The sequence below is a fragment of the Cannabis sativa genome, chromosome 6 (genome assembly GCF_029168945.1).
Source record: "Cannabis sativa cultivar Pink pepper isolate KNU-18-1 chromosome 6, ASM2916894v1, whole genome shotgun sequence".
NCBI classification, from domain to species: Eukaryota; Viridiplantae; Streptophyta; class Magnoliopsida; order Rosales; family Cannabaceae; genus Cannabis; species Cannabis sativa.
This window is the reverse complement of record NC_083606.1, coordinates 3835575-3907663: the sequence shown is the minus strand read 5'-3', so window position 1 is coordinate 3907663 and position 72089 is coordinate 3835575. Positions and strand designations below refer to the sequence as shown.

The 72089-nt window shown below is 30.5% G+C and overlaps 3 protein-coding genes across 5 annotated transcripts; 1 reads left to right on the top strand and 2 right to left on the bottom strand.

Annotated features, from left to right (window-relative positions):
* The first annotated feature begins 1528 nt into the window (after window positions 1-1528).
* LOC115694839 ((DL)-glycerol-3-phosphatase 2) lies at window positions 1529-5680 on the top strand. Of its 2 annotated transcripts, none has more exons than XM_030621936.2 (7): window positions 1529-1677; window positions 1950-2142; window positions 2775-2999; window positions 3917-3977; window positions 4176-4323; window positions 4476-4555; window positions 5305-5680. In XM_030621936.2, the coding sequence occupies exons 1-7, from the start codon at window positions 1666-1668 to the stop codon at window positions 5435-5437; spliced, it is 852 nt and encodes a 283-aa protein (XP_030477796.2). In that variant the 5' UTR covers window positions 1529-1665; the 3' UTR covers window positions 5438-5680. The 2 variants fall into 2 exon arrangements, with proteins under 2 accessions (XP_030477796.2, XP_030477797.2); XM_030621937.2 differs by having other exon boundaries at window positions 1541-1677; window positions 1930-2142.
* Window positions 5681-16632: 10952 nt separating this feature from the next.
* On the bottom strand, window positions 16633-18930 carry LOC115724724 (auxin-responsive protein IAA33). Its single transcript, XM_030654060.2, has 2 exons — window positions 18223-18930; window positions 16633-16880 (listed from the first exon to the last, which is right to left on the bottom strand). Exons 1-2 carry the CDS (start codon window positions 18714-18716, stop codon window positions 16760-16762), a joined length of 615 nt encoding a protein of 204 aa, XP_030509920.2. The 5' UTR covers window positions 18717-18930; the 3' UTR covers window positions 16633-16759.
* A 41229-nt stretch (window positions 18931-60159) lies between these two features.
* Window positions 60160-65398, bottom strand: LOC115694814 (NADPH--cytochrome P450 reductase 2). Of its 2 annotated transcripts, XM_030621903.2 has the most exons (18): window positions 64758-65398; window positions 64576-64635; window positions 64376-64452; window positions 64208-64265; window positions 64001-64084; window positions 63868-63904; window positions 63401-63470; window positions 63113-63304; window positions 62923-63015; window positions 62603-62825; window positions 62432-62515; window positions 62183-62334; window positions 61783-61879; window positions 61450-61599; window positions 61280-61357; window positions 61064-61186; window positions 60847-60960; window positions 60160-60748 (listed from the first exon to the last, which is right to left on the bottom strand). In XM_030621903.2, the coding sequence occupies exons 1-18, from the start codon at window positions 65115-65117 to the stop codon at window positions 60668-60670; spliced, it is 2133 nt and encodes a 710-aa protein (XP_030477763.2). In that variant the 5' UTR covers window positions 65118-65398; the 3' UTR covers window positions 60160-60667. The 2 variants fall into 2 exon arrangements, with proteins under 2 accessions (XP_030477763.2, XP_060972870.1); XM_061116887.1 differs by having other exon boundaries at window positions 60160-60960; window positions 64758-65366.
* Between the last annotated feature and the right edge of the window lie 6691 nt (window positions 65399-72089).

The following is a 72089-nucleotide window of genomic DNA, read 5'->3' as shown; positions in this document are numbered from 1 at the left end:
TGAGCTCGTCAAATATATTTATAGGAGAACCAAAAGAAAAAAACCACAAAAATAGCCAAAGAAAACGAAGAAGAAATGTATTTATAGCCTCCATCTTCCACACTCACATACAGAACCATTACAACAACACGAGAACACCCAGAAAATACCTATTAATTCCAGCGAGATGGAGCAAGGGCAGTGAAATCGGCATCAAATAAATAAATCATGAAAAACAACAGTAAAACAATACTAAAACAATACTAAAACAAATAAAACAATAAAAGAAAAAAATGATCAAAAATTAACTATGCTGTGCACATCCTCAATACTAAATGCACTATATTTGCAAGAAAGTTCTAGAAAATTAGAACAAAAAAAAACCACACTAACTCTTATATTTTCAAAAAAAAAAAACATAACTAAGAACTTCAAAAAATTAAAAAAAAAAATAAAAAGAAAAGAAAAGAAGATGAAGAAGAAGAACTGAACAAATGAATGAAAGGAATGAGCTTTGTAAGTTTTTGAAATAGTGAAGAATGGAGAGAAGAGTTTTATGTAAAGTTCTTGGTTGATGGTCTTTATCTTGACACCAATCTCAAGAATTTTTCTATAAACATCAACCCACAAAAAGAGATAGAGAGAGAAACAAAATACATTTATAAACTTGGGAATGGGAATCACGTGGGTGATGGGTGAGTTGTCTTCAATTTCAAATTTAAGTAATAATAAAGTTGTCAAATCATCCCTTTTTAAAGCACTATTATTTTAAAAAACGAAGAGGTTAAACCTCATAAAGACACCTATAAGCCACATAATATATAAAACCCTATACTAATGTCCATATCTTTGAATCAAGGCAGTATACTGCCAAATTAAAAAAAAAAAAAACAGTAAAAATGTTATTTTGAGCGTGTCACAGTATAATTGTAAGATTATTGGAAAAGTTAGTAAATGATGTAAATTTCCCTAAATATATGAGCATTGTTTTTTGTTAGAATCAATGATGCGTTGGGTAATCGTTAAATTTATCCATTTTTAAAAATAACATAAAAGTTGCTGAGCTTGAAAATGATTGAAAAATTAAGGGTAAATACCATTTTGGATCCTGTGTTTTGTAAAAATTATTAATTGGACTTTATGTTTTGGTAAATAACAAAATGAATCCTATATTTTCTAAAATAGTAAAAATAGACTTTGAGCTCAATTTTAAAAAATTTTATTTTTTAATATAACTAACTTTCAGCTCACTTTTTTTTAGGGATATTTTTATTTTTACATTCTAAAATAGTTTTTTTTTTTTTTTTGTATTTTTACGAAATTCTACATAGAACTCCTATTGCAACTAGTGCTGCAACTTAAATTACAACAAAAAATCGTATAAAAACCTCTATTACAACTAACGCTACAAGTACAACCACTTTAGAAACACAATCTGTAAATTTGAAAAAAAGTTAAAAAAAAAATAGTATACGGATTAATTTCCCAAATTTTTATATATTTAATTTTTCTTTTATTATATATTTATTGTAAAATAATATTACATATTTATAGAATAAACTCTTATTCTCACCAAAAAAAAAAAAAAGAGAATAAACTCTTATTATTATTCTTCTTCTTCTTTCTCAGTCAATAAACACACTGTTTCAGCTCTGCTCTATCTTCAAACCTTTTCTTCTTTCGTCAATGGCTGTGACTGTGAGTTTCTTCTTATACCTTTACTCTTTCTTACACTAACATGTCTCTATTTTCTCTTAATATATCTCTTTAAATCTCACTTTATTCTTTTATTCTATTTTTCTAACTTTAGATCTGTCAGTCAACAGATTACAAAGATACCATTTTTATTGTTTTAAATATGTAATTTGATTCTTTCAGACCACATAAAGATAACCCATAATTTATTTTAACAATTTGCTTATCAGTTTTTAATTTTTTTTATTTTTCAAGGCTTGAATTTTCTGATTCAGAGGTTCTTCTGGCAACCCGTAGCTTTGGCATCACCGATTTCCAATCATTTAAAATCATTCTGTTTCTCTCTACCGAAAACCCTAGAAACTCCAAGAACTAAGATTCATTTCAAAATGGCGAATTCAGCTGGACCCGTTTCTGCTAGAGGACTCATCACTCATGTAATCTTTGATATGGATGGTCTTTTACTCGGTAATTTCATCGAACACCTTTTCTGTTTTTTTAGTTCTTTTCAAAATGTGATCTTGATAAATGGGGCTCTTCAGATTAAGATGAATGTGATATGGGATTCTAATTAGAAGAGAGCTTACTTGTCAGTTGTGTATGTTTGCTATATAGTTTGAAGCATATATTCTTAGTTTGGTATGCTGTATTAAGTGTATTATATTAAAGTGGATTGTATGTCATATTTTTGTATTGTGAAATTTTGATTTATATCAAAATATTATGCACATACAAGTCAACAAGCATAGTATTACATAAAAATATGAATAGGTCTATACAATATAATGTGATGTAATACGGTGTACCAAACAGACTCATATTGATAATGTACAATTGAACTTGGTGTTAGAAAAGAATGTGATCTACATTTTGATATAATATGATGGTTTTTGGGGGATAAGTAGACATTTTGATTAAAGTACATTCCATTTTCTTACTAAACAATGAATGTGCTTTTTGTTTGTTTTTAGAGAAGAATATTTTGGAGATAAATGACTTTTGTTAAATGTTTTCTCATTTCAATTTGAATATTTCTCTGCTGAAAATTTTGATGGGTGATAAAAAGTAAAGTATGATGGCTTTTTTTAACGGTGTTGCAGACACAGAGAAGTTCTATACTGAAGTCCAAGAAATTATACTGGCTAGATTTAATAAGACTTTTGATTGGTCTTTGAAGGCCAAAATGATGGGAAAGAAATCAACCGAATCGGCTAAGATCTTTGTTGAAGAGACGGGAATTAGCGATTCTCTTACACCCGAAGATTTTCTTATAGAAAGAGAGTCGATGTTGCAGAAAATGTTCCCAACAAGCGAGCTCATGCCAGGTTTCATTTACTTCATACACAATCTTGCAAATGCTTCAATATTCGGTCTTCTACTCTTATTTTTCTCATAGTGAACATAATTTTGTTGATCTTGATAATATTCTATTTCTACCTTATCGAATGTGGTAGGTTTTCTCTATAAATGTTAACTAGTCTTTACAAGTGTCTTGGTGTAATGTTTCTTACTCTTTGATAATACTCTTACACAAGTTAAATTTCTAGTGGGAAAAGAATTTGTTAAGCACAATTAAAGGTTTTTAGTTAAATATCAATATCCTTATTTGTTTCCCCTCCAAGTTCATTTTGTTATTTTTCTACTGTGTTTGTAACACTTGGGAATCAGGATAGAATTTAAAAAATTTGATGGATTAGTTGAGTGGTCACGAAAAAGGTGTTTCTTTGCTGTAATATGGTCTCCGATTTAACCCCTTATGGCCATCTTACTTGGTTAATAATGGTTTCAAACTTTCAAAAGATTCAATACATGGTAAAGATAGTTTGATGTTTGATGTATGTCTTTGTGTTCTTATGTCTAAAGTACGTTAATGACAAGTCCCCCACCTTTTCTCTTCCTTTCCCATTTCGTTTTTTATTCTTGTACATGTGTTTATTGTTCAGTCTTTCATGTTTGTTGCCCTTATATGCCTCTAGTGTTGCAGATTGAGGTATCTTTTATTTGAGCTAGATATTGTCACTATTAAGTAAGAAACTTGGTTTATACTTTTTTTTTTCAGTTTATCAAATTATGGCCTCTAACAGAACAAATAATTGCCATCAACACCTGAACACCTAAGGTGTTTTGAGTTGCTTATGAAGTTTACCATTTCTTGTAGTAAAATTGTGCCTAATGATTTTGCTATGTTCTTGTCTTAGATATGATAAATACATTGTTATTAATATTATGTTCTCAACCTAAGGGGCCAGCCGCTTGATCAGACATCTTCATGCAAAAGGAATACCGATTTGTGTGGCTACAGGGTATGTTTTCTCCTTCTCCCTTTCGTATAGATTACTTAGTAAAAACAGATTTACTTTGGTAGTTTCTCCGGTTACAAAACCTCTTTTTTGAGTTGGAAAAAGTAGATAAAGAAGAAAAGAAAAAAAAAAAAGATGATGTTTTGATGTTTTATGCGGAAAAAATTATAAAGGGCTCTCATATGAAGTTACATTTTGCAGTTCACACAAGCGGCATTTTGCACTGAAAACACAACAACATGGTGAACTTTTCTCGTTGATGCATCATGTTGTTCTTGGTGATGATCCAGAAGTCAAAAAAGGCAAACCGTCACCAGATGTATTTCTTGCTGCAGCTAATAGATTCGAGGTTGTAACTTAAGCAAGTTAGTTTATGTTGAATAATATATGCTTTAGTGTATTCTATATCTGGTTCTGCTATCCTCTTTTATTTCTTTGTAATACATTTTGTAAAATAAAAATTATGGTTGCAATTGTTAATCACAAGTTTTCTATCAACAGGGAGGCCCAATAAATCCAGATAAGATTATCGTGTTTGAAGATGCTCCAGCGGGAGTTCAAGGAGCAAAGAATGCTGGGATGTAAGTGCATAAGTTTGTTCATTTCTTTCCCAAGTAAATTATCTACTGTTTTACTTATATGAGGTTTAGATATACTTCAACTTTCCACCATATGTTATAGGTTTGTTTAAGGTGATGTTTTGTTGGAAATAACCGATAGCAATTTGATTGTTATATGTGAATCTTGTACTTTCAAATTGGCTGGAACATGTTTAAATTGGAAAAAGAAGATCATGTTTCAATCACATTTATATAACTGGAGAACTTAAAAGAGAAACTATGGAAATATTTGGTGTAAGTTTTAAAGGAATTTAGATGCTAGCTCAACATTCCTTAGAATATAGGATTCACTTGCCTATAATATTGCTCATGTTGTGATTGTTATCTATGACAAATGGCAGTTGTGATCAACAGACACTAATCTGTAATCTTTATGTTTAATCATTATTTGATGAGCCCCAAAAGAATAAGATACTTTACAAGACTTGGCCTGATGTGAACTAACAAAAAAAATTGAATAAATTAAAAATAAAAAGTTCTGTTTGTTGTGTTTTTTTTTCCTGGAATGCTATCACTCAATGAAAGTAAATTTGTCATAGCATATTGTGTTACAATCTTCAGTGTTCCATCTTTTCATGGTAGCTCTATAAGAGATCCTCTGCTGTTTGGTTTACTCTTATTTGCTCTACAAAAGAAACTATGAGAGCTTTATCTGTATTTTCTTAATCACCTTGGTTGCCTAATCTTGATTTTCTATTTCGGGGTAATAGGTTCGCGGTCATGGTTCCTGATGCAAGGCTTGATAGCTCACTCTATGGACCTGCAGATCAAATTCTAAACTCATTGCTGGATTTCAATCCAAGTGAGTGGGGTTTACCACCATTTGAAGATGAGGCAAGCTGAACTTTTTTTCATATCCATTTGAATTAAAATAATAATGAAGCTGTCTTGGCTTGAAAGAAACTGGTTTCAAACCAGACAGATACTCTTAATTCTTATATTAATTAACCATTTAAACAATAGTGGTATTTGATTAAGGTTTCCACCATTTGTGCTGTGAATCATGATCTGAATAGTGTAAGTTTTCATTAGAGACAATTGATTATGGGATCAGAAACATGAGAGTTAGAGACCCTTTTTAGCTCTTGATTTATTGCACATGAATAATTAATCTTATTTAGATAATTTTGGCCACAGATTTGTGGTAAATTGCTTTACATGATAATTATAATCCAGACTATTAATCAATCGATTTAATTCAATTTAATTAGAAAAAATAATATATTTGATTGAATTGGAGTCAAGAATCTTATTAGAGCATATCTAATTCAATTTATAGAGTATGTAATTTAATAAAAATATACAAAAATTTAAAGAAAATATAATTTTTGTTTGTTGAAGTTCAATTTCACAATAGTAATCTCTGGCAATGCACTTCTTTGCTAACTCCGTCTGCGTGTTAATCGCCTTGAACACTTAAAAGAATCATTTTCAAAATAAATTATGATCTATGTAGTACAGTAGTATTGTGCTTTTTGAATTTGTCACATATGGCAAACAGAATAATGACATGGTTGCTTAGTCAGTTGTCATGTTAGTGTCGGGGTTGGGGTTCGGTCTGGACTTCAGGACTGGTTCGAGGTTCGGGTGTTGTTCGGGGTGTAGGTCTGATGCCAGGTCTGGGTAGGAGTCAGGGTTCAGGTTTGGGAATTGGGTCTGGGTTTGGTTCTAGGTTCGAGTTAGGGTTTGGGGTTCGTGTCCAAGTTTGGGTCTAGGTCGGGGTCAGGGTCTGGGTTTCAATGTTGGGGTCGAAGTCCAAAATATGGAGTAAGAAAAAAAAATTGTGAAAAAAATTTTGAAAGTGATTTTTTTTTCAAAATTTTTGAAATTTCAATTAAAAAGTTAAAACAGTTTTATAGAATAAGATTTTGAAAAAATATTTTTATTTTTTCAATTTAAAAAAAATAAAAAGTTAATAAAAAAGTGTTACTAAACACACCTTACGTTTAAAAAAATTTTAAATTATTTTTTCAAATAAATTATAAATGTGTCAATTGTCTAAACAGACATGTTATTATTTGTTTGGCACATGTGACAAAATTTGACATGATTAATTTACAATATTGTGAATAGTTTTAGGATCATTTTTAACGGTTTGAAAAATTTAGAGAGAACAATTATATATAAGTCATGGTTCAGGGACAAAAATACTAACCTCCAAATAAACTGTAGAATAAGAATTATATATTACCATGCTAGTAAAAATGCCATAAGATAATAAAATAGTAATAGTATAATCTCATAATAATTTAGGATCTGCATTAGCCATTAAAATGATGAAAATAAATAGTTCAAAAATAGGCCCTTTTGAATGAGAAATTTATGACTAGGGATTGGTCAAGCAAACACTGATAATTTGATATAAAACATTAACTATATTGGAAGTTTTGAAAGTTTATAATTATTATTAGGGTATGTACTTATTTGGTATGTCTTATTATTTTTTTTTTCTTCAAAATATAAAGTTTTGTTTGTATTTTCAATTATATACTTATTTAAATCTTTATGTTTGATGTCAGTAACCTATATTCAAATTTAATTAATAAAACTTTTTTAATATCATCAAAATGTTTTGAATTGATGAGTTATAAATTCAAATTTAATTATTTAATTACTGAAAAAAAAAATCAAATAAATAAATATTTTATTGATTAAATTTGAGTGTAAAATACCAGATCTATATTTTCAAATTAGAAGGTACCATATTATATAATATTGAAAATGTACATAGAGTTGGGTATGCATAAACAGATCTAATCCAATAATAATTGATCGATCACTAAATATTGAATATCCAATTGTGATCAGATCAGATTGAATGTTATTTTTTAATATCCAATTGAATCAAATAGAATGTTAGATAAGATGTCCAAAAATTCAATACATCCAACTTCCAATCGAATTATATAAAAATCCAATAAATAAAATATTTTGATCAAATTTGAGTTTAAAATACCAAATTTATATTTTTAAATTAGAAGGTACCATATTATATATACTATTGAGAATGTACATAGAGTATAGGGTTATGCATAAATAGATCTAATCCAATGATAATTGATCAATTTGATTACAATCGATTACTAAATATTGAATATCCAATTGTGATCAGATTGGATATTATTTTTTACTATCCAATTGGATCAGATAAGATGTTGGATAAGATGTCCAAAAATTCAAGTACATCTAATTTCCAATCGAATTATATAGTATTTTCATTTAATTTAAATGAGTAATTAAATTTTATGTTCTTATACGTAAAATATATATGTAAGTTAAAAATTGACATATAAATTTTACTTTTTTTTTTTTTCATATTGGATAGATCTATCCAATCCAATAAATATTGAATCTAAGATATTAAATAAATCGATACGATCTAAAAAATACTAAATCTAAAAATATTAGATAAATCAAAATTAAACTAATAAATTGACATGAAATACATCTAATTGCTAGAATCGATCCAATACAATATCTAGTAGATGTTGGATCTATTAGATGGCATAAATTAATTAGATCAGATTGGATGGTAAAATTTAACATTCAATATATAATTGGATTGAATTTATATAAGTCTAATAATATTAGATGTGGTTTAATAAATACCCTTAATATAAAATACCAAATAAGCATTTATATTGTGATCAAATTGCTTCTCCTCTCCTCTCCAACCACCAAAGCTCACTTTATCACTATTTATTATTGGACAACACTATTTATTATTAGACAACAAAGACAATGACTTCTCTTTCAACAAAAATTGGTTGTCACATTGTTTTTCTACTTCTTCTTTATTATTTTTTAGTTGAATTTATGTATTAACTTTAATTAATACTTAAATATTATTAGATAGATGGTATCTCATTAAATATCATTTATACTAACTTTTTGAATATGAAGTGACAAAAACTTGCCAAAGTTTTAAATACTTAAAATTGGCAGGTATGATCATATTATAATTAAATGTATTTATATGTATAAATGTTTGGTTGAGTCACATATAGGAAAAATATTATATGGTTTGGTTACTAAAACCATTAATAATTATTCAACTTGTGAAATTTTACTAAGTGCAATACAACAATATAAATTAATTTGTGAATGTGATTGGTTGAAAGTGATAGTCATAACAATTTAAGGTTGATACATATTATGTTTTTTCATAAAGTAGAGGATTAATACATTTATTATATTTTATTTTTAATTTTTAAAGCCTATAGAATATATAATTGATATGTTAATTATTAGATTTTGCCAAAATGGTCTGAAATTTATTATCTTAAAACAATGACAAAGATAAAAGATCTAACACTCAATTTAATTTTTGTTAAATATTTTTCAAATAACAAGATCAAATCACCTTTAATTTTTTTTTCCTGAATATTTGCATTTTAGTTTATTAAGATATGTGTTAATTATTCTACATTATATATTTTAGGAGTATAATTTGATAGTTTCATAAATTCAGGAGGAATAGAATAATTATTCTACTTTGTTAAAAATTTAAAGAAGAAGAACAAATCATGTTATTATTTGAATTTGAATAAATCATCACCTCCATTATATATATGTTAATTAATTAAGATCTATTATTCAAATTTCAATCACATGTTAATGTTTCATTTTAAATAATTAGCAGCCAAAGAAGGAAGTGGAACACAAATACATTAATAGTTGTTAAATGAACATTTATTAATTGATATTGATAATATAAATATATATATATATATATATATATATATTTTTTTCTTCTTTCTTGTTTATTAAGTTAGGCAGACCTATATATAAATAAATTAATGTTTATTAGTGCCAGAGCTTTTGGGATTAGATTTATTTAATGACAATTAATGCTTAATTGGACCTATATTGTATAAAATAAATAAATTTATCAGTAAAATTATTATTTGAAAGAAGAGACAAATATTGTGATTTGTGAATAGTCATCATATGTTTATATATTTACACATAAATATTTCAGTAAAAAAATATAATTAGTATAGATAATAACTATTAGAGTAGATTAATTCAGACATGCATGCAGAATGGAAAAGATTAAGTTTCCTAATAAATTTGTTATAATTCAAATTTGAAGAGAATTAAATATTAGAAGTGATTGCTGATAATTGTCATTAATTTGTGACATGTTTCAAAAATCAATTTATATAAAATATATAACTATAATAATAAGAAAAAGCCTGTCCAACAAATTTCAATATTTATAGCTAGGCATAAATAGTTATAATTATATATAAATATATAAATATATTGAGATGCTGAAATAGGAAGTGAGGTTCCAAATTTGAATATTCCCTTCTTATATAAAATAATTAAAAAATAATTTTGTTTAATGAAAGGAACACACTTTTTTTTATTGGTTTGCAAATGCATGCAAGTATGATCAGAAATTGTATTTAACATGTTATAAATTAAAAAAAAAAAAAAAAAAAAACCATTATATATACAAGATTAAAGTTAACAATCTCAATAGTTCGGGGGAAATTTTTAACGGCCAAAAAAGTTCAGGAAGCAAATTTAGTACATGTTAAAGTTCGGGGAGAAAAATTACTAATTAGCAAAAAAAAAAAAATAGATCATAATCTATTCATCACGTGCAAGTTTGATAATATAGATGAGTTAGATTTGTATGTCTAGGGCCCACCTAGTTTAAGGTCCCGAAAAAATTATTCTATTTTAAAAATGTACATATTTTTACTAATTTTAAAAAATACTAAATTTCTTTCTAAATAAGAGTCTAAAAATATTTTTTTGTTTACTATATAATTCACTAAATTTTAAGACCGACTCTGATGATCATGTGCTAAAAATATATGAAAGCAAGTTGTTTTATACGCACTTAAACTGATTATTTTGAACTATTTTTAGGTATTATAAATTATTTAAAAATTTAAAAAAATTTGTGGAATGACCAAAATAATTACAATATATACATGCACTTATATCATATAAACAAATTCGGAGAATATATAAATTTTCCTTTAACCCTAAAAACATGCCCTTACATTTAAAAAGAAAAAAAAAATATGCCTATAGGAATTATTTCATAAATATACAAAAATAATAAAAATACAGTTTCACAGAATTTTAAACATTTTTACGATATTTTTAATTTTATTTACATAAAATATGGTCTTTTTATAGTATACTATTGTTGATTTTTTGTTATCTGTATGATATTTTTTGTTATTATTTTGATGTTATTTAAATGTTATTTTCATGTTACTTTTATGTAGTTTTTTTTGTTGTTTTCGTATTATTTCTATGGAAAACCGTAAAAATACAAAAAAAAAAAAATTATATAAACGTAAAAATGTAATTTTTTTACAAAAAAAAAATAGTACCTTATATAATTATCACATAATTTTTGTAGAATAATTAAGGACACCAATAATAACAACAAAGAAATGGGTTTTAATTAATGATTTCTTATCAAACTTAAAATAAAAATTTTAAAATATATATATATATATACTTTATAATGTAAGGAGTGTTGGTTAGATTGTCATTAATTCTTAGACTATTTAAGGATACTTTTTTGTCAAACTTGTGGGGTGCAAAATTAAATCCATTATTGCATGACTTTTTGGCCACAATATAAACAACTTTGAAAATTCTTTAATAAATATATTGATTTGATGCCGTCAATTTGTTATTTTCACCAAATTTATACCCAATCATAATTATCTAAAGTGAGATTCACAATGCCATATCAAAATTTGTTGGATTTTCTTTTTCTTTTATTATTTGTTATCTTACTATTTTTTTTTTTTTGAAGGTAGATGAATTTTTTTTATTAATATGTAAATTGAACATAATTTATTACATGCATATATTGTTTATCGAGTAAAATTAACAATAATAAATTAACTAAGTTATTTACAAATAAATCGGAAGAAAAATAACCGAATAATATTTTTAATTCAACTAAAATACTCATAAGTTGCCAGTTGTGAAGCGTCAAAAGAATGTGAATAATGTATACTAAATTTTCATCCTGAATAAACATATAACAGATCACACCTATCAATGACAATCAACTAAAGATCTTCTAATAAAAATTAGACAAAGACATCCCAATTAGCCATAAAATTCTCTTATATTTTAATTTTTATCCACTTAACTTTTATATTTTTTTGGTGGCAAAACTTTCTTAAATTTATTTTTTTTACAAATTTAAAGCATCAGTTAAATATCATTGTATATATGTGAAAGTAATAAAACTTTAAAACTAATACAATAATAATTTATTAGTTAGTATTTAACGGTGATATCCAACTAGCATCTTAAATTTACAAAAAAAAACATAATAAAATTTTACCACAAAATAATAAAAAAAATAAAGAAATTAAATATCCAAGTTTTAAATTTAATTGCTAATTATATTATAATTTGAGTTTTACTTTTCAAAAATTAAAATATATTATTTCTTTTAATATATTAATTAATGTAATAAATCAGCTATATTACGAGGGGTATAGCTAGGCTAGCTATTAGCCGACCAACAATATTGCATTTATAATTATTTTTTTGTAGCACATTTTATATACCAATTAACTATTTGAGAAATCTAGAGGAGCCTTCTTAATGATTAGAATTTAAAGCAATTTAAGAATTGCTATATTATATAATAAAGCCAGCTATATATGTATCATAAATTGGTTAGTCGTAATTTATTAAATTGTTACATAGAAAATATAATTATTATATTTGATATATTATAAATGTTACTACAATATATATTTTTTTTAAAAAAAATTGAATTAATTATAATTAGTTAAATACTTAAATAAATTAAATTTTTTAATTATAATATTTAATAAAACTTTATTAAAATTTAATATTTTTATTTTTTATCTATAAAGAAATAAGATAAAAACAAGTTAGTATCAAATAATTTATTATTTATTTTTAAATTAATTATAAATATTTAATAATGATATAACCATTAAAAGTAAATGTAACCTGGTTACATATTTAATGTAATAATTAATTTTTTTTTATATATATATATAAATTTACAAAGAGAAGATTATATATAATTATTGATGGTATTTATTTTATTTTTTCGATAAAAAGGGTAGTTAATTTAATTAATTAATATTCTGATATAATGAGCACTAAGAAGGGTTTGCATCTGTACTATTAAGTATATAAAGTTGTCTCATTTGTAATTATAATTGTTGGAAAATTTTGTTTAATTATAGATAGTTGATTGTGTGATATAAATCTTGTTGTATGATAGCTTTGATTAATATAAAATTTAATGTTCGGTTAATAATGAAAAAGATATATATATATATATAAACATATATATGTCTTAATGTTTAATACTATATGAGTCCATCTTTGAACTAAAGTAGTATATTTTTTTACAAAATAAATAAATAAATTAGATTTGTTTTTCTACAAAAAAACACACACATAACTTTATATATATTATTATCATATAATATACAATATTAGTTAAAAAAAAATATGGTAATTAATAATTTTTATTTTTATACAATAACAATACAAAAAAAAAAAAAGATTTTTATTTTTATTTTTACACTTTAAAATAATTTTTTATTTTGCATTTTCACATAATTCACATAGCAACAAATGAAACAATTTAAATCGCAATCAAAATCTAAATAACAACATGTATAGATATTACCATAACAATTCAAACCCTTAAATTAAAAAAATAAAAATAATATATGAAGTAATTTTCTAAAAAAATTTGCTAATCTCTATTTTACCTTAAACTTTTACATTACATTGTACATCTTCTTTAAAATACATCTCCAAAATCACTTTTTTTTTTTTCAAATTTTATTCATTTCAAACATATAATATTACTATTTATACATATCCTCGTATAAAAAAATAAAAAAAAATGTAAAATCTCAAACAATTAATAAAATAAGTTTAGAACAATAAATAATATTCTTAAAACAATATAAAACATGAAGAAACATTAAAATAGAGAATGAATTCATAATATTTGTAGCGTGTTTTTAATTTATTTATTTTTTAAAAAAAATATTTTAAAGAATTTATATTTTAAAACATATCTTATGTAAGTGCTCTAATATTAGAATTTTTTTTTCTAGTTTAAAAGGAAGCTTAATATATATAATTATCATTTTAATAATTAATTAATAAGTAATATTTTTTGTTTTCCACCATAAACAGTAACTCAAAGGAGTGTTGATTGATCAAACTTTTCCAAATTTAATATATAAGTGAGTGAGTGGTATGAATATATATATATATATATATATATATATTTATATATATATATATATATATATAATTATAGATCGTTTTAGTGCTTATAGTCTATAATTGTATTTAGGACCATATATAATAGACATATAAATATGGCAGAAATAGTAAGTACAACATACATAGTAGTAATATATATATTAATTGTTTTAATCACTACGTATAGGTATTTTTAACATATTTCGATTAATAGTTATTTACAATTTTTTTTATATGTATATATATTACGATATATAATATAATTTAACAGGATTTTAATTTTAATTTTTTTTTAGAAAAATATAGAATAATTTAGAAAGCTAAAATTATGATTTAATACACTCACAAAAATATCAAAACAAGCTTGCATAAATCTCTCACTAGATTTCCAAAAATATTTAGAAAAAAATAGTGAGAGATTTCCTGTAATTAAATTGTACACTGTCAAAATAAAAAATAGATATAATTTATTTATGTACCAAAATACTACCCATAATTCTAATTATATATATGTAATATTCATAAATAATCGCTATCCGCCAATTTTATACATATATATTATATATTTATAATAACTACACATACCCTAGCTACCCAATAAATAAATATTCTAATATGAAAATATAAATGGGCATGCAACTAAAATTAAATATATAAATTGGTCCATATTATATTGGTCCTCCCTAAGAACTAGCTTAACCACTTTTTATTTTTCTCTCTATTGCTTTCTCCTTGCAATTAGGGTTTTTCCAACCTAGTGCACCTTTATGTCTAAGTCCTCTTTATTGAACCACTTGAGGCTAACTCAAGTAGTTATAAGAAAGCATGGGCCAGAAGAATGTGTGTGTGGGTCTGAGTTCAGCTTCTAAATTATGCAATATTTGTATATATAAATAAAATGCTTTAATGAAATAAAACTCTTTATTGGGGCCGAGTTGGTCTGACCTTAGACTTTGTACTGTAAAAAAAATTACTTTTAGTAATAATTTTTTAGTCACAATATAAATTTCTTTTGACTAAATATAACATTCAATCACAACGAAAAGTTATTAGTGACTAAACATAGTATTTTGATATAAGTTGCTACTAATTTAGTTTTTAGTCACAATAAGTACTTATTGTTACTAAAAATACATTTAGTCACAATAAATTATGATTTTTGTATCTAATACCTTTAGACACGAATATTTTTAGTCACTGAATAAGAATAATAATTTATAATTAATCACGAGTTTTGCTGTTACTAAAAGTAAAAATATTGTAGTGTTGGCAAGAGTCATTTGGCTAGCATTTACCCTCTGTGACTTTTATTGTAATTGAGATAATGAATTTAAATATAGTTCGCAGTAAAATAAAGTTTGAAAATACTTAGATTAATTACTGTTGATTTAATACTGTTTACTAGTATTATAATCAATTCATGTAACCTAAATCTGAAATTTAAATTAGTTTGAATTATATATTAGTTTCTTAAATATTTTACAGGATAATTAAAATAATGAGAATTCAATTTTTTTTTTTTTTTTGTAAATTATCATATTAAGTTTGAATAGATTAAGATTTAACTATTATAATTTATGCAATTAATCTTCATAAATAAATATTGGTGTAACCATGACTTTACACACAAAATAAAATTCAAACAACAAATCTTCAAAAGATTTCCTAATAATTTACATATAGGTAGATAGATAGAAGAGATAGTCATTTAATTAATAATATATTACCATGAAAACGTTTCTAATTTATTAGACATAAAATATTCAATAATATTATCAATCAAGCAAGAAACTATCATATCATGAATTAATACAAAGAAAATTATAAATACGAAAAATATTGACCATTTATAAATGTAGTGCTGTAAAAATACGTGCAGGTTAGCCCGACATATATTTGTTCGTGCTTTTTAAAATATGAATCATGCTATAAAAAAAATATAGATCGTATCGTTCATATGCGTGCCAATTATTTTTAGAGAAGACTTAGCTTGGCACAACCCTTTAGTTTGGTATTTTCGTATCATGCTCAGATTTGTGTTGTGCTTTACTCGAGCAGCTCATTATTTTCTTATATGAGCTCGAATTTGTGCTCTTCTTTTCCATATATATTCGATTTAATTAACTAGAGAATTAGGAAACTATATATATATATATTTTATATTGCTTCAATTTTTTTATATAATTTGTTAATAATATTTTATAGACTATCATATAAAAAAAATAATTAAATTTTGAAGATTTATTAATAAATACTCAAATTATTATTATTAAATTATAAGGATTTAAACTTTCATGTTGGACTATTTATGCCTACATATTATGCTTTTTGGACTTTTCATATTGTATATTTTTTTCGTGTCGTGTAATGCATAAATTCATATTTTTTTCGTGTTAAAAACACACATATTTACATCACTATTAGGAAGTACAAATTATTGCAAAATTATCACTATTAATTATTAATTAGAACAAGGCCAGCTCTAAGATTGGGTAAGCCTTAAGAAAATAAAAATTATTAGACTATATTTATTTAAAATAAATATAGTATTTTTAAAAATTATTAAAATATAATTTTTTAGACCTTCGACTGGATGGGCCTTAAAACGATCTTAGTTCAACTTTCCAACTCTTATTAAAGTTATATTAAAATTAATTAAAGTAAATTAGGATGATCTTCTTTATAGAAATCTATCTAGCTAGCTAGGTAGTTTGAGTACAAATATTCTAATACTGAAATAAATATGGGAGCTTCCAAATTTCCAATAACAATAATAATAATAATAATTAAGCAGAGTCAAATTAAGTACTATAGTTTTTATTATTTGTTGTTTACAATTACGTTTGTAATAGCTAGGTATGTAGTTAATAATTAATTAATTAATTAATTAATTAATTAAGTGGTAGTAGTAGTAGTAGCTGTTGTTACTAAGACCTCTTCTCTTGAAGGCTTCCTTGAATTTGAATTTGACTTTGCTGGCACTATCCTGATTCTCCTTGCTACGCGTACAAAATCCCTGTCATATAATATTATATTATATTATATAGAGAAAGAGATACATATATTTTCATACAAATGTTAAAAGTTTGACTAGTATTATTTTTGGTGTCATACTGGTCAAAAAATAATATTTAGAAAATATTATTAATTAATCATAAGACACACTTATAGAAAGTGCTATGTACTATTTGTATTCAATAACAATGTTTATTTTTTATATATAGAGAAATGTTAAAAGATATTAATTGTGTTTACATAGCATCTTCTTACGTATCGAGTTTCATATAATTTAATGTGATAATTTTTAAAATGTATCGCTAACTAATTATAAAATGACGCATCTAAAAAGTAAGGTGCCCAATATTTATATAAGCATTATATAGAAAGGTCAAACAATTACTAAAAGACCTCTAATATCTCTTTGTTACAAGAAATATATATCTTTGGAAAATGATGAAGACACATCTAAATATTACACATTATTTTTATGTATAATGATGTGTAATTAATTGTAACTATATAATTTTAAGTAATATGATTTAACTTAAAAATATAAATAATTATTTTTAATACGCCTAGTATATATAATTTAACTGTATATCTAGTATTACTTGTATAAATTGTATATAATTTTTTCAAATAATAATAAGTATGTAATTTTAAGTGGGGTCACGTCATTTTTAATCATAATATTTTTACGAGGAAGAGTTAGATTAACCATAGGAAAAATTAAGAAGATAAAAAATAATAAAATTATATATTTCTAATTAATTATAATATAGTAATTACTAATTAGGCCGTACGTTTGTTTAATTATATGGGAAAAGGTCATATCTATAATTATGCTAATTAAGATTAATATAATTGCTTAGCTTTTTCTATATCATACCGTTGAATAAGAATCTTAATAATAATTTTAATAATTACACAATAATAATCATTGTTTTTTACATTTTTTTTTTTATTTTTCCGAAAGTTAACATAAAACTCATACAACAATCAACAGAATAATTAACTTAAATCACAATTAAAATTTACATAGTAACACACAAAAAAAACTACCGAAATAATATCCAAACTGTAAATTTAAAAAAAAAAAAAATTAAAAATAATATATAAAATAATTTCACTAATTATAATAATAAAATATCATTTTAAAATAATTAATGGAGAAATTACTTTAAAAAATGGAGAAATGATAAAAAATAAATATATTTTTTTTTATGTATAAAACATGTAGTATAATTTAATATAATAAATTTGATAGAATATCACTAACCAATCAAAATCAAAATTAACTAATAACAAATATATATACAAAAAGATATTATATACAATATATAAATTCTTATACTTACTTCCAATTAAGATCACCAGCAAGAAGAAGATCATTCTCCATATCTTCATAAGCAATGAGATGACCAGGAACAGCATTAGACAGATCCAGATCTTTATCATCAACATCATGATCGCCGCCCTCCCCGAACATTCGTCGGAGGGCTTTAGCAAAGCTTTGATAACTCCCATGTTTATGGAGGCTAATACGGTGACAGATGGAACGCCCTTCAAGCACCACTGTCACCGCCGGCACCACCGCAGCTGCCACCAAATCCTCGTGGCGGTGATCCAGCATCTGCGGTGGTGCCGTGGCTTGGAGATAAGTATTGATATTAATATTATTATTAGTAGTTAATCCCATGAAGGAGAGTCCACCGTTAGAAGGTGGAGTCGCAGTAGTATTAAGCCTTAAGTGTTGTTGTTGTTGTTGTCTCTTAATCTCTTGCCATCTTCTTTTTAATGAGTATTGTTCTTGTCTCATCATCTGTGAATGATCATAGCTACCACCATTCATCTTTTTTTCTTCTATATATATAAATATATATATATATATATATATATATGAGAAGTTGATTGATGAAAAGGAAATGAATAAAAGAGGTCTTTCTCTCTTTCTCCCTTTTTTTCTATAGAGACTTTGATGTTTTGGTTGGGAGATATAGAGAGAGAGAGTGTAAGTGTTTGAGATATGGATGTGTGAGTATATATATATATATATAAAGTGTTTTTGTGTATCTATATATGTATATATGATTATTTTTAAGTAAAATAATGGGGGAGAGAGAGAGCACAAATGTCGGGATGGGTGAGGTAGGTGAGAGAGAGAGTGTGAGTTTGTATGTTTATAAAAGTGTTGAAGAAACAAAGGCTACAAATGTATATTTAATTATAGCAAATATTAAATTGGATTATTATGTAACTAGTCATAATTAATAATTACACTAATAATATTAAGTTAGTGTTGTTAATTACTTTTACCATTTTTTTATTGAGAAATGGTAAAAGATACTAGTAGTGCCTAGCACGTCCCTATCGTTATTAGTCTAACTAAGTATCGGGTCTCATATATAATTTAATATAATAGCTTTTAGAGAGTATCGGTAGCAGATAGCAACGCGACATGTCTAGAAAGTGCTAGGCACTACAGATATCTAATAGCAATGCTCTTTTTTATTAAGTATTGCTATAAAAGCACCTTATGGTGCCCAACACTTAGAGTCGTCTTTTTAGGGTGTGGGATAGCTAAGACCGTTGCCCAATTTTGAAAATAGTTACCGCATACTACTCTCCATCTCTCTTTCTCTTTCTTTCGAACCAACAAACCCAGCAAGGAAGGTGGTGTTTCTTTGTTGAAATTTCTGGATGCTAGTAGGTTTAAGGTACTTTAAATCAAGGTATACCTTCTAAGCAATTCTATTCAAATTTTATTTAAGTTTTGGGTTGTGTTATGTGTGATTCAGGTTTAAATTAGGGGTTGTGTGTGTGTTCAGTTTGGGTTCATTTTCTGGAGTTAAGTAATGATTATCTTTATTGTTTTGAGCTTAATTAGAGGATGGTTGTGCTATTTGAGTCAATTGAAACTTAAGAGCTTAAGATGGAGCTCTAATGGTGATTTCTTAGTTTAAGTTGTTTGTTATATTTTGATGCTTGAAATGAGTTTGTTGGGACTTGAATAGGTATCGTGGAAAGTTTTGAAAAGTTTGGGATTGAATTGAGGTGTGGGGGTCGGTTTTTGGGTTCCCAGCACAGAACCGGTCGACCAGTTCTGGGGGACCCATAGAACCGGTCGACCGGTTTGTGCCCAGGAACTGGGCTTCCGGTTGGAAACCGGTCTGCCGGTTGGGACTTTTTCCCGAACACTAGTTTTTCCCGTTTTTGTGTAATTTAGGGTGTTTGCATCCTATTTATCGATAGGGTTATCCTTAGTTTCAATTTTAAATCCCTGTTAAGCATTTTAGCGCGTCTCTCATTGCGTTTTGAACGTTATGGTTTAGGGCCCTGTAAAACGTCGAGCTGTACCTCCACTCAGGCTGAACGACACACCTGAGCACGGAACAAGGTAAGATAGCATAATAATGTATATATGAATGTATGCTTGTTTTAACTATTTATACTACTAACACTAATTGTTTATGTGATTTTAAGGGTGTTAGTATAGTGTAGGATATCAGTGTGATTACGGTGTTACCAACACGATTACCAGGGGGGTACGTCGTGCATGTGGTACAACACTTGGTGATTTTGGGGGGTACAATAATGGCTCTACCAACACGAGTACAAAGTCGGTACTCTAGTACATTTGGTACAGTGGTCGTACTTCCCTTAAGAACATTCTTAACCATTTGGCGAGCCCGTTGTTGAGCTCAGGGCGGCTTAATTATAAAGTCGGTCTAGCATTGCTTTTATATATGTTATGCATATATCTTACTAAGTTTGTTGACTCATCAGTTTGCTACCTTGTGTAGGTAAAGGAAAGGCTAAGCTGGAGGAACAGTGAGATGGAGCTCGGCAGTGATTATACATATCGCGGCAGTGCAACCTGGAGGGTTTTGGTCTTTCAATATTTTGAGTTGTATTTTGTGTTGCCTGTACTTGTTTATAAAAGAAAAAAAATCTCAAGGAGTTTTGTAATAACAAATATAGTTTTAAACTATGTTTTATAACTCGGGATCCCGATCTTTATAATTAAGTAATTATAATATATTAAAGTTAATTTGTAAATTTAGTATTTCAAATACGGGCGTTACAATTAGCATCAACCCAATACAGGGCCGACTTCGAGTAATAATGGATATAAAAAAAAAAATTAAATGTGTATTTTATCTAAAGTAAAATATAAGTATTATTGAGCCTCTTTTAATTTTTACAAATTTTTTCAAAAATATTATTGTTTTCAATGCAAAAAAGTATAGTAATATACTATATAAAAATTTTGAGTCTTGAATTTAAGTAGGTCTTAGGCACGAGTCTAACCCGCCTTAGCCCTGTGGTAAATCTGTTCCAATGTGGCGTGTTATAAATTGTTAGTAGTGATTTCTCTTTCTGTAACGCCCGTATTTTATAATAATAAATCCGAAATCTAATTTTCATAATTAATATATTAATAATTATATGGATCGGGATCCCGAGTATCAAAATACTAGTTAAAAGTATTTTACTAATATGTACATATATATATATTTTTTTTTAATTTAGCGGACAAGCATCCCCAAAATACAGACTCCAAAATACTAATAAACCGAAAACCCTCCAGGTTGCACAGCCGCGATATGTACAATCATGCCGAGTTCCACCTCACTGTTCCTCCAGCTTTGCTTTTCCTTTACCTACACAAGGTAGCAAACTGATGAGTCAACAGACTCAGTAAGATATGCAAGAAATAAACAAAAGTAACATACTGCCAGCTTTATGATTAAGCTGCCCTGAGCTTAACAACGAAGCTCACCAAATGATTAAGAACGTTCTTAAGGGTAGTACGACTACTATACCAATTGCACTAAAGTACCAACTTGTACTTGTGATGGTAGAGCCCTATTTGTACTCCCGGGAATTACTAAGTGTTGTACCACGAACACGACGTACCCTGGGTACTCGTGTTGGTAACACCGTAATTATATTAACATGCAATACTATGCTAACACTCTAATAATCATTTTATATTAGTGCTAGTAGTATAACATTCAGAACAGACAAATACATTCATATATATACTCTTACGCTATCTTACCTCGTTCCTTGCTCAAGTGTGCCGATCAGCCTGAGTGGAAGTGCAGCTCGACGTTTTACAGGGCCCTAAACCATTAAGTTCAAAAACCAATGAGAGACTCACTAAAACACTTATCGGGGATTTAAAATACAAACTAAGCTTAACCCTATCGATAAAAAGGATGCCAACACCCTAATTTACTTAAAAACGGGAAAAACTAGGGCTCGGGAAAAAGCCCCAACCGGCAGGCCGGTTCCCAACCGGAACCCCAGTTCCTGGGTACCAACCGGTCGACCGGTTGCTAGAGGCTTCCCAGAACCGGTCGACCGGTTCATAGCTGGGAACCTCAAAAACCGATCCCCTCACCACAAATCAATCCCAAACTTTGCAAAAACCTCTAGAACACCTGTATACACTATAATTAAGCATACCCAAGCAGCAGAACACAATAAACTCCACAAAATTTCAAATTACCATTAGAGGTCAAGGTTTGAGTTCATAAACTCAAACCTTGCTACAACCTTTCAACCTCAATAAAAACAATCCAAATCCATCTAAAAACCCTCAAGCAATCTCCAGAATTCAAATTAAAACAACAACTATATTCACAGCTCCATAAATCTTATAACCTTACTTCAAAACCTAACCTAGGCTTAAGAATTACTAAAGAAAAGAAAGGTTAGATCATAATACCTCAAATACAAGCTTCAACTCCCTTGTTAGCTTCTGAATTCAGTTATGAAAATCTGGATTTGGGTGAGAAAGAGTGAGGTTCGAAGGAGAGAGGGAAAGAAAGATGAAGAGCTAAGGTATTTTCTAGGTTTTTTCCTCTTTTTTTCCTTTTTTAATTAATTTCCCCTTAAATTAAAAACAAGTCAACCAAATATAGTCAGCCCCCCCCTCACTCACAACAAGACAAACAAATCCTAGAGAAAAGACCTTTTTACCCTTAAGACAAATTAAAAAGAATAAAAACCTCCAAGGGCAAATTGGTCAAAACTAAACCTGAAAGTTCAATACTTAACATAATACCCCGAACAAATAACATACAATATATGACTCTCTAAAGGCCCCAACGCCGCGTTCCACAGCTTCCGAACACCACAAAGAAATTAGGTAATTAAATGTAAAATAGCATAAAAACATATATGATATATAAAATATATTTCTAAAATATGCATTCCATAACTATTAATACATAAACTTTAAATAATTAATAATACAAAGTACTATTCATAGGCGGTCTTTACAATTATCCCCCCGTTAAAAAGGATTTCGTCCCTGAAATCTACCTGAACAATTCAGGATGTTGAGTCCGCATATCAGATTCTAATTCCCAAGTGGCTTCTTCCACTTTACTATTCTTCCAGAGTACCTTGACCAATGATATGGTTTTGGTTCGGAGAACCTTTTCCTTTTTATCCAGAATTTGCACCGGTTGTTCGTCATATGATAAATCAGGTTGCAATTCCAATGCTTCATAACTCAGAACATGCATTGGATCAGACACGTACTTCCTCAGCATGGAAACATGAAACACGTTATGCACTGCTGATAAGGAAGGAGGTAGGGCTAACCGATAAGCAACTTGCCCAACCTTCTCCAGAATTTCAAAAGGTCCAATAAACCTAGGGCTCAATTTACCTTTCTTTCCAAAGCGTCTGATTCCCTTCATCGGGGATACTCGTAGAAAGACATGATCACCAGGTTGGAATGTAACATCCCGTCGCTTGGGATCTGCATAACTTTTCTGCCTGCTTTGAGAAGCAAGCATTCGAGCTTTGATCTTGTCTATTGCTTCATTTGTCTTCTGGACTAATTCAGGGCCCAAGTATTTCCGTTCTCCTGTTTCGTCCCAATGAATTGGGGAACGACATTTTCTTCCATAGAGCAGCTCATAGGGAGCCATTCCTATGGTACTTTGATAGCTATTATTATAGGAGAATTCAACCAGAGGCAAATACTTACTCCATGACCCTCCAAAATCCATGACACAAGCTCGTAACAAGTCTTCAAGTATCTGGATGGTTCGTTCAGATTGCCCATCTGTTTGAGGATGAAAGGCTGTGCTGAACTTCAAATTAGTTCCCATAGCCTTTTGCAAACTCACCCAAAACTTTGAGGTAAATTTAGGGTCCCTATCTGAAACGATTGACTTCGGTACTCCATGAAGACGGACAATTTCTTTCACATACAAATCAGCATATTGATCCACTGAATAGGTTACCTTAACAGGTAAGAAATGTGCTGACTTTGTAAAACGATCCACCACAACCCAAACTGAATCGTACATTCCTGTGGTTCTAGGCAAGCCAACCACAAAGTCCATTGCAATGTCTTCCCACTTCCATTCTGGAAGTGTTAATGGCTGAAGTAACCCCGCCGGTCGTTGATGCTCAGCTTTGATTTGCTGACAGGTTAAACATTTAGTGACATAGTCCACTACATCCCTCTTCATCCCATACCACCAGAAATAGGGCTTTAAATCTTGATACATTTTGGTGGTTCCTGGATGTAATGAGTAAGGGGTAGTATGAGCTTCTTCTAAAATTTCCTTTTTAAGTTCACTGAAATCAGGGACACACACCCGTGCTTTAAACAACAGCATCCCATTGTCAGAAATGGAGAAGTCCTTAGCTTTGCCTGCTAAGACATCTTCTCGAATTTTAACCAATTCAGGATCTTCTAGCTGAACCATTCTGATTCTTTCCAACAAATCTGACTGAAGTGTCAAATTAAATAATCTCTCAGTCACCAACTCAATATTTGCCCTAGTCATTTCCGAGGCTAGCTGAGAGGAAATCATAACCATGTTGGATATCTGATCAGGTCCTTTCCTGCTTAAGGCATCAGCCACAACATTTGCCTTTCCAGGATGATACAGGATTTCACAGTCATAGTCTTTTACCAATTCTAACCACCTTCTCTGTCTCATATTCAAATCTTTCTGAGTAAAGAAATACTTGAGACTCTTGTGGTCAGTATAGATCTCACACCTTTCACCATACAAGTAATGTCGCCAAATTTTCAAGGCGAACACCACTGCTGCAAGTTCTAGGTCGTGAGTTGGGTAACGCTGCTCATAATCTTTCAATTGCCGAGAAGCATAAGCTATGACTTTATCTGCTTGCATTAACACACAGCCTAAACCCTGCCTAGAAGCGTCACAATATACTACAAACTTTTCTTGATCAGATGGCAAGGCTAGAACAGGAGCTGTAATCAATCGTTGCTTCAGCTCTTGAAAACTCTTTTCACACTTATCTGACCATATAAATCGCTGATTTTTCCTAGTTAGCTCGGATAACGACATCGCAATTTTGGAAAATCCTTCCACAAAACGCCGATAATAACCCGCTAAACCGAGAAAACTTCGAATTTCAGTGACTGTTTTAGGTCTAGGCCAATTCTTCACCGCTTCAATCTTCCCTGGATCAACCATAATTCCGTCTTTTCCAACAATATGCCCCAGAAAAGACACTTGTGACAGCCAGAATTCACACTTTTTGAACTTTGCATAAAGTTTATGATCCCTAAGTCGCTGCAGAACCATTCGAAGATGTTGCTCATGTTCTGCTTCTGACCGAGAATACACAAGAATGTCATCGATAAATACAATTACAAAATTATCGAGGAAATCCTTGAATACCCTATTCATGAGATCCATAAAGGCTGTCGGTGCATTTGTTAACCCAAAAGACATAACCAGGAATTCATAGTGACCATACCTGGTTCGGAAAGCTGTCTTCGGGATATCCTCTTCTCGAATTCTCAATTGATGATACCCAGACCTCAAGTCAATCTTAGAGATTACAGTCTTACCCTGAAGTTGATCAAACAAATCGTCAATTCTGGGCAGAGGATATTTATTCTTAATAGTTAACTTATTCAGCTCCCGATAATCGATACACATCCGAAGAGTTCCATCTTTCTTTTTTACAAATAGTACAGGGGCTCCCCAAGGTGACACACTAGGCCGAGTGAACCCTAGATCCAACATCCCTTGGAGTTGTATCTTCAGTTCTTTTAATTCAGCAGGTGCCATTCGATAGGGTGCCTTTGAAACAGGTTCTGCTCCAGGAATTAAATCAATGATGAAATCTATCTCCCGCTGAGGTGGTAATCCTGGCAATTCCTCTGGAAACACATCCAGGAACTCCTTAACCACTTTAACTTCTTCTGGTCCAAGCAACACAGGTTTACTGGAATCCACTACCACTGCCAAAAATCCAACACATCCATCTCGTAATAAATCCCTAGCTTTCAACGCTGAAATTCTTGGGACACGAGAGCCTTGGACCGAACCAACAAAAACAAAAGGTTCCTCATTTTCTGGTTCAAAAGTCACCATTTTCCGTTTACAATCAATACTAGCGGAGTATTTGGACAAAAAGTCCATACCAAGTATAATATCGAATTCGGCCAATGGTAACTCCACGAGATCAACACTCAATTCTCCATCTTCAATTCTAATTATTACTGACCTAATCCACTTTCTTGAAATAATTAATTCTCCATTAGGCAACAGGGTTCCAAACCCCGTCTCGAGAATATCACTAGGTCTATCAAACTGATCAAGTAGTCTTGATGACACATAAGACCGAGTAGCACCCGAATCAAATAAAACAGTATAAGCAAAACCATTGATTAGAAGCTGACCTGCAACTACTGAAGGACCGCGGCAAGCAAAGATTCGCCCGAGTTATAGCAAAAACACGAGCAGGAGCAGATACAGGTTTGACCTCAGGCTTCGGTTCCTCTTTCTTCAACTGAGGACAATCTTTCCTGAGATGTCCCACCGAGCCACACTGAAAACAGGCTCTCCGGTTACAAACCCCGGGATGATGCTTCTTGCAACGCGGGCACTCAGGATAAGAATAGGTCTGACGTCCTCCTCTATTCTGGTTTCCTCGAAACCTTTTTCCTTGCCCTGAACTTCCCGAAGATGGAAAAGTTCTTTTCTTCTGCTCGAAGGTAGAACCTCCACTCTCTTTCTCAGGACCCGACATAGGGAGAGTAGTAACCCCACCAACACCAGAAGACTCTCGGGTTTCTTGTAAAAATTTCACTGCTCCTTCTGCTCGAAGAGCCTTATCGACCATTTCCGCATAAGTCGTTGTATCACTCGTTGTAATAACCAGATCATGTCTGATTTTGGCATTCAGTCCAGCCAAATACTTTTCTTTCTTACTAAAGTCTGTTGGAACAATTCCGGAGGCTAGCTTAGCCAAGCGATCAAACTTGGTGGTATACTCGGTCACTGACATACTCTCACCTTGTACCAACTCAATAAATTCCTTCCGCTTTGCACTGCGGACCGCTTCGTTGTAATACTTGGCATTGAACAATTCCCGGAACTCTTCCCAGGTCATTCTGGTCACATCCCTAGTGAGGGATACCATTTCCCACCAAATCAGGGCATCCTCCTGAAATTGGAACGTGGCACATGCCACCCTATCATTTCCAGCTACTCCCATAAAATTCAGTATTTTCTCAATAACGGTCAACCACTGCTCAGCCTTTAAAACATCAGGGCCTCCCAGAAAAACTGGAGGCGCTTGCTTTCTGAACCTCTCATATAAAGGCTCCATGCGGTTACCAGCAATATTTTGCTCAGCTGGCACCGCAGGGGCTGCAGGAACTGCAGGAGCCGCAACAGGCGGTTGCGGGGGAGGCTCAACAGGAGCATCCCGTTGCCTGAGTCGTCGGATCTCTTCTTCTTGTTGCTCAATTCTAGTTTGCATCTCGGCAAACCTTTGTTCCCAATCAACAGGGGCCTGAGGTGGATTCTCCTGTCCACCTCTCGGGACTCGACCGCGGCCTCTACCGCGCCCACGGGGGTTTTGGGGATTTCTACCACCCCGACCACCTCCGGTCTCAACCAATTCACCCTGCCTTCTAACGTTTCGCTGGTCGTCCATTATTTAGGACTTAGCCTGCGAACCCACAAGGCACGTAGGTCAGACAGTGGTCTAAATACTTTCAAGACCGCAATTAAAATTTAAAACATCTTATTTAATCATGTATACAACACTACATATCTTAAAATAGTTTGCAAAAGAAATAAAGCTTACGGAACCGTGAGTTGAACTCGACACTGGCCTTGATTGTACATATCTTGACGGTCTTCAGTGGACAACCCAGTGGCTCTGATACCAAACTGTAACGCCCGTATTTTATAATAATAAATCCGAAATCTAATTTTCATAATTAATATATTAATAATTATATGGATCGGGATCCCGAGTATCAAAATACTAGTTAAAAGTATTTTACTAATATGTACATATATATATTTTTTTTTTAATTTAGCGGACAAGCATCCCCAAAATACAGACTCCAAAATACTAATAAACCGAAAACCCTCCAGGTTGCACTGCCGCGATATGTACAATCATGCCGAGTTCCACCTCACTGTTCCTCCAACTTTGCTTTTCCTTTACCTACACAAGGTAGCAAACTGATGAGTCAACAGACTCAGTAAGATATGCAAGAAATAAACAAAAGTAACATACTGCCAGCTTTATGATTAAGCTGCCCTGAGCTTAACAACGAAGCTCACCAAATGATTAAGAACGTTCTTAAGGGTAGTACGACTACTATACCAATTGCACTAAAGTACCAACTTGTACTTGTGATGGTAGAGCCCTATTTGTACTCCCGGAAATTACTAAGTGTTGTACCACGAACACGACGTACCCTGGGTACTCGTGTTGGTAACACCGTAATTATATTAACATGCAATACTATGCTAACACTCTAATAATCATTTTATATTAGTGCTAGTAGTATAACATTCAGAACAGACAAATACATTCATATATATACTCTTACGCTATCTTACCTCGTTCCTTGCTCAAGTGTGTCGATCAGCCTGAGTGGAAGTGCAGCTCGACGTTTTACAGGGCCCTAAACCATTAAGTTCAAAAACCGATGAGAGACTCACTAAAACACTTATCGGGGATTTAAAATACAAACTAAGCTTAACCCTATCGATAAAAAGGATGCCAACACCCTAATTTACTTAAAAACGGGAAAAACTAGGGCTCGGGAAAAAGCCCCAACCGGCAGGCCGGTTCCCAACCGGAACCCCAGTTCCTGGGTACCAACCGGTCGACCGGTTGCTAGAGGCTTCCCAGAACCGGTCGACCGGTTCATAGCTGGGAACCTCAAAAACCGATCCCCTCACCACAAATCAATCCCAAACTTTGCAAAAACCTCTAGAACACCTGTATACACTATAATTAAGCATACCCAAGCAGCAGAACACAATAAACTCCACAAAATTTCAAATTACCATTAGAGGTCAAGGTTTGAGTTCATAAACTCAAACCTTGCTACAACCTTTCAACCTCAATAAAAACAATCCAAATCCATCTAAATAACCTCAAGCAATCTCCAGAATTCAAATTAAAACAACAATTATATCCACAACTCCATAAATCCTATAACCTTTACTTCAAAACCTAACCTAGGCTTAAGAATTACTAAAAAAGAGAAAGACTAGATCATAATACCTCAAATACAAGCTTCAACTCCCTTGATTGCTTCTGAATTCAGCTATGAAAATCTGAATTTGGGTTAGAATGAGTGAGGTTCGAAGGAGAGAGAGAGAGAAAGATGAAGAGCTAAGGTATTTTCTAGGTTTTTCCTCCTTTTTTCCCTTTTTTCCTTTAATTAATTTACTCTTAAATTAAATACAACTTAACCAAGTATAGTCAGCCCCCTCACTCACTGCAAGACAAATAATCCCTAGGGAAAAGACCTTTTTACCCTTAAGATAAATTAAAAAGAATAAAAACCCCCAAGGGCAAATTGGTCAATACTAAACCCGAAAATTCAATACTTAACAAAATACCCCGAACAAATAACATACAATATATGACTCTCTAAAGGCCCCAACGCCGCGTTCCACAGCTTCCGAACACCACAAAGAAATTAGGTAATTAAATGTAAAATAGCATAAAAACATATATGATATATAAAATATATTTCTAAAATATGCATTCCATAACTATTAATACATAAACTTTAAATAATTAATAATACAAAGTACTATTCATAGGCGGTCTTTACACTTTCTCATTAAATAACCTTTTCCCTACGTACTTTAGCTACCCCACTTTATTTAAATACAATACTATGCATCTCTCTATACTAGCTATAAATATACAAAGCAACCACAAAAAAAAAAAAAAAAAAAAAAGGCCATACACACAGCACAATCATTAATTAATTTCACATATATAGCAATTGTGTATTTTTATATTATATTTTTTTAAACTTTGTATTTTTTAGTATGATATATATTTTTTTATGAGAAAAAAAAATATAAGGTATTTTTACAATACATTTTTATAAAAAAAGTGTACTTATATATTATTATTTATTTATTCGGGAGAATTTTCTACTCTAATTTTTTTTATAATTGTGTATATTATAATTATTAAGACATCTTATAAAATTTTAAGATACTCAGAATAATTGACAATATATAAAACAATGTTCATATATTCAATCTCATACGATTATAAAATAAAAGAATTACGCGTACAATAAATTATTTGAACCTTGTTTATAACGTATTAATCTTTTTTTAAATTTCTCAAAATTTTACTAAATATCTTAAATAATTATGACATATACGATCATAAAAATAAAAACAGACTAAAAAATTATCCTAAATACCAAAACAAATAAGTGTGCATCTAGGTAAAAATTGAAAAAAATTTCAAATATATATACATATCTTTTTGCTCTATTAATTTTTAGTAAAATTAAAAGTCTACGTTTTAATTATAAAAACTTATTATAAGTCCATTATTTATTTATTTATATATATTTTTGTATATTATATTAATTATATAGTAGTTTCTATTTTCTAAGTAACATCGGTCTATCTTTTTGAAGGTTTTAAATAGCTTCATCAATATCTTCAATTAATCCCTTCTAACTACCACACATATGTCATGTTAGCAAAGTTAATTCTTGTTTCTATCAAAATAAATAAATAAATAACTATTTGAGATAATTGAACTATTCACAATATTGTAAATTGAGTCTTTTATCAAGTTTTATCATATGTGGAAAGTCAATTGTCAACACGTGATAATTTAAAATTAAAAGAATAATAATAAATATGTATTTTTAATATATATTAATAAATTAAAAATCAATTAATAATTAATATTATTACGTAAAATTAAATTAAAAAAAATAAATTATTTTTTTCAAAGTAATTACATACGTGATACTATCAATTACTTAAACAACTGTTATTACAGTAGAATCTCTATCCAAGAATACACTTGGGACCAAGAAAATAATATTTTAATTGAGAGGTTATAACTAAATAGAGTTACACTTGAAAAAAAAAATCAAAATATCAAAAAATATTAATGTAACAAAATTACCAATAAACAATTCTTAATACTATATTATATTAGAATTATTTTCGAGTACATATAATATTTATACATGTACTATAATTTAAAATAAAATTATTAATTTTGCATAAATAAATTTATAAAATATATGTATATATTTTTTTAAGATGTAATTATTTTTATATAGAGGTATATTTTATTAATACGGGACTTAAAAAATGTATAACTATTATAATATAGAGGTTATTCTTATTTATAACGGGCCTAAATTAGGACTTCATTTTTTTATAACAAATTAGAAGTTATTCTTGAATAAAGTATTTTTAAATAGAGATTCTACTATATTTTGTTTGTCATGTATTGAAAAAATTTAACAGAATAACTAATTTACAATATCATAAATATAGTTTGAGAACTATTTTGAACGGAATGAAAAATTTATAGGGCAGAAGATGAGATGACAAAAATTTTAAATAGAAAGATAAAAATGTCATTACACATACAACATGTCAATTATAATAAAAAGAAAAATACATCACACTAACTATATAGGTACAAAAACCATAAAAGAGGAGGAACTAGGGTAGGACATACAAGTGGGGTTTTATATATATATATATATATATATATATATATATTATATAGATATAGATATAGATATAAATATAAATATAGATTGATAGCTATATATATAGAGAGAGTGGGGTATGTTTGCTTGTGATTGCAAAAGACGATAGTTAGGGAGCTTAACCATTTAATGTGTACGTCTAATTTAATAATATTATATATTATATATGTTATATGTTATATGTTATATGTTATAAAGTGTTGGCCTCTTTTTTCTCACCTTAAATATTTAAATAATTTATTTACCTTATTATATTACAATAATATATTTTGGGTAGTGCATGTGTGCATATTGCGTAAGGTAGGTATTGTCATGGCAAAAATTATTTATTTATAATTAAATTAAATGTGACATTACGGGGATGATGATCATATATAAATATAGATATAAAACTTATACACACTTTGTGTTTTTAGTTTTAATTTTAGGAAATTTTATACTAACTTTGTTATTTTCTTACAAAAATACTGTCAAACAGTATTTTTGATTTTTTTACTGTGTTTTTTTTTTTATAAGTTTCATACTGCAGTATATTGTGTCAAATTTTCACTGGTGTTCTACCAATGTTTTTTAGTTATTCTACTGGTGTTTTGAGTTGTTCTGTTTTGTGTTCTACTGGTGTTTTATAAAAATACTGTATTTTTGTAAACTTTTCCGTGTGACAGTATTTTTGTAAAAGTTACCTCAAATTCCAGTATTTTTGTAAGTTTCCCTTAATTTTTATATCATGATGTATAGTTATTTAAGAGATATTTTGTAAATTTTAAGAAATTTTAAAAAATTTAAATAAAGTTTAAATAATTTTTGTTACAGAGGTATTTATACGTATATAAAATAAATTGTTTGAATCATATTTTTTATATTGTAAATTATTCTTAATTTTTTAAAATTTTACATACATGACATGTCTTAAATAACACTATAATATACACCATCATATAAAAAGTTGAGATTACAACACTATTCATCAACTATCAAAACTACGAAGGGGCCACTGTGCATCACCCATTTTAGAGGGTTCATCGCAGGGGTCGGTCTTGAGTTGAAATAGACTATAGACAAAAAAAAAAAAATTGGGCTCTTACTATAAAGATAAAGGTATTTTTAAAAATTATTAACAAAATATGTTTATTTTTTAAAAGGTATTTTTTTTATTTAGGCTCCTAAAATGAGTGAGTTCTAAGCACGGGCCTAGCTCACCTATGCCTAAGGCCGACCCTGGTTCATCAGAGCAGCATGCAACCTTATATATACATATATGTATACTCTAAAAAGAGGTCCATGTGTATTCTTATTTGTTTTGGTATGAGAATTTTTTTTTTAATTATATTATTTTTCATGGTCATGTACATTGTAGTTATTTAAGACATTCTACAAAATTTCGAGAAACTTACAAAAATTTAACACTAAAAATAAGATTCCAAATAGTCTATATCACTCGTGACTCTTTTATATATGCGTGTGAAATAGACTGATTGAATACTCCTTTCTATATTGTAAATTATTTCGAATTTCTCAAAATTTTACAGAATATCTTAAATAACTACAACTTATACCTTTCAAAAAAAAAAAAAAAACTACAACTTATAAAAAAAAAATTAAAATTAAATAATATCAAAACAAATAAGAATATATTGGTGCATTTCTTTTAAAGAGTACGTGCATTATATATAGAAATACTTTATATATATATAAATATTTAGAGAATTGCTTTAAAATATTATTAGTGTCTAACATCTTTTTCTGTGTCATACTGCTATTGATATAATTAAATATCGAGTCTCATATAATTTAAGAAAATAAATTTAAAGGAATTTCATTAATCAATCGTAAGGCACCACATATAAAAGGTATTAGACACTACAGATACTCAATAACAATTTTCAAATATTTAATGCTTGAAGAAAAAGCAAAATATATATATAGATATAAGGTGTGAATATTAAGTAATAATAATAAATATAGATGTGAATAATTAAAGAAGAGTGTGTGGCCTTGTAAATTGGAGTGGTGCATGGGGCTGTGGTGACGACCGCGCTGCGGTCGCCGAACGGCATGGTAGTTTGACTGTGAGATGGTCGGAAAGGAAATACCACTTCATCATTTTCTCCATTTAATTAAATAAATTATACAACTACATTAATAATTACTATACTCCATCTTTCACATGCAATATATATATATATAATTAATTTGATAAGGACAATTTTGTCCCTACCATATAATGACTTATGATAGGGGATGAACACGTACTACTTCATTGGATCATATAAATATATATATATATATATATATATATATACTACTTTAAATTTGATCATGTATTATAAAGATCATGATCAATACTTAATGTTAGTTCACATAATAATTAAAAAAAAAAAATTACCATACTTTAACACGAAAAAAAAATTATTTTTTTCCTTTTAATTTTTTTATTTACAAAAATGTTTCTGTAGTAAAAATAATAAATTATTTTTTTAATTCTATAGTTTATTTATAGTTGTCTTAATGTTGTTTTTTTTTTTTTTTTTTTTTTTTTTTGCATGTTTTTAGTTATTTTATAGTTTATTTATAGTTTTCGTAATGTCGATTTTTCGTTATTTTTTAATTGTTTTTTTAACTTTTTGTTGAAAAAAGTGTATTTCTTGTAATTTTAAAATTATAAAAGAAGATTTTTATTAAAAAAAACTTTAAGTTGTAAAATTATAAATAAAATATAAAAAATGGTATTTTTAAAACTTTCCTAATAAATAATGATTGTTTTGTTTTGTTTTTCTTTATGTTTGAATTTTATCTAGATGTATAAAAAAGAAAAAATAACTATTTTATGTTTGGTATGATAAACTGAGTTATAATAATGTGTGAATTATATAAATATATTTATTGGGGTTGTGTTAGAAAATCAAATGTGGAAAACATTGCTATTGGACACCAGTGGTGTTTAGCACCCTTAAGAAGTGTCGCCTTGCGATTGGCTAGCGATACTTCTTAAAAGTTATTATATAAAATTATATGAGACTCAATACTAAATCGATATTGACACGTAAGAAGGTGCTTGGCACCACTGATGCTTTTTAGCATTTCTCAATTATAATGCAAGAATAATGAATGCAAAAGAGGCATTGTAAAGTCTTTCACAATGTATATTGGGGCTTTTTCTCCTTATTATTAATGTCTTGTTGATTTAAGATGTCTTGTTCATTGGAAAACATAATGTGTTGACTAAAATTTTTGATAACCAATAAATAAGAAAAAAAAAAAAAAAAGTTAGAGTGTTTAAAGAAGTTTGAGACTATAATTTTTATAGTGTAGATAAGTTGAGGAATATTTGTTTTTGTATCTATTAATTAAAAATATTTTTATATTATATTTTATTAAAATATATTTATTTTTTTGAGTGAATTGCCTAGGCCTGCACATGGGTTGGGTTGGGCGGTTTATGGGCGGTTTGGCGGTTTTTTTATTTGGCGGTTTTTTTAAAATCACAACCCATACCTGCCCAATAAAAGTTTGGGTTGGGCGGTTTTTTAGAGGGCGGTTTTATGCGGTTTTTTTGGGCGGTTTGGGTTGCTTAAAAATGAAAACTTCCAAAGTATATTGCCACAAGTATAGACTCCACTTTTTGCCTAAACAACATATGTAAATTTTACTCAGCAAAAAAATATCTCCCTCCCTTTCCCCATATCAATACAACCTGTGGTATACTATATTATCACCAAAATTGAAGCTTTGGTTTGGTTTACAGTCACAAGTTAAAGCCACCATCTAAATAACTATAAGGCAGTTATTTATTTTCACACAGTGAGACAATTAGTTTTAGGTTTTTTTTTTTTTTTTTTTTGTTTGTTTTAGGCAGCCTTAGGAATGAATTTTTTTAAAACATATATATATAATAATAAATAACGGGTACGGGTTGGACCCGCTCCTTTTAGGCTAACCCGTACCCGCCCGCCAATTAACGGGTTAAATCTCAACCCAACCCAATTTTTGCGGTTTTTTAATGGGCGGTTTCCATGCGGGCGGATTCTAATGGGTTAGGCGGTTCCCACAGTTTAGCGGTTTTTATGTTCCGGCCTAGAATTGCCTAATATAACCTTACTCTCCACTTAAGTTTACCATATATTTTACATTAACTTAAGAGTTATAATAGGAACATCATTTATAAAAGTGGGTATATCTTAAAGAATATGAAAATAGAGGTAAAAATTAAAATAAATTATAAAGTAAAATATGTATACAATGTAATTTCCTCTTTTACGTGATTGGTAGGGCCGGTTTTGAAATTTAGTGAGTCATAAAAAATAAACTATTTAAAGGTCTTTATTTAAAAACTAATATGGTATTTTTCAAAATTAATAAAAAAATATGTATTTTTAAAAGAGAAAAAAATTTGAACCCCTAAAATGTGGTACTTCTTTATAAACAATATCATTCCCTTCTTTCCTTTGCCCTAAAAATGTTATCGGGAGGAAGGGAGCTAGAGAGTCCCCTTCTTTATATACGATGCACCTAGTACTTTAGATGCACTAGGTGCATCGTATGGCCATTTGAGAGAACTTGGTGTCTACATCTTTTTGGTGACTCTTCAATATCTTGAACAAAAATCTATGAACATTTAAATCAATTTTTTTGAGGGATAGCAAATAATAAAATTGAGATAAGAAAAATTCATGGACTAAAATGTTGGGATTTCTCTTTTTTTCTGTACAAAAATTGGCTACATCTTTGTTTTCTCTTAGAAATTTACCATTATGAGAACTTAAGAAGTAGCCCAATAGGCATTTAAATTTTTTTAATACTATATAATTATAAAAATTAATATTGATATATTGATGTACTAAATTCTTTCACCCTCTGATGAACAAAAAAATTAGGCACTTAGCCTCCTAATATTAATGTCTAGTTCTGTTATATCGGATATAGACACAATTTGATAGTGTAAAATATATTTTAAGAAGTAAAAATACTAATTATTTAATAATTAAGTACTTATATTCCAAATGTTAATCAAATTATATAATTAGTTAACTAAGTGCTGTTTGGTAACACTTTTGTTTTTTAATTTTTTTAATCACAAAATGAAAGTAAAATTTTTGTTTTTAAAAAATTTATTTTTGAAAAACAAAAATGTGTTCTGTAACCACTTTTTTTTTCAATTTTAAAAACAGAAAACAAAAATGTGTTCTGTAAAGTTTATTTTTATTTTTATTTTTTGATTTTATTTAAGTCGGGTTTAGGTCCGGGGTCGGATTTGGGTTTAAGTCAAAAGTCGGGTTTAGTGCTAGGGCCGTAGGGAGGGGATTTGGGTTCGGGTCTAGTCGTAATCCAAAAGATTGATTAAGAAAAAAACACTGTTTAAAAAAATATTAAAAGTGATTCTTTTTGTTTTTAAAATTTTGATTTCTAATTATAAAATTAAAAAGTAAAAACAGTTTTATAGAACATGTTTTTAAAAAATATTTTCACTTTTCTACTTTTAAAAACAAAAAACTAATTAAAAAAGTGTTACCAAACGCTACCTAAATTATACATTAGTGTAAAAAAGGTAAATAAATTTCATTTAATAAAAAATTGACAAATACAAAACAACCAAACCAAAAAAATTAAGAAATCGAAAGGTAACAACTTTCAATGCGTTGCATTAATTAATATATGTGACATTTTTTTCAGGCATGAGAGAATACTTTTGGTTGCTTAAGATACAAGTAAAGTGGTAGAATTTGATAACAACACAATTTTATGATGTTTTGGGACACTAGAATTTAATTTTGGGTTATAGAAACTATACTATTGTTAAAAAAATACTAATAAATTATAATATATATCTGTAATTTGTTTTTTTAAATCATTATTAATGAGGTGACACACTTACATTCATGTCGGATCTCATTATTATTATTATTATTATTATTATTATTATTATTATTATTATTATTATTATTATTATTATTATTATTATTATTATTATTATTAATGCCTTCAAAATAAATATAAATTAGCCCAATTTCATCAATACATACCATACAATGGTCCTTAGATATATATACATCATTATATATATATAAATAATTAATACTTTTGAAAAATTGCTTTTAAAAAAATTACATTTGAAAAATTATTTTTATATTTTTTGAACAAATATTTATATGCATCTTGTTTAATCAAATTTCGAAGATCGTACTCATTGAATTATATATGAATGTACTCATGAATCTATATATTTTACTAATATAAATATAATTATTATGCTAATTTTTTTCAATAAAGTTGTTCATTGGAATAGTAATTAAAAAAAAATTATTATTCATCTTCGGAATTAATGAAATTGCTCATCTGCTTAAGTTATCAAAACATTTAAATTTAATTTAAAATAATATTTAAAATTTAACTAATTATTAATATCAAAAATTTAAAAATAATTTTTAATAAAAAATAAACAATATGAACAAATTTATTATTAATTACAACACTTTAGGTGGATTAATTATATTTAAGTTTAACTAACTACAGACCTTTACGTGACAACATCTAATAATTTGTTATTTTTTATTTTAAAAAAAAATCACCCAATAATTTTTCATAAACCAAGAATTGTATTATATAGACACATTTTATATAGAATAGATATATTATCTATTTGGGTAATACATAATAAAAATTTAAGTTTTTATGCTCATTTTTTCTATTTAATTAAAAAAAATATATCATTTTTACATTGAAGTTGTTCCATCGGCTAAAAAAATTAAAAAAAAAAAATTTGTGGTAAAAATAAAATTGAATTTGATTTAAGTATTTTATATATGAATATATTTTTGATATAGTATAAAAAGTGATATTTTTCAATATTTTGTTAATTAATAGTTAAATTAAGCATAAAAATTTAAAATTTTCTTTTATTATTCGTTATTGAATTAAAATTTAATAGTTTAATATTTTTTATATCGAAAAAAATATTCCATATATTAAGGTCGGCCCTAGGTATAGGTGGGCTAAGCCCGTGCTTAGGGCCCACTAATTTTAAAGGCCTAAATAAAAAATATTTTTTAAAAAATATACATATTTTTTTTAATAATTTTTAAAAATACTATTTATTCTTATAGTAAGGGTTCAAAAAATTTTTTTTACTTATAACCTATTTCAACTCAAGGCCGGCCTATATATATATATAAAAATGAAAAATCATGACTTCAAATTTATATTAATACAAACCTTTGGATGATCGATGTTGCATTGGAAACTAAATGCTGATGACTTTTATTTTGTCCTAGTTAATATTATTCACACACACAAAAATAGATTAAAATAAAAATTTGTTCATATTATTATTATAAAGTTTGCTCATGATGTCTCAGTCAAAAATCTCAGCGCCCCATTAGGATGACTTAGATATATATAATACATTGGATTGTGGATGAGATTTTATTTCATTAAAAAAAAGTAATAACATAATTTTTTTATATAATTTTAGACAGATATATGTATGAGTATCACTTTTATTATCTTCTTTTAAAATTATGAGCTCATTTTTAGGTTATTTATATTATATTTTCTTTTTGTCTAAAATCTATTTTAAAAAGTTATGAATTACAACAAAGAGAAATTATCACATACTTTATCAGAAAAAAAATTAGACATCTTAATTGTCATTTAATTATTTTTTAAGTTATATATTATGATATCTTATTATTATTTAAGATACATTTTAGCAACCTTTTAAATTTATTTCAAAAACTAATTATAATTAACAAGTTACCATATTTGTTAAATGCTTCTATTTAGTATACTAGATAATTATAGTTTTAAAAAAAATATATAATACATATGTTTTAGTTAGCCTATTTTTTAGGAAAACTTATAAAAATACTAGAATTTTAGTTAATTTTTACAAAAATATTATCACATAGAAATCTTTTCAAAAATATTATATTTTTATAAAATATCAGTGGAACGCAAAATAGAACAAATAAAAACAACAGTAAAACAACTAAAAAACAACCATAAAACAACAGTAAAAACTTAACACAATACACAATATAAAACTTACACAATATTTTTAAAGAAAAACACAGTATTTTTGAGAAAAATTCCGTTCCATAGTATAAAAATAAAAAAATTGAAAATTTCAGTAATATGGTATAATTATCCCTATTTTTTACACATAAATGAGATTAACACATTTTAAACTCTTTGATTTAAATCTTACTTAAATTAGTGCTAAGATATTTTTCATAGGTAATTAATTAGTTTACTTAAATAAAAAAATGTTGTAATAAAGTAAATTAATTAGTATATAATTGTTACAACGAAAAACAAAGAAAACAAAACAAAACATATGAAAGAATCCGTTGTTGTTAAAGGTATTTATGTAATTAATTGGGTGAAACTATTTTTATAGTTGGGTTATTTGCGGCAAAACCTCCTAAAGTAGATAGGTTTTTGCAACTAACCCCTAATTTAAAATTTTGGTGGTAAAACTACCTAAACCATTAGTCCGTTAGCAGTTAGCCCTTTCCATCCATTTTTGGCTGTTAAGTGCCAGGTTGGAATGTCCACGTGTACACAGTGTACACGTGGCACAATTTTATTAGTCCACGTAAATAAATATTTAAAAAAATAAAAAAAATTAATTATTTTAAAAATAAAAAATAAAAAAAATTATTTTTCTTTAAAAATTAAAAAAAAAAACAATTTTAATTTTACATTTTTCTTTAAAATTAAAAAAACCCTAACTCATAATTTTACATTTTAATTTATTTTCAATTTGAAGCTCATAATCTCTCTGTCAATCAGGGGGGATTTCATAAGAAACGATGGCGGAAAAAGGAAAACCAGATGAGCAATTTTTTCAGCTTCTCTCTGGTCTACTCCATCAGGTACCATAATCGCTCTTATTTGTATGTATAAAGGATTTTCAGGATTATGGCTGCATAAATATGAGCTTTTTGTTGTTGGTGATATGCTGGTTCATTCAAGACTTTTGACATTGATGTGAGAATTGCAAATTCATGTACCTACGTAAAATCATAAGAGTGAATATTTTTTTTTTCCAAAAAAAACCCTAACTCTTTTTCTTTTTCTTTTCTTTTCTTTCTTCTTCTTCTATCCTACGCACTCCTTCTCCTCCTCCTCCTCCTCCTTCTTCTTCTTCTTCTTTTAGGGTTAGGACGAACTGGGGAAACTCCTGGCCTGGGGCAGGCACGTCCTCATCGGGACCCTGGGCGATGGACGATGATTCGGAGGAATATTTAGGAGATTTGGAGGCGACCCTGGGCGAAGCCGAGCTTGTTGAGCAAGTTCATGGTGATGGAGGAACTGGGGAGAGAAAAGGGTCGGTGAGTTTGGGGGAAGGATGACATAGGTTTGGGGCGGAAGTTAGAGAGAGAAGGAATGAAGGGTTTGGGCTTTTTGTATGTAATTTGTTTTTGGGATTAAAGTTTTGATCTTTTTTTATTCATATTGTTAGAGTTGTACTGATTTGTGATGGGATTTTGTGTTTGGTTGCTGGGAAATGAGAAGAAAATGATATGGTATTTGGGTTTTTGCTGTTGTGTATTAATAAATAGTGGGAATGTGAGCTATGGTGAGTAAATTGGGTATTGGAAATTTGAGGCTCAATGCTTAAACACTTAAGCTAATTTGGGAATGTGAACCAAGGTGAAACTAAGTTTTGATTTTTTTTCTATATTGTTGGAGATGTACTGGGTAGAGATGAAATTTATGGTGGAATTGTTAAGTTGGTTTTTTTGTGTTTGGTTGTTGGGAAATGAGAAGAAATGAACTGGTATTTGGGTTATTGTGTTAGAGAATATTCATTGATAACTAAAAAGGTTAAGGTTTTTTTTAGCAGAGAAGAAGAAGAAGAAGAAGAAGAAGGTTTTTTTTTAATTTTTATTTTTTTAAAATTGTTTTTTTAATTTTTAAAGAAAAATAATTTTTTTTTTTTTAATTTTAAAATAATTAATTTTTTATTTTTTTAAATATTTATTTACGTGGACTAATAAAATTGTGCCACGTGTACACTGTGTACACGTGGACATTCCAACCTGGCACTTAACAGCCAAAAATGGATGGAAAGGGCTAACTGCTAACGGACTAGTGATTTAGGTAGTTTTACCACCAAAATTTTAGATTAGGGGGTTAATTGCAAAAACCTGTCCACTTTAAGAGGTTTTGCCGCAAATTTCCCTTTATAGTTAAGTTGTAAAAACGTTTGTGTTAGTTACCTTGTTGCTAAAAATGGTCCAACACATACACCCTACAATTGGGCCTCAATTTAAATAGCAGAAAATGGGCTCTTACTTAGGGCCAGCCCAAATTATATCTGCCATGGCAATGGCCGTTGAGAGAAAAGAAAGGCCATTGGGCCATTGGTCCTCAAAGTAAAATACAAAAATTGAAATACATTAAAATATTTAAAACTTAATAATATGCTAATCAAATGGAACTAGTAAAAAAAAAAATTGTTGTTTTCAAGCATAAAGATGTTTATTAGTGAGATTGAATATGATTTAGTGGTCATAAAATGATTAGGACTCAAAATTCATTGCTTCCTAGACTTGTGCATCAAATCATCAACTCTTATCTTATGAGTTTACAAGATTTATTATTTATTTATTATGTATAAATTTATTTATGAGTTCAACAACAACCCACTCAAAAGTAACTCATTAATATCTTGATTATTTTGTAATGAGTAGACAGCAAATGTGTGGGTGTGGGTTCTCCCAACCAAAGAAACTCACTTGGTTTTTGTTTTATTTCTAATTTGTGGCTTAGATTCATTAAACGTGTCATGCTCTCCTTTATCAGATAGCTATATATGTTTTGATCCTTTTATGTATTTGGTATAAAGTAATGATTTTTTTTAAAAGAAAAAAAAAATAAAAATTGATCTTTTAAAAGTTTGAAATTGAAAGATTTGAAGGTGTAGAAGGGTCCTCCACCAACAACATCCAATTATTTTCTTTGAATATCTATGGTGAATATTCAATGGAATAATGGGAAATTAGAATTGAAACTCTATAACAAGTTTTTTCATTTTTCCATAAAATATTGTACCACTTTTTTATGAACTTAATGAGTGGGGTGGTATTTATGTAGGATTCTTGAAAAGGTGGGGTAAAAAGTGGATTTCAAATTTTATGACTAATGCTCAAATTTAGGATTTAATCGTAGATGATGTTTTTTTTATTTTGTCGTAGTGATTTTAAATCCATTTATTATTTACTTTAAGGGCTTGCAACCAAATGATTTTGTGAAAAGAAATTGAACATCTGCAGGGACCTTTTTGTAATTCTCCTCAGTGATGATCTGTCAGCCTCCTCATTCCTTGGAGAGGGAATATTCCTCCTCTATGTTTATCCTAAAATGCCGTTGCAATTAAATCTTTGAGATTCTCCTTTTTTGTAACAAACTATTGGCGTGTCAAGAGCTGATTTGCTCTTGTTGATTCTGTATTGATTGCCTTATCATTATAAATACAAAACCTCTGCCTCAGCTGCGATTGAGCTGAGTTTTCAAATTAATCTTGTTACTATCAAAACTTCACTTGGTATCAGAGCATCGCAGGCGTCACCGTCGCCATGGCCGATCCAAACATTCCAGCTCCAGACAATGATGAAGGGATAGCCACCTCTGAGGCGTCTCAACAGAACCCCACAGCTCCAGGAGTTTCAGTCGCTGCAACACCACAGACGACTCTACCAACTTCCTTTACTTCTCCGTTCAGCAGTACATTGAGTCAGCCCTTTTCGTTGAGGCTCGACAGGAACAACTTCCCTCTATGGAAGACTATGGTATTCACCATCATAAGGGGACACAGACTTGAAGGCTACATTAATGGACAAAAGCCCTGCCCAGATCAGTTCATCACCACAGGTATACCAAACTCTACTGAATCTCAAGTTTCGGTTAATCCTGATTATGAGAACTGGCTTGTTCATGACCAGTTATTGATGGGATGGCTTTATGGTTCCATGACCGAGGGTATAGCCTCAGAGGTCATGGGATGCCAATCCGCATCTAGCCTATGGGCTGCTCTTGAAGAGCTTTATGGGGCTCATTCAAGGGCTCACATGGATGAACTTCGGACCAAGTTGCAGACCGTGAGAAAAGGTTCTGCATCTATGGCTGATTACCTGAAACAAAAGCGCATGTGGGCCGATTCACTTGCACTGGCAGGGGAACCATACCCAGAAAAACTCTTGGTTTCTAATGTTCTTGGTGGTTTGGATGTAGAGTTTCTCTCAATTGTTGTGCAGATTGAAGCCAAGCCCCAAATATCATGGCAAGAGCTGCAAAACACCCTAATCGGCTTTGACAGTAGACTCGAGAGGCTCACGGGTCTCTCAAACTCGAACAAACTCAATCACACACTTGGAGGGCCCTCAGCTAATTATGCTCAGAAACCTGCTCATAACAATGGTTCTCGGTACAATAACTCACACCAGCAAAGTGGCAGAGGAAACTCACCAAATCCAGGAGCAAGAGGAAGAGGTAGTCAAAGAGGTCGAGGCAGGTCAGGCCGGTTTGGAGGGGGACCAAAACCAACGTGCCAGGTGTGTGGAAAATACGGCCATTCAGCTGCGATTTGCTATAATCGATATGATGAGAATTTTATGGGACAGCAACCATCTGCACCAGCCGAACCAAATCTGGACAAACAATTCAATGCTCTCATTGCCACTCCTCAGACTTTGAATGATGAAACTTGGTACGCCGATAGTGGTGCGAGCAACCACCTTACATCCGATGAGGGACAAATGAGCTCCAAAACTCCCTATGGTGGTAAGGAAAAGATAACCATTGGTGATGGTAATCAACTAAACATTTCTCATGTTGGTACTGGTTTACTCAAAGCTAATGCATCTAGATCTTTATTTCTTAAGGATATGCTTCTTGTTCCATCTATCTCTAAGAACCTTATCAGTGTATCGAAACTTACTAGAGATAACAATGTGTCGATTGAATTCTTTCCTACTTTTTGTTGTGTGAAGGACCAGGTGACAAAGAGGGTGGTTCTACAAGGGGTGCTTAAAGACGGCCTATACCAGCTGACTACTACAAAGACCAATCACAATACCAACCATGTTAGTCTTAGTCAACCGTTTTCCTTTACAGCAGCCACTAATATCGAGTCAAATAACAGTAGTGTATCTCCTTCTATGTCCGATCTATGGCATAGAAGGCTTGGTCATCCGTCTAAAGTTGTCTTGAGTCAAGTTATGAAGTCTAGTAATGTAAAACCTGCTATGAATGAAAGTGTTTTATTTTGTGATGCTTGTCAATTTGGAAAGTCACATGCTTTACCCTTTAAAAGCTCTAATTCTAGAGCCTCCACTGTCCTCGAATTGATACACACTGACCTATGGGGACCTGCCCCTATTGCTTCACACACTAACTTCAGGTTTTACATCCACTTCATAGATGACTATAGTAGGCACACTTGGCTCTATCCACTTAAACACAAATCTGATGCTCTTGCTGCATTCAAACATTTCAAAGTGTTGGTTGAAAATCAATTTGACAAGAAAATTAAAGCCATAAGATCCGACTGGGGTGGTGAATATGATGCCTTCTCGGACTTAGTTACTGAAAATGGTATTGTTTTTCAACACTCTTGTCCTCACACCTCGGCTCAAAATGGTAGAGCCGAGAGGAAACATAGACACATAGTCGAGATGGGCCTAACACTACTTGCACAAGCAAGTATGCCATTAAAGTATTGGTCAGATGCTTTCTTCACAGCTGTATACTTGATAAATAGACTCCCAACAACTGTTTTGGCAGGTAAATCACCATATGAAACTTTGTTTGATAAAATTCCTGATTACAAGTTTCTTAAGGTGTTTGGGGTTGCATGTTTTCCGTGTCTAAGAACATATCAAACACACAAATTCGAGTTTCATTCGGTCAAGTGTGTGAATTTGGGATATAGTGAAACTTACAAAGGTTACAAGTGTTTGAGTCCACACGGTAGAATATACATTTCTAGACATGTTATATTTAATGAAAACGAGTTCCCTTTCAAGGAAGGGTTCTTGAATAACTACCAAAAAGAAAACATAGTCACCCTTCCAACACCACAATCTTGGTATGTTCTGCCCTTTGTGTCACCAACAACAGCCCCATACACCTCTTCTCAGTCACAACAGCCAGCACCTTCAGTAGAACCATCCTCTCCCGTCACTGCAGCAACACCAGAAGAGAGAAATGTTCGAGACATTGAGCCTGGTTCACCAGTTTCTAACTCACCAGATGTTACTGTTAGTGTTACTAATGAGCAGGTACAGCCGTTGGTTGAAAATTTGCCTCTAACTCGTCCAACACCTCCACGGCATCCCATGATAACCAGGGCTCGTGCTGGTATCTTCAAGCCGAAAGTTTATCTTGGACAAACAAAGTTTGATTTATCTCTGCATGAACCTTATTCGGTTGATGATGCACTCAAGCACAGTGGGTGGAACAAAGCTATGAGTGTGGAAATTGTTGCTCTTCTCAAGAATGGAACTTGGGTTCTTGTACCACCTGATGAAGCTCACTCCGTTGTTGGTTGCAAGTGGGTGTTCAAGATCAAATATAACGCTGATGGTAGCTTCCAAAAATTCAAGGCGAGACTTGTGGCAAAGGGCTTCCACCAGCGGCCAGGGGTGGATTTCAAAGAGACCTTCAGTCCGGTCATTAAGGCTTCGACAGTTCGAGTTGTTTTAACACTGGCAGTGACAAAAGGATGGGAGATAAGGCAAATCGATATCAATAACGCCTTCCTTAATGGCGTTCTTGAGGAGGACGTTTTTATGACACAACCCCCGGGTTTCGAAGACCCTTCAAAACCAGGCTTTGTGTGTAAACTGAAGAAGTCGATTTATGGCTTGAGACAAGCGCCAAGATCCCGGTATGATCAGTTAAAGAAAACGCTCATTGATTGGGGTTTCAGCAACTCTAAAGCAGATTCATCCTTGTTTATGGTACAACATCCCAAATATGTTCTCATGGTGTTGGTGTATGTCGATGACATAATAATAACTGGGAGTTGTGGCAGGGAAATAAATGCCTTTGTTTCCAAACTAGACAAGAGTTTTGCATTGAAAGACTTGGGGCCCTTGAATTATTTTCTCGGAATAGAAGTTTTCAGAGACAACACTGGTATTTACTTGTCTCAAGCAAAGTATATATCAGAACTCTTGCAGAAACACAATATGATGAATGTGAAGCCGTGTCCTACTCCTATGACAGCAGGGAAGCCACTGTCCATAAACGATGGTGAGTTGCTGAACGATCCTTTTATGTACAGAAGCTTGATTGGGGCATTGCAATACTTAAGTCACACCAGACCAGACATTTCTTACTCTGTTAATAAGCTTAGCCAGTTCTTAAAAGGACCTACAACTACTCACTGGAATGCAGCCAAGAGAATAATGCGATATTTGAAAGGGACAACACATCTCGGTCTGCATATTGCACCAAGTGATCACCTTAATCTCATAGGCTTCTCTGATGCAGACTGGGGCTGCTGCCCCGATGATAGGAAATCAGTAGGAGGATACTGTGTCTTCTTTGGTGAAACCTTGGTGTCCTGGTCTTCGAAGAAACAAAGTGTCGTTGCAAGGTCAAGCACAGAGTCTGAATACAGAGCCCTGGCACATCTTGCTACTGAAATTGCTTGGTTACAGGAGCTGTTAGAAGAGATGAAGTTCAAAGTGTTCGAAAAACCGGTTGTGTGGTGTGATAACATGGGTGCAAGTGCACTCGCCTCAAATCCTGTGTACCATGCAAGAACGAAACATATTGAGATTGATGTTCATTTTATAAGAGACAAAATTCTACAAAACAAGCTTGAGATCAGATTCATACCATCCCACGATCAAATAGCCGATTGCTTAACAAAAGGGCTGACACACTCCAGATTTCAATTCCTTACGAGCAAGCTTGGTCTGATGGAATCACCTCTGCGCTTGAGGGGTGGTGTGAAAAGAAATTGAACATCTGCAGGGACCTTTTTGTAATTCTCCTCAGTGATGATCTGTCAGCCTCCTCATTCCTTGGAGAGGGAATATTCCTCCTCTATGTTTATCCTAAAATGCCGTTGTAATTAAATCTTTGAGATTCTCCTTTTTTGTAACAAACTATTGGCGTGTCAAGAGCTGATTTGCTCTTGTTGATTCTGTATTGATTGCCTTATCATTATAAATACAAAACCTCTGCCTCAGCTGCGATTGAGCTGAGTTTTCAAATTAATCTTGTTACTATCAAAACTTCAGATTTCAAATAAACTTTATATTGTTGTGGAGGAGGAATATAAGATACAACAAGTTCTTGATGCTTCAGGTTTTACTAGGAGTAAATTTTCTTTTAATTACCTGGGCTCTTGGTAGAGAAAATGGTACACAAAATTCGAGTTTGGGAATCAAGGAATGTAATTTTTGTTGGCCAAATAACATTGATTAATTCAGTTCTCATCTCTTAATGTACTCATATTGGGCCTAAATCATGGTTTAGCCAAAAATAGTTTTGAAAAAGATTAATGTTTTGGGAACACTTATGCAAGTCAAAATAAGAAAGCAGTAGGGGTGTTCATAAAAATCGAAAAACCGAAACCGACCATCAAACCGACCAGACCGTAACCGAATTTTTGGTTTCACGTCATCACCGAATTTGGCGGTTGGTTTCGGTTTCGGTTTTTTTGACATGGCGGTCGGTTTCGATTTTTGAAATAAAAAAATAGTTTAACCAAAAAACCGTTAAAACCGTCAAAAACCGCCAAAAATCGCCTAAAACTGCCAAACCGAAAACCGCCAAAAACTGTACGGTCGGTTTTATACAGTTATAATTTCTTTACGAAAACCGTAACCGACCGGTCGATTATAAAATTTTAAAAACCGACCATAACCGACCGATTTTCACCTCTGAAAAGCAGCTTAGGGATAAGGAACATTTGTTATGGAACATTGATGCGTTAGGCAAATACATTTAGGCTATCTCAACAAAACAAAACAAGACAATCTGTGAGTAAGGTAGATTCACAGTGTTTATATGGAAAAGGCAGATTGGTGAAGCTATACTTCTCCTCATGACAATAATAGTTGATATTGGAAGCTATACTTCTCAGCAACAAATGCTTAGAGGAGATCAAAAACTGGCTGGTTTGGAAAGTAATGGCAAGACCGCTCTCAGGACTATTTAGATGGATCTCGAGAGCAAAAATGTCGAAGTTTAAGAAGCAAGTTACATCGGCGGTATTGGGAGGGCTGGTGTATCAAATTGGGGCGAATAAGAATGATTGTCTTTAGAATCAAAAGATACAAATAGTTACAACTTGTGTACAGTCAGTCAAGAATAACATTTAAAATAACATGTATTAGATCTAAAAAGATCTCACAAAGAGAACAAGCATGTTTGATGTTTTATAAGTTGTAATTAGTATATGATAAGGCCAAATTTGGTGCTACATTGATTGTAAAGGTTGATTGAAGCAATACAAACTTACTACTAATTCATAAAAAAAAAATGAGGGTGTGGTAGTTTAATAATAATTAGGACTAGACCTGTCAAAATTTTGTTAGTTTTGTTAAATATTAAAGGGGAAAAAAAAAAAAAGAGAGCAAAAGTATTTCAAGTAATTCTAATTTGAGCTCATAGTACATTTTTTTTATATTTTATTTATTTATTAATATCTCAATTTTATTTTTTAAATTATTATACAATTTCTTTATGACACTGTCAAATATAACCCTTTTCACAAATTTTCATTGACCAAATTTCTCTCTCTCTCTCTCTCTCTCTCTCTCTCTCTCTCTCTCTCTCTCTCTCTCTCTCTCTCTCTCTCTCTCTCTCTCTCTCTCTCTCTCTCTCTCTCTCTCTCTCTCTCAATGCACTAGGATAACTAATATAGTAATAATAAAAACTTTAATACAAATCCCATGTTCAATATGTCTTTAAAAGTGCAATTATGCAGTATATTAGAAAATATATCCACACATAGTAATAGTACAATATAGACTTGTAATCCATATAAGACCACTTTTTTGGCCTCCAAAATCAACTTTGTCCATTGGAAATTAAGCTATATACATTGCAGATTATAGAACACTACCTATGAAGACCTTGGAATTTTGTTAAGTATGACACTAGTGAAGTGATCAATAGACCAATCATATCCTTGCCCAAGAATTAGGGCATGACTTTATGTGGGGATGCCAATATTGAAATCAAACTATGATTTTTATAGTGAAATTAACCTATATGATTGACTTATAGTGCCATGCCATGACAAAGGATGCCTTTAGAATAGTGTGGTCTCATATTAGTATATATATCTCAAATTTAAATATAAAATAGTCAACACAAATTAATATATATGTACATATATTTTGAAAAGTAAATGGAAATTTTTATTGATGTGTAATTGTGTATATTGGACGTATGACTTATCAAGCAGAAACAATAATAAAAATAAGCTAATTAAGTTATTTACAAATATAAAAAAGAAAACTTTAACGTAACAACACTTTAAACTAAAAATTTAATAAATCATCAACGATGAAATATTAAAAGAATGTGAAGAGTACTATATTTATAACCAAAATAAATAATGACAAATCATACATATTAATCAATAACTATCATTCAAAAATGATAATAGCAACCCTGTGTACATATAGATTTTTTACTATGCATTCCTTGTTAGATAAATTAACAATTAACTCAAGATTTATTTGTATATAACATAGAACACAATAATAAGATATAATAATTAGGTATGTGTACCTGATTGATCCATAGCAATTATCTCTGTTTGATCCACAGCAGTTACTCTAATTTGATAGTGCAATACTATCAACTAAGTCTTCCTCCCTAGATCTCTAAATCAGAAGCAGTTTATTTATCTGATTATCAAAAGGTATACAATTGTGATGAGACAATATGTATTTATAGAGTTAGGGAGGGGACTTAGCTACAAAACCCTAGTTGGGCTGGGCCTGCTCATCAAAGGCTTCAGTCAACTAGAAAAGCCCACATTTCTGCTTCACCTAGACTTTACACACAGATGCTAAGCCCATTAACAATTGATCACCAACAACATGGGCTAACACAGCAAAGAACTATCCAATCAACCCAAGTTTTAATAAAACCAATAAAATTTAATGTAAGCCCAAATAAAAGTCTAACATTCTCCCACTTGGGCTACATTGATTTTAATACATATATATTATATCAAAATAATTTGTTTGAAAACGACTCATGGGTTGAACAACAGGAAAACATTTGTGGCCACTTTAAAAAATGATAGTTCTCTGATAGCATCTCAACATACCGGTCCAATTTAACCTTTGAAAATGAACTATGACAGTCATATTGTTTTTAACTCAACAAAAGACATTCATAATCACAAATACCAAAGTATTAAATCGACATGGTCAATAAGTCTAGTAGTGTGGTAAGGAATTATGTTCAACATGTGATCAATTTAAAATAACATAATATCTTTATCAGTCCTCAAATTTCACTGATACCGTGATGCTTAATAAATAAGCCAGTGAAATTAAACATACACCACTTAAAATAAGTAAGTGTCACTAAACTTGCTTAAAGAATTAAGCCAACAACATATCATTGTCAATAAGCAAATAAATTTAAAAGACAATGATCACAACAATATGAACCACATGCTTTCAATTCAATCATTCTCGAGAATATAACAAAACATAATTGAAAACATATCCATTCAATAATAAAAAAATTGAATCATAAAATGTAGTTCATAACTTTATTCAGAAAATTATAAATAATAATTTCTAAAAACAAACAAAAAACAAAACTCCCACTAACCCAAAAGATCAAAAGATTCTAAAATGCCCATATTAACAACATGTTTATTAAACAACACGGCACTTAACCCTTTGGTTAGAGGATCTGCTAACATCGACTCGGTCTTGCAATTTTCAATAACAATGTCTCCTTTCTTGACCAAGTCTCTGACAGTGAGATACTTTATTTCCATATGTTTAGAAGCACTACTAATCTTGTTATTCTTTGAAAAGAAAACAAGAAAGATTATTATCACAATAGATTAGCATAGGTGTGGAAATAGAATCAACCACTCGTATCTCCGAAATAAAATTCTTGACCACAAAGCTTGCAAAGATGCCCCATAACATGCAACAAACTCAAAGATACATAGTAGATGATGTGATCAAAGTACGTTTGACACTCTTCCAAGAAATAGCAAGACTCGCCAAGGTGAAAATATAGCTAGAAGTTGACTTTAAATCATCTACACAACCACCAAAATCTGAATCTGAATAACCAACAACTCGAAGATTGTCAACATGCTTATACACAAGCATAAAACTCTTCGTTCTTTGCAAATATCTCAAAACTTTCTTGGCTGCAACCCAATGATCATGGCCAGGATCAGATAAATATCTCCCAAGAACATTGACTACGAAAGCTATGTCAGGTCGAGTGCAAATCTGAGCATACATCAAACTCCCTACTACACTTGCATAAGGGATGTTCTTCATTGCTCCTCTTTCCAAGTCGTTCTTAGGACATTGCTGCTTAGTGAACTTGTCCCCTTTCAGAATAGGAACAAAACCGGCTTTACATAAATCCATGTTGAACCTTTTGAGCACACGATTAATGTAAGCTTCTTGAGATAAGCCAAGAACTTTTCGATTCCTGTCACGATGGATCTCAATCCCCAAAACATAGGATGCCTCTCCAAGATCTTTCATATCAAAATTGGAAGACAGAAAATTTTTGGTCTCATTTAGTAGTGACAAATCACTGCTGGCAAGTAAAATGTCATCTACATAAAGAACAAGAAAAATATAACGACTCCCACTGATCTTCATATAAATACACTGATCAAACTTGTTCTCTACGAAACCAAACGATGTCACAACCTTGTCAAACTTCAAGTACCACTGGTGAGATGCCTGTTTGAGACCATAAATGGATCGTTTCAACTTGCAAACTAAGTGTTCTTTTCCTTTCTCCTTGTAGCCTTCAGGTTGAGACATATAGACTTCCTCATTCAATTCTCCATTCGTAAAAGCGCTTTAACATCCATTTGATGCAATTCTAAATCAAAATGCGCAACTAAGGCCATAATAATTCTGAATGAATCTTTAGTGGAAACAGGTGAGAAAGTTTCAGTGTAATCAATACCTTCTCTTTGAGTAAAGCCTTTAGCCACTAAACGCGCTTTAAACCTTTCAATCTGTCCCTTTTTATCCCTTTTAGCCTTTAAAATTCACTTACAACCTATTGGTTGAAAACCATCAGGTAATAAAACTAGCTCCCATACACTATTTTTCTTCATGGAGTCGATCTCATCATCCGTAGCTGCTAACCATTTTGAAGATTGTGGACTATTAAGTGCTTCACTAAAAGTGACAGGATCCACAAAATGATCAATATCATATTCTCCTTCTCCAAGATAAACAAAATTATCATGACACTTTGTTGACTTCTTTTGTCTCTGAGATCTTCTTAGAGGAGGTACTTCTGGAATAACTTCTCTTTGTTGATCATTGTTTTGAATAACATCTTCCACAACTGGAATTTCTTCAATAACAGGATTCTCATAAACAATAGGAGCTTCATCATTAACAAGCCCTTCATCAATAATAGGACCTTCATCATCTTCGATATCGGGAGCAATGTATTCATCAACAATGGGATCATTACCAAGTGGAGTAGGATGGAGACTACTATTATCATCTCTTGAAAATGACATAGGAATACAAATTCCTTTAGAGGACTCCCCCATTTCAAGAGATGTTGAAGGAATTTTTTCAGCAACATCAAATTCCAGAAATTTAGCAGTCAGAGATTCAACAATTCGCGTACCACGAGTGGGACAGTAAAAGCGATAGCCTTTTGAGCGCATTGGATAACCAATGAAATAACAGCGATTTGTTCTCGGATCTAACTTTTTCAAATTAGGATCATAAATCTTTACTTCAGCTGGACAACCCCATACTCGAAGATGATTAAGACTAGGCTTCCGCCCAGTCCATAACTCAAAAGGGGTCTTGGGAACAGATTTACTGGGAACACGACTTAAAATATAAGTTGCAGTCATAAGTGCTTCACCCCATAAAAACTCTGGAAGATTTGTTCTAGTCATCATACTTCTAACCATATCCATGAGAGTGCGATTTCTCCTTTCAGCAACGTCATTTTGCTCAAGTGAACCAGGCATAGTGTATTGAGCAACTATACCATTTTCTTGTAAGTACTCTGCAAAAAGCCCCATGTGTTGTCCAGATTCTGTATAACGACCATAATATTCTCCTCCACGATCAGAATGAACAACTTTGATGACTCTTCCTAATTGTTTCTCAACCTCATTTCGAAAAATTTTGAGTTTATCAAGAGCGTCAGATTTTTCTTTAATTAAATAGGTGAATCCATAACGAGAAAAATCATCGATAAAAGTGATAAAATATTTATTTCTGCACAATGTGGTGGAATAAGGACCACTGATGTCTGTGTGGATAATTTCCAATAAAGATTGACTGCGGTTTGCAGTCTTCTTTCTTGTTTTAGTCAATTTTCTACGAGTACAATCAACACAAGTATCCCAATCAGAAGCATCAAGAGGAGGAAGTATTTCAGATTTAATTAAACGATCAACCCTTTCTCTGGAAATATGACCCAATCTTTTGTGCCATAACAATAAGGATGTTTCCTTAATATGAGGTCTTTTACCCACAGTATTCACAACATTAAAAGAGGAATCTAAAGGAGCCAATGACAACTTGTAAAGACCATCAGAATAAAAGCAATTTCTAATAATTCGAGAGTCAAGCATAATGTCCACATTATCATTTGCAAAATGAAAAGAATATCCTTGTTTAACCAAAAGCGGAAGCGAAACTAAATTCCTTTTAAAAGTAGGAACATAAAAGGTATTGTTCAAAATAATCTTAACAGTAGACTGTAATTCAAGAATAAATGTTCCAACATAGATAACTTCAACTCCAACATCATTGCCCACTTTAAGCTTGGACTCCCTCTCACTTGGCTTCCTGAGATCCCTTAGCCCCTGTAAGGAAGCAGAAACATGAACAGTAGCACCACTGTCTAACCACCAAGAATCAATAGGAACATCAACTAGATTAGATTCAAAACAAACACATGCTAATGGATTACCTGATTGTGCTTGCTTCTTTTCTAACCAAGTCTTAAATTTGTGATGTACCAGTTCTCCGATGCCCCAATTTTTCACAAAAGTAACACTTCACATTAGAGTATTTGGACTTTCCATTGTTATTCTTCTATTTATTCTTATGCTCCTTACCATTACCATTCTGTTTAGTAGCACCATCATTTTTATTCTTGAATTTTCCTTTTCCTTTGTTGGGCTTGAGGTGAGAAACATAGTTAGCAGATTCATTCTTCTCCCTTTTAAGCTTGCTTTCTTCAGCTACACACTGAGAAATTAGGTCGCTGATAGTCCATGTTTGATTGTAAGTGTTGTAGGCTGTCTTGATAAGGCTGAAAGAGGCAGGAAGAGCATGAAGAGCTCGATGAATAATGAAAGAGTCAGGAAGAGGAATATTATGATCTTTCAACTTGGACTGAACATTCACCAATTTCAGAATAAAATCTCGCACTCCTTTTAATTCATCATACTTAATGGTTGTCATTTCATCCATAAGATGTCCAGCTTCAGCGTTTTCACCAGTGTCGTATAATTTTTCTACAGCATTGAAAAACTCTTTGGCATTTGTAGTGTCTGGCAAACCACTCAATAGATGTTCAGGAATGGATCTTTTCATAGTAAGAAGACTAAGACGACTTGACTTTTCCCATTGTGCATGATGAGTTCTCTCGGCGGTACATCGGAGTCAGTAAGATCAGCAGGTTTTTCTTCTCGTAGGCACAAGTCCAAATCCATTATGCCTAAAGTAAATTCCACATCTCGTTTCCATGTCTTGTAGTTGGAAGCATTTAAAATATGGATGGAAGCATTATTGTTGTTCACAGAAAAGGAGACTGAAAAATTCAAAAATTAAAACTTGAATAAGCAATATGAGCAATGTATTAGAAAATATTGTAGAATCAACTGGTCATTATAAACTCCCCTTTGGGGTGAGAATATAACACACACATGATCTACCTTCATGAAGTTACAACAAAGAAAAAAAAATACATATCATTTAAGAATTTTATTACCTTTGGGCAAATAAATTTCTTAAAAATATGTATTAATTCAAGCAAAAAAAATAATAATAAATTTATATATTTAAATTATTACCTTTGGGCAAATAATTAAAATATATACATTTAATATTAACCCACTTCATGGAATGTGAACTAATATATGTAAATACTACCTTTGGGCAAGTAATTACACATATAGTCAACCAAAAATATAATATTTTCTTCAACATGTGAAATTTGGTGATAAAACAATCATTAAAAATTAATAATTTTCAACCAAATTTCCAAAAGAGATATATAATTGCTTTTATTATATTGATAATCAAAAATAAAGTGTCCACCATAACACATTATTTTTGTATCAAACAACCAAGTTTTATAACTTTAGAACAACAAATAATCAAAAGATTTGAATATAAGAAAATTGGTGGAGACTACATAGTCAAAATAAATTAAATAAGAGAGTGACTATGTCTTATGGAACGAGAAGAAACTCAAAAAATTTTCTATGATCGACAAATTTCGAAAAATTATCAAAAAATATTTTTAATAATTTTTTAACTACATAATTATCATTAAAATAATAATAATTATTAAACGGAGTCAAAAAATTAATTAAAAATCATAGAAAAATTAGAAATTAAATTCTAAGCACGCTGGAAAAAAAAACGTCAAAAAACAATGTCCGACGTGGCCGCACGCGCCCCCACGCGCCACTGCCGCGAGTGGGCTTCGCTGGCTGGAACCTTCTTCAACCTTGGGCGGGTCTGAAACCGGGTCACGCGACCCGATTGCCTCCAGTTCGGGTCTGACGTGAAAACCGGCCAAAAAAACGACGAAAAGTGGGGATTTTGGATGGGTTTCGATCGGGAATCGATTTCTAGTTGATTTACACTATTAATTTCGTGTATTAAAGACTAAATGGGTAGATCTATGTTTAAAATAAATCCGAAAAATTGAAGAACTTAAAAAAATTGATTGTGATATAAATTCTCGGTTGAAACACGAAATAAATTGTGTAAGAACATTGATAAACAATTAATTATGAGAAATTTTTTATCAATTTTAGATCAAAAACTATAAAATTAAAAAACACAAATTATAATTTCATAATGTAATTATATAAACCCTAAAACTTTAAAGTTAAAATTCTCTTAATATACACAATGATTTCATGCATATAATATATCAATTGAAAGAGAATTTAACGATCAATAAAACCCCTAAAGTTTTAAGATTTATAAACAAAAAATTGCACATAAAATAATAACGAAATTGATATGTAATTTTAGATAATTAACATATAAAAATTAATTATACTAATTATAGGTTCTAAATCATATACAATAGGCAATCTGATACCACATGTTAGATAAATTAACAATTAACCCAAGATCTATTTGTATATAACATAGGACACAATAATAAGATATAATAATTAGGTATGTGTACCTGATTGATCCATAGCAAGTATCTCTGTTTGATCCACAGCAGTTACTCCAATTTGATAGTGCAATACTATCAACTAAGTCTTCCTCCCTAGATCTCTAAATCAGAAGCAGTTTATTTATCTGATTATCAAAAGGTATACAATTGTGATGAGACAATATGTATTTATAGAGTTAGGGAGGGGACTTAGCTACAAAACCCTAGTTGGCCGGGCTCGCTCATCAAAGGCTTCAGTCAACTAGAAAAGCCCACACTTCTGCTTCACCTAGACTTTACACACAGATGCTAAGCCCATTAACAATTGATCACCGACAACATGGGCTAACACAGCAAAGAACTATCCAATCAACCCAAGTTTTAATAAAACCAATAAAATTTAATGTAAGCCCAAATAAAAGTCTAACATTCCCTACTATGCGTATTTAATTTTAGCAATATATGTTTTTTATATATATATATATAAAAAAAAAAACATAATAAAAAAAAAAGAATAGTAGTTATATATAGGTTTAAGTGGGGACCATATAATTTCTAATTATAGGGTTGATCAATTACAAATTATTGTGTTAAAAATTGTGTATAATTTAAGGGTGTGTTTAGTAAATTTTTTTCTTTTTAAAAATTTTTGAAACCACAAATATGAAAAGACAATCTTTTATTTTTATTTATTTAAATGAGAATATTAAAAATAAAGTGAAAGAAAATGTGGTGAAAGAATATAAAATGAGAGAAAGTGAGGTGGAAGAAAATAATGAGTGAAAAATAAAGTATAGAGTAATTTGTGGTATAAATATCATACTTTAAATTGTCACGTGTCAATTCTTAATTAGTTCAGGTCATTAAATTTTTAATTTTTATTTAATATATCAATAAGAAAATAACACGTGAATAATGACTTGACATTTAACAGTTAGTACCTACGAAAATTCTAAAAATATAATTTAATTTTTATTATCGTAAAAATTAAAGGAATTATTTCACAAAAACAAGAAAAAAAATTACAAAAATACAGTTTCACAGAATTTTAAATATTTTTACGATTTTTTTTATTTTATTTACAGAAAATACGGTCTTTTTATGTTGTACTCTTGTTAATTTTTTGTTATTTGTATGTTATTTTTTTGTTGTTGTTTTAATATTATTTAGATGTTATTTTCATGTTACTTTTATGTAGTTTTTTTGTTGTTTTCGTGTTGTTTTTATGGAAACCCGTAAAAATATAAAAAAAAATCTTTAAACGTAAAAATATAATTTTTTTTACAAAAAATAGTGTCTTATATAATTATCCCAAAATTAAACTTAGGTATTTATCTGCAACCGAGAATTAAATTTAAATTTTTACACCGCAAATTATTTAAATAAATTTTAAAAATAACTATTTTTATTTTCAAAAATTTTAAAATTTTAATTCTAAAAAGGAAGAGAGATGAAAATAGTATTAGTATTAGTAAATATGTTTTTTGAAAATATCTTTTATTTTTTTATTATTTAAAAATAAAAAATTATTTAAATAATGATTAGCCACAAAAAGGTGTCACAATTACCTTTTTTTAATCATATGATTGATTGTCAATAAAAAATTCACTAAATATTATAAACGTGGAAATCAAATAGTCTTAAAGTCTTCTTACTAATTTTCTTTAAGCAAATAGTGAAACAAGCTATAATTTTTCATAATTAATAACTAAATAAAACCCCACTAGTCTTAACCCTCTGGTTGATGTATTGATTATTTAATAATTAATTTTTTATCAAACTAGTTTTTGAATAACTTAACAAGTACTTATAGAGGGGCCAGTTGGCCTCATTGATAATTGATCTCATCAATCTCACTTTATTATAGAAATAATAATAAACTAAAATCAGGTCAAATTGAAAATTAGCCAGGTCTCTTTTGTGGTAGTTGTGTATATTATCCTCTAAATCACACAACTAATTTTTTATTGATTGTTAATATTTTGTTATTTTAGTAATAGAAGCAATGAAGCTACTCCGTCTAACCAATATTTTATTTTATTTTATTTTAAAAAATGAAAGAAATCTTGTAAAAAAACCAATAAAATTAATTTTCGTGGCTACCAAGTAGTGTATTTTTTTTTTTCAATATTACTAATTATTATATGGAGTATGCACCAAGGAGGAGACTGTCTATTGTTTCATGATTAATTAGTTAACAAAAATTACTCAATCAAACCTAAGTTTATAGTTCACAAAACTTTAATTTGGTGTCGATTATTGGATTAATAAGAAAATAAAAAAGCCAAATACATATAAAATTGATTGTTTGAATTGAATACGCAAAAATTAAGTTTACCAAAGTATGACATCAATTCCTTCATTGGTTAAATAAGTCTCCATTCAAGTGTTGAAATATTTGTTTTATAGTTAGTTATATTATTATTTTTATAAATTTTTACAAAATTACGAATAATTTATAAAAAAAAAAAAAAAAAAAAAAAAAAAAAAAAAAAAAAAAAAATCAGAATATGTTTTCACTTGACAGTAACACTTCTCAAAATAAAAATATTGGAAAACCTACATTACGAAAAATATATGTTCTAATAGTGTTTGTAATTGTATTAAGCAAATATAAAAAAGGAGAATAGAGAGATAACAAACTTGAATATAATACATCCATGTAACCAAATTACAAAAATAGGAAAAACAAGACCATTAATATTCTGCCATTAGAACCATATTTTGTGGTTCATAATACAGGGGAAAATTTAAGAGTCCATAATAATAATAATAATAAAAAAAGTAAAAAGAAAAAATAAAAGAAAAAAGACTATGCCTAGCCCATAATTATTGTGTTTCGTATAATATATAAATTACAAGAACAAAAAAATTTCACATAGAGTTAAAAGAATCACCAGAGGACCGAGAGGCGAGAGCGCTATACCAACCGCAACAGGAGCGATTTTCGCCCATTTTCGAAGAGACCACAAAATGGAAGGAGGCTTCATCATCATAATTATAACAAGCCCCTTTAAGTACTTTACTACTACACCAACTTGGCCTTTTTGGTTTGGCCAATTGTTTTATGCATTTAATATTTTTTTTATGTATTTCATTAAAACTCTTAATAGTTCTTCATTCCCTTTTTAAGGTTTATGGGGTTACCACACATCGCGGAGATACCTTCCATTCATTTGCAGATTTTTCACCAAGCTCTCAGCTTTCGAGCTGTCCATTGGTCCCTGTAATCAACGAATAGGACCCGAGACTTTGTTAGTACATCAGTTTGTGACACTAATTCTATTCTAGCTTTAGTACACAACAATTTGTATTGAAATACCTGCTCTTGAGCAATAGTGTGAAGCATTCGGTGAACGTCACGAGCCATGCCCTTAGCGTCACCACAAACATAAATGTAGGCTCCTTCGGATATCATTTTCCACATGTCTGCAGCCTGAATTCAAAGCGAACAAACATATGATTATATTTCAAATTAATTTAAATTGCCTACCACCAACAACATTTTTTGTCATTTTAAAGAAGGTTAGGTGGGGTACCTTTTGCGCCATTTTATGCTGCACGTATTCTTTAGTAGGTCCCTCTCGTGAGAATGCAAGTACTAGTTCAGAAAGAGCGCCGTTTTCAACAAAGTTGTTCAGCTCGTCTTCATAAATGAAGTCCTGGAAGATTAAGAATGAACAAAAATTCAGTGCTAATTATTAAACCTCGCCAACAGAAGAGAGTTCTTCGTGTATATAAGGGGAATCGCTTACCATTCTACGGTTTCTGCATCCAAAGAACAAAACTGAGGGTCCCAGATCTGCTCCAGATTCTTTAAGAGCCAATCTTTCCTGAGAAAGTAAATTTTTGTATTAGTTATATTCCCTGATTTTGTGAATAAGTGTTACTTAAGTTTATAAAAGATCTAGTGTGCAAATTGAACCTGTAGGAAACCTCTGAAAGGAGCCAATCCCGTGCCAGGACCAATCATGATAATTGGTACTTTAGGATCAGAAGGAAGCTTGAAGTTCGACTGTCTAATAAAAATAGGTGCCCAACTGCAATCATCACTTTTCTCAGCAGGCACAGCATTCTGAAAATAAAATCCAGATCAGTTCTTCAGTCCATTTGAAATTCAATGGGACATACAGAGTATATGATGATGGAAAACAATTAAACAATTTTGGTAGTATGTAAAGAGGCGAAAATGAGCAACTACTGCATACAAACATTGCATTAATAATAAGGCTTTACCAATGAAAATTACAGAACATACCTTCATCCAAGTAGAGCACACTCCTTTGTGAATACGCCCAGCTGGTGTTTTCTCGTAAACTAATGCACAAGTAACATGAACTCTAGATGGAGCCATTCTGTTCAAAATACTTTAGGGTAAGTACACTGCACTGAATTCAAAAAGAAAGGAAAGCGAATATTCACAGAAAGAGATCAATGGCCAAAATTTTCTTATCATAATAAGAACTGCCTCGCTTACAAATAGACTTAATTAACTCCGCTGTACTTGTAAATATTTTTCTCTTGATATAAAACTAGTTAATAGAAAAAAAAAATTGTAGCAGGGAAGGCTTGTAGCTTGTTTTTGTACACAGAAAGAAGTATTTACTTGAACAGGTTAATAACTTGAAGCAATGCAGAGAAGTGACAAAAATATATACCTTGGAGATGATGAGATTGAATAGTATCGGGGCAGCAAACGTGGGGCCACTGCTGCAAAGAATACACCAAGTGGGGGCTTAGCTGAAGGAAATTCAGCCATGACCTCAAGGAGACTTCTCTGACTAGCAACTACCCATTGTGCATATTCATCCTGCGGATTAATGCAATAAAAACTTACATATCGAACAGAAAGTGGTAATAAGTTCAGGACCGAGTAAAAGCCACAGTAGATGATGTTATTCACAAACCTTTCCAGCAGGGGATGCAAGATGTCTTAGTCTATCAGCTTCAGCTGGGTTAGATGCATGGGCCGCTAAAGCTAGCAAGGCAGACTGGAAAATAAATGCACAGGAACAATTAGCTATTGGAAGATTAATGTTCACTTAAATCAGACTAATAGATCAGTTGTAAAGACAAACCTTTTTGGGAGAAGTTAAAAGATCAGCATACTGTGTCAGTGCAGTTCTTAAGTTACAGGGAGGGAAAGGAGGTGGTAAAGAACTTCCAAGAGATGTTCCATCTTCTTTATCGGTGTGGATGGAGAAGTATGTTTCAGGAGACAAGCCCAATAAGTTAAGAGCCTCATCTACAACTTCTGGAAGATTCTCACAGTAGACGCCAACGTGGTCCCCTGTTTCATATCTGGAAAAGAAAGACACACAAGTCAATAAGGCTAAGAAACCATTGATTTTGGAGGAAACACCAAAGAATACAAAGTAGCCAGGAAAAAGCAACTTACGAAAGCCCTGTGCCAGAAATCTCGAACTCCAGGTGAGTGCAAGAACGATCAGATTCAGGGGTATGAAGCTCCTTTCTGACGGCCACATTAGCCCTTCATGGAGAAAACAAGTGACAGGTGAGATTTAAATTGCACTAATGCAAGACAAATTACAACCAGAATATCAAGAAAAGCATCATTAATAAAATACCTGCATGGATGTTGAGCGTCATAAACAGCGTGTCCATTTGCATTAGCCCAGCTCTTCTTCTCAAGTGATGCATCAACAGGGTCGTGAAATACGACACGGTATTCTAATACAGCAGCGGTGTAAGGGGTGGTAACAGCTGCATCATCCTCATCTCTAAGCAACTGGTCCAATTCTGGCCATACCAATTCTCTCCTATAAACATCATTCAATGCCAAAAGACTTGTCATTATTCAAGAACTAAAATGTAGTAGTTAATGTGTAATTCATTCAGAAGCAATTGAAAAATACCAGGCAGTGAAGTCATCCTCAATGCATTGGTCATCATCTCCAAGACCAACTTGGACAAGGCGCTTTGCACCTGCAAGTTGCATGTAATAATTTTGTTAACCATCTTAAGAAATTACAGAAAATTTGTTTCAAGAAGACATCACAGAAAGCTCTTCTAAGATTGAATGTATAATAATATATTTGGTATCAACTCAACAGTAATGCTAGAAACACTTTGATACACACAAAATGCATACAATGATGTGGCATGTTTTTAAACCAAACATAAATGGTAGTTAAAAATCATGCCACATTACAAAGGGTCTCTAGCATTACTACTGATCAACCCAAAGATAAAGTACCCTTTGGGTTTCATGCAATAAACAATTTGCATGTAGGATACATTATCATCATATATATTGGAAAGTTGATAATAACAACATTCATGTTTACCATAATTTTTTAACCAAGTAGGGAAATAATCTTACCCTGCTCTACAAGGATATCATCCACTACCTTGGCCACCTGATCAACAAGAATATAACAAACATAAATTAGACATCAAGCAATTGATACGCCACGAATACACTAGTAAAATGAAACATGCAAAATAGTTCAAACCTTATTGAAATGTTCATACTGCCTGTTACCCAGACCAAATACTCCGTACTTCAGATTCTGAAGCCATTCCCCTCTTTCATTACCCTGAACCCACCACAGTACATTCAATTTCAATGTCAATTCAGAAGGAAAAAAAAATAATCGTGATTCAATAATCTTTCAAAGGGAGAAAAAAGAAAAGGGGAACTTGAAATTCATTCAATATACCTCTGAGAACCATTTATAAAACCTTGCGGCATTATCGGTTGGCTCACCATCACCATATCTAAAAATCCACAACCAACCAAATCACAAACCGTACAAATCAAAGAAATACAAACACATATACATACAATTATGCAAAATTGACCATTGAAATTGAAAGTTGAAACTCACGTGGCCAAGAAGAAGAATGCAATATCCTCTTTCTTCAATTTCTCCTCATATTCTTCGTCATCAGCCGCATAATCATCCTGAAAATAGTCCATCCCATGTAGAATAAAAACAAAAAGTCAAAACTTCAAATTAAGTTAAAAAGAACAAAAGCGAATCAAACCCAAATCAAAAGTCAGTCTTTGGAAGAAAGTCAACAGTACCATATCCACAACTCTAAACACGGCCTTTTCATACCGAGCTTTTGCCTCCTCCGCCAAAGCCTATATATAATTCACAAAACATTCCAATCAAATGAATTTACAGAAAAACCAAAAAAAAAAAAAAAAAAACACGCCCTTAACAGTTACACCTACAAAGTTTAACATAATTAAGAGTATCAAACCTTAGCAAAACCTTCAGCAGTTCCAGTCTGCGTACCAAAAAAGATGGTAACCTTCCTCTTACCATCATCAACTTCAAGTTCAGGCTCCCTAACAACCAACGGCTTAGGAGGTTCCAAAACCTTGACTTTCTGACCACTGGATCTCCGCCACATAAGAACAACAAAACATCCAATAAGTACAGCAACAGAAGTAGTCAAGATCGTGACGAGTTCACGATTCTCCATTATCAACGTAGCAACCTCAGCAACAGTGGAATCCGACGACATATTCGACGGGTCAACCTTTACACCTTTGATAATCGCAGTCATCAGATCCAACGGCGACAGCTTCATCGAGTTAGTTGAAGACGAAGGCTCCATTACTCCCACACCCCCAAACTTTTACCTAAAATCCAAAACAATTCGATACTTACAAGAGAAAAGAATATTCCAGATTCCGTTCACCGGCAAAATAAAATCAACACAGCGATCAATCTGTAGAGGTTGAGAATTTGGTGATGGCGAATTTTGAGCTGAGAGAGACTTTCTCTCTCCTTGAGGAAGGTGGGTGAGGTAGTTGAAGAGAGAGAAAGCTAGAGAGAGAGAGCCAGAAACTGAAGAATGGACGAGAAATAAGAGAGGTGTTTATATATATACTCAATAAATTAATTAATTAATAAATAAAAATAATAATTGGGGGTGGTGAGAGGTAGAAGGGGAGAGAGAGAGAGAAAGATAGTGTGTGTTGGTGTATGGGTGAGCGCGCGTGAGGAGCGTGTGAGGTGATTTTGAGACCAAACCAACGCCTACCAAACCAGACTAGTCAAAGTAAACCTCACCTAACACCTTTTTATTTAACCATGGTTAACTTAACACACTATCTCTCTTTTCTTTCTAGTTTCTTACTATTTGGAGTAAAGGAAGGAGATACAAAGCTTCTTCTCTTTTCTTTTTTTTTTTTAATTTGATTTTCCGCAAATACCCTTTTATGTCGGCTTTAATGTTTTCTTTAAAAAAAAATATGTATTATTCACCTTTTATATTGGCAAAGGTGAGATTGTATGTAGAATAATTTTATTAGCAATTTGGAATGTGGAATTTTTATTTGTGTGAATGTGATATACTAATAGATTTGATAAGAATCTCATGAATTTGGGAGTTTTCTTTTTCAAATAGTTGCACTAAAAGTACTTTTGGGTAATTGACCATCTTCATTTTGAGGCGTCGATCTTTAGAGACACAAAATATATAGAATGGACGCTGAAAAATTACTTGGTTCTTAAGTGTCAGTTGACGATGTTTATATGCTCATTAGTGTTACTTCTAAACTTTGACAAAATATATAGAATGGACGCTGAAAAATTACTTGGTTCTTAAGTGTCAGTTGATGATATTTATATGCTCATTAGTGTTACTTCTAAACTAACACTAATGAACTGACAAAATAAACCAATTTAAAAGCTTATTTATACACAAAAACTCTAATACATAAACACATAAACTATACTCTAACCCTAAACATTGTCAGCCAATCCCTTCTTCTCTCTCTAACTGATCTCCCTCCGTCTTTCTCTGTCTCTATTTTGTTCCAGTTGTGCCCCACTCCTACTCCACCATGTTGGAGGAGCTTCGGCCAAGACCGCACCACCCCAAGCAACGTTGCCAGCAGATATGGTCTCCCTTTCTCTCACTATCTCTCTCTCTTTCTCTCGTTCTCGCTCCAAACGATGATGCAACAAATTCTCTCACACACACATCATTCTTTTCTATTTCTCTCTATTTTGTTATTAGTATTTCAATTTTTGCAAGTTTTTTGCGTGGGAAATGGATTTGTGATTTGAGATCGATCTATTTTTTTTGTTTCATTCTTGTTTTTTCTTTCATTTCGTTTCTTTGCATCTCAATGGCATCAGTCGATGATGTGGGGTATCGACGGTGATCTTCATTAAGTTTTGATTTGATTGATTATTTTATTATATTGTATGATTATTTGATAATATATTTTGTTTTTTTTTTTTTGAATCTGATCATTTATATTATTATTTCTGGATTTGATAATATATATTATTTTGCAGATCTCATATCTAGCTCGAAGTAATTCGTGGCTAGATTTGAAAGTTTTTTTTTTCTAGCGTCGGTGCAAAATGGATTTTCCACCCGTAAGCATCGATTTAAAGTTAAAACAGAAGAAAAAAATATATTTTAAGCATCGATTTTAAACTAACACTTACGCTCAATAGTATTGGTTATGAACCGACGCCAAAGAGTATACTTTATACATCCATGGAATATATAAGCGTCATTTTATGAATTGACGATATATGTTTAGGAGTCGATTTAAAATTGATGCTTAATGTGAGTTTTGTAGTGGCATTATTTGGCAAATTATTTAATTTACTATACTAATAAGAAAAAATAGCCATGTATGTAATAAAATATTATTTGAATTTTAATTTCGACAATGTAAATTATTCAAAATGTTCTAGTAATTTACATATAGTCATAATAACTATAATGTAATAACTATAATATATACCATCATATTAATAAAACAAAATTATACTACAAAACTCTTAAAATGCTGAAAAAGATAAAATATATATATGGAAGAGGTTTCAATGGTTACATTTTTATTGTAACCATCATGGTTACATTTTTTTAAGCCATTGGATTATTATTTAATGATTGTGATTAATTTGGAAATTAAATAAAAATAAATAAAAAATAACTTGTAATCTGAAAGTAACCTAATCATTTATTTATTTATAAAACTTTAATTAAGATTAATTATATTTTAAAATTAAATTAATTATAATTATTAATTAATTTTTTGTAATTTATTACTATATAAGAATCTTTTAGCAATTTATTATTTTATACTTAAATTTACTATATATACACCCCTTAAAAGAATGTATAATAGACTTACTTCCGCTCTAAAATTTCAAATGATACACATTTACTAAATTACACTTAGTAAACTTGGGTATGTAATTTGTACATTCTCTCTTTTTGATATTGTACGAACTTTTATAAAAATATTTATATTGTCTTAAAAAAAAATTGAAAATTAAAAGAGTATTTGGCATTATTTTCTATTTTGAGCATTGTGATTTTAAGAAATGAAAACTAGTTTTCAAAATGCAAGATATGTTTGGTTAGAGTAAGCAACAAAGAATTTTTTACGAAATTAAGTAATTAATTTTACTTAGTCCATAAGTTAATATTATTTTCAAAAATTGTATGTAGATTTTGATAGAGTTTTGATCTTTTCCTCTTGGATTCAACCCCTATTCATAAGAATAATATAGTAGCTATTATTTAGTGGGAGAGTTACACGGGAATAGACCAAGTCAATTTTTGAATTGTTAGGATGACACATCTTTTTCGAGCTATTCGATAATATGAAATGAATGCATTCAGCAATGCTAAAGTATCTCTTCTCAACAATGAATTTATAAACGTTATGATCCTTGTTGGATGAGATTACTCTACTAGTCATGATTTCGGTTCTTCAACCTGTTTTACTTGTCTTTACTTTGAATAGACAAATTACGACATGTGTTGTGCAATGCAACCTAATCATTTATTATTATTCTAAAAACTAGATATAACACTACGCCTCGACATGAATCCAAACCTCAATCCTGACACAGACTTCGGATGTCGACCCTGATACTGGTCCCACACCTAATTAAGGTCTAGACACAAGATCCTGGACTCTGACCTTGGACCTGGACCCAGACCTTAAACCCAGACACGACCCGATCTCGGACTTGAACTCTGGCCCTGGCCTTAACTTGAACCTTGGATCCGACCCCTACCTCGAAACTCTTACTTGGACTCAGCCTTGGCCCCAGACCCAGTCTTGACCCCGACCCTAGGGCTAGGGCTTATGATGATTAAAAAAGTTATGTGAGAGAAAATGTAAGAAAACAATGTTCGAGAAAAAAAAAATATTTATAAAATAGAAAACAACATTTTTAATATTTTTAGCTTTTAAAAAATTATTTTTGAAAAATATGGCTAAACACCTTCAATTGTTTTCACAAAATATATTGGAGAAGAAAAAAATGTATATTAATATTTGAAAATGTCAATTTTTCACCATTAATTTTTTCTAAAATAAAAAGTCATGAAAAAATTCTAAATTAAATAAAATACTAATTAAACCGGCCAAGTACATATTAGCAAATAAAACAATTAATAATTACTATATAAATATTAAAAGAGACCATGAACTGAAGACATGAAATGTCTGTTTTTAGGGCCTGTATTTTATTTGTATAGAAATTTATTAAGCACAGCTGTAAAGTGATATTAATATAAATATATTTTAAGGATATACATATCTATAAATTTCATTAAAAGTTACACTCATTCAATTAAGGCACTAACATGATAAGAGTATTTCTTTCTTTTTTGACCCATAGTTATAGTTTTATAGAATATCTAATTTTTAGAAATATATTTTTGAGTGTTTCTATAATGTACCTCCATAAAAAGATTATATCAATACATTTTTTATATATCAGCATTCATGATAATTTTTTTAATTTAGTTTAATTTTTTTAATCGTAAACGTTATAATTATTTAAAGTATTTTAAAATTTTAAAAAATTTAAAATAATTACAATATAAAAAATAGTATTTAAATAATATATTTTACACGCGTTTAAAATAAAAAAATCGTACAATAGATTATTTAATCCTATTTTCTGCGTATTGAAATTTTTTAAAATTTTCAAAATTTTACAAATTTTTTTAAATAATTATAACGTAGATAATTATAAAAAAATAAAATAAAAAATAACTTTTGATCAAAATTAAGTACAATTTTTAAGAAATATTGTACCATCCTTTTAACTCTCTTAAATATACAATAAAATTTTGGCATGTTCCTTTCTCAATTTGTTTCTAGTTTTTATTAGAAGAACCACCATTAATTTTGATCATAATAAGTTCATAATCTTCACAAATTTTGGTACATTTTTATTTTTATCTAGTCAAATGACCAAACTATCCTCTTTAATTTTTTTTCTCTATATAATATATATAATTCACATTAGTGATTAGTAATTTTATTTATTTATTTATTTATTTATTTTTGAAAGGAAGTGCTTTAACATAACTTTCAACTTAATCTTGAGTTCGAAATACAATTTTTTTTTTTTTTGGGTTAAATATAGAACATTCTAGAAATGACTTCTTATATAGATATATCAAGATGACATATACACACCTAACAAAACATCTATCATTGTCTTTAATTGTTAATCTCTCACACACTCAACTTAATTAGAGCCCCATAATTTAAAATAATTACAAATATATATATATATATAAAAAAACAATAAATATATATTTCCCAAGAAAATTAAAAGTAAAAGTCATCTTTACTTTTTGCAATTGCAATTAGTCACAAAGATTTCTAAACATTTCTAATAAAACACTTCTTAAATAGTGATATAATGTTATATTATAGTACTTTTTAAGAAATTTATTTTTTAATGATGTGTTAAATGATGTATCAAATTTAGCATATGTTGAAGTTGTGCTAAATTTTATATAACAACAAATGCAAAGTTTTAACGACGTATTGTATAATGCACTGGTAGGAATGCCTTCATTGATATATTTTCTTGCTTGGTCAAAAGTTCGAATCCCACTACAACTACTTATGATAAGAATTATGTTTAGCCTTTTAAGAGATTAACTTGTTGTGGCAAGATCATACTTAATGGGATGAGAACCCTCAAGGTACATATCGATGACTTAATTAAGAGAAAATTGAGGTATAAAGCTCTTATAACTGGCATGTAGTCTCTGGATTAGCTAAGCTACCGAAAAAATGAGAAAAAGATCTATGCCACAATATTTTTGATTTTAAAAAAATAATTACAGTGTTATTATTAATTGTTAATATAAGTTTTAATATACACATTTTCGATTACAATATTATCATTAATTATGATTTAAATATATAATTTACTAACCATCATGATATTTTCATTTTTATATTATATTTATTTTATGTATTGGGATAATATTATGCAAAATATAATATTAGTTAAATTCTTATGTAAAATTTAAAACACAAAAACTAACTTTGTGGAGCAAACTATTTAGTATATAAATGAGTATTGTTATTGAGTATTAGTGGTGCCTAGCATTTTTGGAAGTATCACTTTACAATTAGTTGGTGTAGAGATTTGAAATACCAATTTTTCCCTACACCAACAATTTATAATATCAGTTTTACCAAAGTCAAGACCGACCTTTTATTTCTTTCGATTTTTAAGAGTCAACGAGTCAAAACGACTTTGTATCCTCTAAAACAATACCCTATTCAAAGAAACCTTCTCGACCAATTTGTTGGTCTTTGATTTGAGCTACCATAAACCCTAGCAAAGAGTTTCTTCTTCGAAGAAACTCAAAGCTATTATCCAAATCACTCTAGAAACACAAATCAAACAAATGAACAAAACTAGATCTAGATCGATCTGAAAACCAAACACACAAATAATACAACAAAAGAGTAAACTAGAGGAATAGAAAACACCAAATTTTTTCCCGAGGTTCACCTAAAAAACCCAGGCTACATCCCCATTGAGCTGCTCCTTGGATGATAGCTCGATTGCACCGTTAATCAACAAATCATCATTATAAGGTGGAGATTCCAAGTCACAGTAATGTTTAATTGATAATCTCTAGTTTTTTATTGCAAGTTTTTCACTAGTTATTTTCTCTCTTTTCTTACTTTAACTTGCTCTCTCTCTCTCTCTCTCTCTCTCTCTCTCTCTCTCTCTCTCTCTCTCTCTCTCTCTCTCTCTCTCTCTCTCTCTCTCTCTCTCTCTCTCTCTCTCTCTCTCAAACCTGTTACTAGTTCTTGGAGAGTCTTCTCAACCACCCGAGCTTGAAGAAGAGGCATGTATATATAGCTTTTGTCTTTAGTTAGTTAGAGAAGGATGTTAGGTGTGGATCGCTGACCTGTCACAGTCCATTCTAACTGAATTTTGTTATGACTGTTTAAGTTTGTAATAAGGCCTAAGGCCACTGTATTTGTCTTGTAATTTCTTAAATCGAGCTTAATGAGAAGATAGTACTGTAAGTGGAGGTTTATCCAACAGTAAGCAATACTCGCTAAACATTATTACGCGATATTTAATTTCACCAATAGTGATATTGACACGTAAAACAGTATTAAGCACCACTTATACTTTTTAACATTTCACTTATATAACTTATAACTACAAATATAACTATATATGTTGCAATTAATGATAAGAATGAATAATAGATTAAAACAAATAAAAATGATAACTTTTATTAGATGGTGACCTATACAAAGAC

Excerpts from the sequence above, each read along its gene's own strand:
- LOC115694839 (XM_030621936.2), top strand. Across the intron at positions 2,143-2,774 it reads TATGGATGGTCTTTTACTCG|ACACAGAGAAGTTCTATACT; the intron begins GTAATTTCATCG and ends ACGGTGTTGCAG. Across the intron at positions 3,000-3,916 it reads AACAAGCGAGCTCATGCCAG|GGGCCAGCCGCTTGATCAGA; the intron begins GTTTCATTTACT and ends TCTCAACCTAAG.
- LOC115724724 (XM_030654060.2), bottom strand. The coding sequence starts at position 18,716 with ATGAATGGTGGTAGCTATGATCATTCACAGATGATGAGACAAGAACAA. Across the intron at positions 16,881-18,222 it reads GCTGGTGATCTTAATTGGAA|GGATTTTGTACGCGTAGCAA; the intron begins GTAAGTATAAGA and ends ATTATATGACAG.
- LOC115694814 (XM_061116887.1), bottom strand. The coding sequence starts at position 65,117 with ATGGAGCCTTCGTCTTCAACTAACTCGATGAAGCTGTCGCCGTTGGAT. Across the intron at positions 62,826-62,922 it reads ATTTCTGGCACAGGGCTTTC|ATATGAAACAGGGGACCACG; the intron begins GTAAGTTGCTTT and ends TTTCTTTTCCAG. Across the intron at positions 61,358-61,449 it reads CTTTCAGAGGTTTCCTACAG|GAAAGATTGGCTCTTAAAGA; the intron begins GTTCAATTTGCA and ends TTACTTTCTCAG.